The 62,472-nt window shown below is 36.0% G+C and overlaps 4 protein-coding genes, 1 non-coding gene and 1 pseudogene across 5 annotated transcripts in view; 3 read left to right on the top strand and 3 right to left on the bottom strand.

Annotated features, from left to right (window-relative positions):
- Positions 1-4,404: 4,404 nt before the first annotated feature.
- LOC120193868 (inactive protein RESTRICTED TEV MOVEMENT 2-like) lies at positions 4,405-5,363 on the top strand. The gene is made up of 2 exons (XM_039196292.1): positions 4,405-4,560; positions 4,651-5,363. The coding sequence occupies exons 1-2, from the start codon at positions 4,464-4,466 to the stop codon at positions 5,274-5,276; spliced, it is 723 nt and encodes a 240-aa protein (XP_039052223.1). The 5' UTR covers positions 4,405-4,463; the 3' UTR covers positions 5,277-5,363.
- Positions 5,364-7,960: 2,597 nt separating this feature from the next.
- LOC120193870 (calmodulin-7-like) lies at positions 7,961-16,819 on the top strand. The gene is made up of 2 exons (XM_039196294.1): positions 7,961-8,155; positions 16,241-16,819. Exons 1-2 carry the CDS (start codon positions 8,080-8,082, stop codon positions 16,612-16,614), a joined length of 450 nt encoding a protein of 149 aa, XP_039052225.1. The 5' UTR covers positions 7,961-8,079; the 3' UTR covers positions 16,615-16,819.
- Positions 16,820-42,177: 25,358 nt separating this feature from the next.
- LOC120193867 (release factor glutamine methyltransferase-like) lies at positions 42,178-44,160 on the top strand. Its single transcript, XM_039196291.1, has 3 exons — positions 42,178-43,008; positions 43,368-43,613; positions 43,925-44,160. Exons 1-3 carry the CDS (start codon positions 42,256-42,258, stop codon positions 44,054-44,056), a joined length of 1,131 nt encoding a protein of 376 aa, XP_039052222.1. The 5' UTR covers positions 42,178-42,255; the 3' UTR covers positions 44,057-44,160.
- Positions 44,161-44,284: 124 nt separating this feature from the next.
- Positions 44,285-51,881, bottom strand: LOC120193866 (annotated as a pseudogene).
- A 2,082-nt stretch (positions 51,882-53,963) lies between these two features.
- TRNAN-GUU lies at positions 53,964-54,038 on the bottom strand. The gene has a single exon. It is a non-coding gene; the product is annotated as a tRNA-Asn (tRNA).
- Positions 54,039-59,899: 5,861 nt separating this feature from the next.
- The window catches only part of LOC120194249 (putative nucleobase-ascorbate transporter 10), a 3,909-nt gene continuing 1,336 nt past the window's right edge, over positions 59,900-62,472 (bottom strand). The window contains exons 6-13 of the mRNA XM_039196615.1: positions 62,417-62,472; positions 62,018-62,202; positions 61,695-61,791; positions 61,452-61,538; positions 61,044-61,102; positions 60,859-60,950; positions 60,265-60,497; positions 59,900-60,154 (exon numbers count right to left, since the gene is read on the bottom strand). The exon at positions 62,417-62,472 is cut by the window's right edge and continues 4 nt beyond it. Of these exons, the coding sequence (XP_039052546.1) occupies positions 59,936-60,154; positions 60,265-60,497; positions 60,859-60,950; positions 61,044-61,102; positions 61,452-61,538; positions 61,695-61,791; positions 62,018-62,202; positions 62,417-62,472 (1,028 nt within the window). The 3' untranslated portion in view covers positions 59,900-59,935. The remainder of the gene's footprint in view (positions 60,155-60,264; positions 60,498-60,858; positions 60,951-61,043; positions 61,103-61,451; positions 61,539-61,694; positions 61,792-62,017; positions 62,203-62,416) is intronic.

Genomic DNA, 62,472 nt, shown 5'->3' with positions numbered 1-62,472 from the left:
CTCTTAAACCTAAAATTTAAGGATTAAAAATATTATTATACTATATTATATTAGACTTATATCTTAATTTTAACGATGAAATGATACATTTATAATAATATTTTATTTTAATTATACATTTATAGTTAGACCTGGTAAACCTGACTTGAACTTGATTACCGGAATTGATTTATCCGACCCAATACTCGATATTAATCCGAACATAATAATTAAATTTGATCTGATACCCGACCCATACCCGAATCGAACCATACCCGATCAAAAATTTAACGAAACCAAAATTAACCCGAAGCAAAGGCAAGTTGAACCAAAAGAAACCCGAACTGAATTTTAACCCGATCCGAAAACCACTCGAACTGAATTTAACCCGACCTGAAAGCAACCCAAACAAATTGAAATTGATAAAAGTTATTAAACGATAAAAAATATTCTCAATAATAATTCAATATTAATAAAATTGATAATTTATTAAAAATATTAAATTTTTAATAAAATAATAGAAAGTTTAAGAGGAATATAAAAGTAAGAATCTAATTGTAAGATTGAAAACAATAATAAATAAAGTTTATTTATCTTACTTGTTATAAAAATATTAGATTTATAATAAAAATAATAGAAAACAACTAAAACAAAGGAAATAATATTGTATTTATAATGAAAATAAAATAAAATTTACTTATGTTACGACTAAAACTTAACCAATAAAGTTATATATTATTTTTAAAATTTTAAAAAATATTAAATTTATAATTGGAAATAAAAATTTTATTTCTTTGTCATATAGTTCTCATTATAAATTTTTCACACGAGATCAATATAAAATTTTGATAACAAATTCTAACACATATTATAGGATCGTATTTTTTTCAAATTATCGATTTATCATCTCTAAATGATGGTTTAATTCAAAATATTGAATGATTAAGAATTGAAATTAAACATAAATGATAAAAATAAGAAATAAGAATACATATTTTTACAAGTATATATCAATTATTCTATATGCACTTGATTTTGATTAGACTCATAACAAATTCAACCAAAATTAACCTAATTTAAAGGTTGACCTAAACTGAAAATCAACCGATCATATATTGACCCGACCCGAAATCTAACCGATATGGTATTAACCCGACCAAAAATTCAATCGATACGGTATTGACCCGATCCAAAAAACAACCAATAAAATATTAATTCGAACCAGAAAACAATCGATCCAATAATCACCTAGCCCGAAAATTGACCTAACTCAATACCTGACTCGATCCGATTCACCATACACTCGAACTAGATCTGATCTTAACCGAACATAATTAAATCAAATTTAAAATAGACCCAAAATTATCCGACCCGAAATGACCCGACCCAAACCCGATCCGAATGACCCGTTTGCCACCTCTATTTATAGTTTTTTAAAAGTGATTTATTTATTATAAAACACATAATATAAGAACCTAAAATGTATTTTACCATATATTTTGAAAGGCAAACGCCCCGAAATTTGGGAAATACGGCATCGTTTTTGTGGCATTTTCATGTTCGACCAATAAATGGGACGCACGTAATATACTAAATATTTAGGGCTTCTGTAATTGTTACTCTGGGTCTAAAATTGGAGCCCAATTGCCAATCCGTACATTCTTTTGAGCCCGTTATATATGTAAATTTAATACATAAAATATCTCAAAATTTACGTAAAATCAAAAGTTTTTATAATCTAAGATAAATACATGGTAGTAACTATTTAAAGATATTTATCTCAGTCATTTGACATTGAATACTCATATATTTATTATTTATGGTGTTCAAACTCAAAATGTAAATAAATAAAAATAATTATTTTACCACCGTGGGCGGAATTTCATGGGGCCGAGCGGAGCCTTGCCCCATCAATTATTTTTTTAAATATTAATTAATATTTAAATATATATATATATATATTAAAATAAATGAATAAAAATTTATCATGTCCCCTCTATTAAAAAATCTACATTTATAAAACAAATTATTTTAATCCCCTATATAATAAATTTTTAGTTCCGTCCTTGTTTACTTTATTTCGTACACATAAAATTAAAAGATAAATTAAAATACTTAAAAACTTAAAGGGATATATATATGTGTGTGTGTGTAAGTGCTTCATAAATTAATTCTAAAAATATTATGTTGAATCAATTTAATATTATTTATTATGTGATTATAAACTAATAAAACATTTAATGAATTGTTTTTATTTTATTTATTTATTAAACTAAATAAATAAACATAAAAATTGTTGGTGGTATGCATACTTGAGTAATTGAGAAAATTCAGCATACTACTGGGTTCAACTTAGGTTCTCTGTCTGTGAGATACTTAGATATTCCAATGCTCACTAAGAAAATTTCTAAAACGGACTATGTGGTCCTCATTGATATCATTAAAGCTAGATTGCAACACTGGTCCACAAAATCCCTTAGCTATGCTGGAAGATTAGAACTAATCAAGTCTGTACTGTCTAGTATCTCTAATTTCTAGTGTAGACAGCTTTTTCTGCCAATCTTCGTCCTAAAGAAAATAGAACAACTTTGCTCTCGTTTCTTCTGGAAAAGGTCAGACAAATCTGCTGCTAGAGCAAGAGTGAGCTGGGGAAAAATCTGCTGCTTGAAATTTGAAGGAGGGCTCGGGGTCAAGGATATGAAATCCTGGAATAAAGCTTGTATGTTTTCACTTATTAAAAACATCCTAGCTGGGAAATATCCCTCTGGGTTGCATGGCTTAATCACTATGTTTTCAAGGAGAAAGATTTTTGGACAGTGAACATTAAACCCTCTGCAAGTTGGAGCCTTAATAAACTCCTCCAACTCAAAACCGAAGCACTTCAAGTTCTTACTCCAGCTGCAAGTAAAACCAGTCAAATTTGGGATTCAATCCGAGAAAAGAAGGATAAAGTCCCATGGCATAATATGGTTTGGTTTCCCCTGCACATTCCCAAGCACAACCTCATTTATTGGATAGCTTTCCTTGACAAGCTCCCAACTAAGGATCGACTGCTGCGAATTGGACTCACCAACAAAAGTCAATGTGTGCTCTACAATTTTAAACAAAAAACAAGAGAGCATATTTTCCTCAAATGTTCTACTGGTGACACCATTTGGAAAGGTGCGTTCACATTGTCTGGTTTGCAATTCCCGAACTGTTCTTGGGAGGTTTTCATGGCTCGGGCCAGCTCTCTGTGGAAAGACAAATCTTTACAAACTTTGGTCATGAAACTTGCTCTCAACGCCATCGTATACATGATTTGGGAAGAAAGAAACAAGCGGGTATTCCATAATCGTGCTAAGCCAGCTGAAGCAATCTTAAAAGCCATTAAAGATACTGTTAGTCTGCAGCTTCGGGGGGGGGGGGAAATTCAATCGAACTGATACTGTTAATATTTCTATATGCAATCACTGGGGTATAGAAAATCTTTGATTCTTTTGTAATTATCTGTTTTCTTTGGATATATAAATCTGACTTATCAAAAAAAAAATTATTTTTTAAATGAATGAATGCGAATGATGTATTTTTTATTTCATACAAATATATAATCATTTGATGGATCTAAATGAATCTAAATCGATTAATATATTCAAGGCTTAAAGTAAAAATAGGTACTCAAATTATGTATTCTTTTTACTTTAAGTATCTAAACTATTTTTTGATCAAACTAAGTCCTTAAACTATTACATTTTAACATTTTAATTCCCATAATTTTTTCCAATTAGAAAATATTTTTCGACTAATAAGATGTCGACACATCACAAAAAATTATGTACTTGTTTTGACAAAAAAAAATAGTCTAGGGGCTTAAAGCAAAAAAGAGTCATAGTTTAGGAACTTATTTTGACCAAAAATAGATTAAATATTTAAAAGCGATTACATATAATAATTTAAGGACTTATTTTGACCAAAAAAATATTTTAAGTATTAAAAAACATAATTTGAGTAGTTAATTTTAGTTTAAGTCTGCATTCAATTATATATTTATAAATATATTCATTTAATATTAAGTAACATCGTTAAATATTCCTTGTGGTGATATATCTTCTTTCCTTACCATTGAAGAAACATATGCCTAATTAAAGCTACACTAGTTTATTAAACATTCCTCTTATATTTCTTTCTATTGTTTAATCCCTCGAAATGGCCCACACCTCGCATCCCAAATACAGTAAACAAAAAAGCAGAGTTTTCGCCTTTCGGAACCCGCAAAGAACCTGGGCTTAGCCTTTTGCGTAAGGCGACCAAGTATTCGATGCCGAAGCATATGTGAAACCCTTAACAAAATCAAGAGAATAAAGAATAAATCTTTTCAAAGAAAACAAAAAACCCATCGGTTCTTCCGGATGTTTCTGTTCTGTGTATATATAAAGCCAACAATTAAACAGCAAGTCCCATAATTCATCCTCGACGCATTAATCAAGAGATTTTAAACAAAAGCCATGGATTCGAAGCCCATGCCGGTTTATGAAGACTTCGCGGTCCGCACTGAATGGGCTCATGAAACTGCGGACATCACTTTGATTGCACATTTACCAGGTTCGTTCTTGATCCTAATATTCATGATTTTTTATATTTTAGATTAAACCAATGGATTCAGCTGATCCCTGAATGTGATTCATGCAACAGGGTTTAGTAAGGATCAACTTAAAGTTCAAGTAACAAGTACGGGGAACTCGAGGATATCAGGAGAAAGACCAATTGGTGGCAACAAATTCAACCGTTTCTTCAAGGAAGTCCCCGTTCCATCAAATTGTGACCGGAACAAGATCAGAGCAAATTACAAGGATAATAAGCTTTATGTTAAGTTCCCGAAACTGATCGCCCCTGTCGATGAGAAGTCGGAAAAAGCTAAACCATTGATCGAAGACCAGACTCGAAGGGCTGCAGATGTGCCCGAGAAACAAAAGAACGGTGTAGAACAGGCAATTCAAAAACGTCCCCCCAAGGGCAAGGAGGCTGACGAAGTTTCAGAGCAAACACCGGGTAAACAAAAGGAGATCAAAGATGACAGCAAAAGCAATGCATCTAATGAATCTGATCCCAGGCTGATGGAGAAGGACAAAAAGGGTAGCCGACAGAGTGAAAAGCCTTTCGATTCTGTCCCATATGCTGCTCAAGAACGAGTTATTGGGGGTTCAGCCAAGGGGATAAAGAATCAAAGGAAAGTTATGAACATGGTCTTGGCTGTTTTATTGGTTGCGGTGATTGCAATTTACTTCAAGAATGCAATCATGGCATTGAGGAACTACTAGAAACTAAGCTTTGTGGGAAGTTAATATTGAATGTAGTTTCTATTTTATGATGTGTTTGAGAATCAATAAGAGACATGAATTCAAGTCTGACTGGTTAAATATTTCTTCTTCTTCTTTTTAAGAAAGGTTAAATATTTCTAGCTGGTTTGAACCTTGTCATTTTTTCCCTACCTTTTATGCCAAAAAGCACAACAAATAATGCTAACGCTGTTACATTAAAAAATTGAACTCCTATTAGAAAATATTGAAATCTAAATGCTAGTAAATTATTAGAATTATTATTTTTAAATAAAATAAAATTCAAATTGATCTAAATATTTTATAATTTATATTTTATTTTAAGGATCTCAAGAAAAACCAATACTGTTTTTATCTGTTAAAATTACTCAATGATTTTATTATCAAACGAGTTAAGTTTAATAACATTCCTATAATCTTAGAAAGAGAGCGCTACTCTTATTAATATTATTTTTGGCCTATTAGGAGTGAAGACAGGGACGAAGGTATGCTTCGCCAACGGGGTCATTACCTCTTAATTTTTTATTATTAGAAAACTATATAAAATATTTATTTATATTTTTATATTTTTTAAAAAACTAGCCGTTTTCTTTTAAAAAAACTAGCCGTTTTCTTTCTTTTTATCTCTCTCTTTTTTTTACAATTTGTGTCAATTTTATTGATCAATCTAATTTTTTTCTTTAATTTTGTTTAACCGGAGGCGTCACCGATTTTAATGTTGGTTTCTACTCACCGATTATCTTTTTTCTTCTTCTTTTTAGTTGTTTAATAAGAATAATTATGTCTTTGTGACATGTTCTCTGTCTTTGTAGCACATTTATCGTTGCTTTTGTGACATATTTTTCTCTGTCTTTTGGTAGCTTACGATTTTTTGTCAGTTTTTTCGTTTATCTTTTTTCACAGGGTTGGATTTGACATCGTCACGACTGATTAAGATGACGCTTATTTGTTATCATGTTGATTTTCCCTGTTTTTGACTCTCGAATTTATTTAGATACCCGTTTTGCGCTCGTGAATTGTTTTCTCACGTAACTTGACTTTGATTTGCGATTTGTCGGTTGTCTTTTTGTAGTGTTATCCCCTTTTATGGTTCATTTACCGATATAGACATATTTTTTCGTATCTTTATTTTATTCAAGCATTGGTTAGGTTTTTTAATTTTTTTCCTTTTATGGTACTTGTGTGATCTAAGTGGCTAGTTTTTGTGTTAATGATTATAGGAAAATGTCCTAATTATAATTTAGTTTACGTTTACGAGTATGCTCGTAAATCTTAATTGTAATCTTAGATATTTTCTATTTTTAGTAAAACTAGCGCCTTTTTATAAAAAAAAAACTTTTTTTAGTTTCAGTTTATTTTTTTTTAAAAATTCTATCCTAAGGGAGGGGTGAAAAAAATTGCTCCTAACGAGTATTGAGGCCACAACCAAGAGAGAGAACGTGTTAATTAAAAAATTTTAACCACTTATTCTAAATTTTTTAATTATACTTTATCTTTTAATTTTATTTAATTTCTTTCTATTTCTATTATTAATTATACTTTATCTCTTAAATTAATATCCTAACTCGGTCACGAGTGAAGATAAAGTAAATATAAGATTAAAATTTTATAACAATCATAATATTTCATGGGAAAGTAAACATCTTATAGGGTGTTTGGTTCGGGGAAAAGATCATTATTAGGTAATAATTTATTACCAATAGTAGCATTTTTTTTATTGAAATAGTAGGAATGTCATTACCTCAAAATTCTTGTGTAATGAACAATTCTCACCACTTTGGATATAAATACCCCTATATTATATGAATCCTTCTCAATCTTTGTTCTTTGTGCTTTACTCAAAATTAATAATAATAATAATAATAATAATAATAATATACAAAGAGTTTAATTTAGTAAAATATTAAAAAAATTGAGTAGTTAAATTTATTTTATTTTTTAAATATTTAATATATTAATTATTATATTTTTATGAGATGAAAATGTTATTATTGTAAAAAACATAATTATTTAAAATAATATTTAATTTTGAATTATTAAAAAAATAGATCTTATACATTAAAAAATAATATATTTATGCACTCGAGATCACAATATTATTTTTCATATTATACTTTATATAAATAAATATGATACTTATGAAAATTATTTAAAGATATAAGTTTGATATACTAATTATATTAATTATATGTTAAATATATTTTTTCTTTGAACTTTTGTTTTAAACGTAAATAGTGTAACAATCAAAATATTTTTTTATAAATTTTTATTCAAATATTTATAATTTTATATTAAAATTTTACTTGTTAAAAAATATATATCACAAGAGTAATTTGATAAAATACGCATTCAAATAATTTCATATTTCTTCAATTAAATACTATAATCTTATATTTCTATTAAATGAATCAAATATAATAATACAATATTCTCAAAATAATATTATATTTCAATAATATTATTTTTAAAAATAATCTTATATTCGGGAACTAAATGCATAGATACTATCTCTTAGTTTTCAAGGGAAAAATCTTGTTTAGTAGAATTAAAAAATGGAAGAAAAAAAACCCCCGAGAAAATGCGTGCGAACGAGAGAGAATCAGATGCCTTAATATGTGTTGGGCCCTTTATATTTGCCCTTCGATCCCCTTTTACTTTTTCTTCATTTAAGGATTTCAGCCTCGCCAGTCGCCCCTCAAACGCTCGCATAATTTTCCTCCGGGACTGTTTCTCTACCCAAACGCCGTCATTTCGAGGAACTAAAAACGGTTAAATAGAGAAGACCATGGCCGATCAGCTTACGGACGACCAGATCTCTGAGTTCAAGGAAGCCTTTAGCCTCTTTGACAAGGATGGCGATGGTCCTTTCTCTCATCTCTCTCTTTATTTTCTTCACGCTTTTCTTTTTTTAAACTACGGTTTAATGATTTCGATTGAGCCCTGTTTCGCAGATCTAACCGTCGCTTTAGTTTTTGATGCTCAGCTTTAGCTTTAGTTATATTTTCTTTAAACCTTTTGATCGTTTTCTTTTTGTAATTTGAATAATGTGACGGATCTAGGGCTCCGATTTATGAATTTATGAGCATGCTTCATTCTATTTTTCATTTCAATTAATTGATTGTTTTGGCACTTGAATTTTTATAGCTTTGAATGTCACTTTCGTTCTTTTTTCTTATCTTCTTTGTTAGTTGACCTTTAGCAGTCGACTCATTGATTTCAACTATTTGATCTGTTAAGAATTAGATATGGTTATGTTCAAACATGACCTGCCTAGATCATCATTTTATTATGTGATTTGCTATATGATTTAAGTGTAAGATTAAGATCGCTGTTTTGCTGATTTGATTTTTTTGTTAATCTTTATTTAGTTTTGCATTTTCGTTTTGTGAATTTTTAATATGGTTAGCGAAGCTTCCTTAATTTTTAGCTCACTTTCATTGAACCTTCATTTTCTACCTATATTGAAACATGGGATCATTTAGTGTACTATTTTGGATGTCTGTTGGTAATAAAATCATTGACGTAATTGTTTCATCCTGGAAATCAGCTTTTTCGTTTAAAGTATGCATGATAGTTAAAAATCCAGAATCTAAATGTGCGTGAAGTTAAACTTTTCACTCAATGCGTTTCAAATTCACAACAAAAAAAATAATACTTAACATGAGTGAGAAAAATAGAGAGAGAAGGAGAGCGAGTGCTTTTGGTCGTTCATTTCCCGGTGAGGAATGGACTGTTTTTGTTGGAAATCTTAGTATGAGAGTTACTAGAGGTGAGTTAAGAGAGATTTTCATTCATTTTGGAAGAATAGTGAGGGTCTTTATTCCAAGTTTTATGAGTAAATCGAATTATAAGTCATCCACGTTTGCTTTTGTGCAATATGCGAAGGAGGAAGGTTGCAGAAGAGCAGTTCAGAATGTCAACGGAATACTGATTGATGGGAAGAGAGTCATAGTGGGGGTTGCAAAGTACAAGAGGGGCAGGAAAAGAGTAGCAGATTTAAAAGGATCTCAGTTGGAAGGATTTAAGCCAGATGGAGAGGCTAATGGTAGACAGCAGGCTGATTTGGAGAAATCACCAAGTCTGAGAGATGGCAGAACGTACAAGGAGGTTGTGAGTGTGGCTAACAGTAGGAGTTTGGATCAACATCGAATGGAGAATAGGGGTGGCCAGAATATAGCAAAAGGAGTGAGAAATGTATGGGATATGCACATCCCATCAGAAGATTTTTGCTGGGTGAAAAACTCCTTAACAGGGGTTATTAAAGATCCCTTTCAGCCTGATATGGTGGTGAGAGCTTTGGCAAAAGAGGGTTTCCAGGTTAAGATAGTAAGGTCGGGATATGCTAGGAATGCCAGTATTATTATGTTCAATACAAATGAAGAATTTGTAAAGGCGTGGTCAAGTCTTAGAGAGAAATTCCACTGTTGGTTTGATTGGGTAGATCCTTTGTTGAGTGAAGATGGAGTCCCTTTGGCCTATTGCTTGGTCGAGTTAGTTGGTTTACCGCTTCTTAGCTGGAGCGTACCTTTTCTGGAGAAGCTTGGAGGTAAGTGGGGAAAGGTTGTTAGTATAATGGAGGAAACAAGAAATAAGGATGACCTCTCTTCGGCCAGAATGATGTTAAGGGTTGCAAGCCCTTTTGATGTACAAGAATCTGTTATTGTAGGATCTTATGGAAGATCGTTTAAAGTTAAAATTAATGTGGGATCCAGCTCTAAATCTATTTCTGAAGCTTTTGGTGCCATGAGGCAGAATTCTGCATATGGCAGCAGCAGTGACAATGGTGGAAATACAGAGAAGGAAGAAGACAATAGGGAAGTCCCAGCAGATGGATTTAGGTCAAAGGTAGACACATGGCTTAAGAATAGTCAAGATAGGGGACTGTCAGCTGAAGGAGTTGGGTCAAAGTGGGACATGTGCATTCACAAAGGTCAAGGTAGTGGGATGATGGTGGGTTGTGGGGAAAATTATCTAGAAAAAGACTCTCTCACACAATCCGACATTAATGGGATGTCAGACAATTTTGAATTTTGCTCAAGTCCTAATAGGGATTTTGCGGGTATTGGACTGAGAAAGGTGGTGGATCAAAGTAGTTCAGCCCATTCAGACTCTAATTGGGAGTCTTATTCCCCAGTTACTAAATTAATTCCAGCTGGGCTTGCTGTGAAATTAAATTGGGATGGGACAGAATTTCATCCAAATGCTCGGTCTCCTCCTAAATCATTTGAAGATGAAAGAGACATCTTATCTGAGGACATTACTGAGGGTGTTCAGGCAGTTCAGCCTCATGTCCCTGGAAAGCAAAAAGGAGGAAATCCGACACAGGAAGAAGTCTGTGAAAATAATGTTAAGAGTACTAAGAAGTGGAAGCTGGGATTTCCTGTTTCTAAATGTTTGTCTTTAAGAAGTGTTCTCGATGGTAGGAGAGGTAAATCTTGTTATGCAAGGGTATACAGAAGAACAAGGAATAGACGTATATGGCAGTGCTCGGGTTTGAAAGAGGTTGTCACTTGTGCAGAGGGTATTCTGATACAGAAAAAGAATGCCACTGAGCTCACTATTTATCAGAAACTGTCTCCAATTTTCAGTGGAGGTGAACAGGGCAAGGACATTTTCTGTTCTGCCAATTTACAAGATTCATCTTCGGCTCCTTTAGTCCGTAGTCAATTCTCAGAAAATGTGGCAGTAGCTTCTTCTTTCACTTCAGGGTCAAGTAAAGAATTTAGAAGGAAGAAAAGATATTTAATCTCTGAAGTCATGGACCGGGTTAATATCTATACAGCTACTTCACTCACTTTTTCGAAGTTGTTGGAGGAAGCGTTAGCTACTTGGCAAGTTTGTCAAATGTTAGGGATTTCTTTTAACGAAGAGAAGGAGGTTTTCATTGGAAAAATATTAAGTCTGGAACAACATGCAGAGGTAGTAAGGGAGTCTTGACTGGTGGTCAGGATGTGCTGACTGCAGTTTTGGTATTTTGTTGTTTGGGTGTTAATTATCTCTAATGAATAATTTAAGTATATTAACGTGGAACATAAGGGGCCTTGGAAGAAGAGAAAAATCTGTAGCAGTTGCAAGGCAAGTAAGGAAGTTGAAACCAGTTTTTCTATTCATTCAAGAATCAAAGTTGGATCAAGTACATGTGTCGATTATTAGGAGGATAGGGGGTAATTTACTAAAGGGAGTCCTGGTGTCTCCAGCTCAAGGATCTTCGGGGGGGTTGATTACCATGTGGAATGAAAGTGTGGTTCAAGTCTTTCACCAGCAGGTTCACAGTAGGTTTTTGGCAGTAATGGGGAAATTGATGAATGGGCAGATGGAGTGTGTTTTTATAAATGTGTATGGGCCTTCTATCGAATCAGAAAAGGAAGAGTTTTATGGGGAGCTGTTGCAACTTGTAATTTCTCAGAATCTACCAATATGTATTGGGGGAGATTTCAATGCGTATATTGATACGGATGAAAAGCAAGGGAAATTACAAAATTGGAATTCAATCGATATTCTTAGATCCTTTGTGCAGCAAGCGAATCTCATTGATTTGCCTTTGTCAGGAGGTGCTTACACGTGGTGCAATAATAGAGAATCTTCAACTTGGGTGAGACTGGACCGGTTCCTAATTTGTGCCAGATTTCTTAACAGTTTTCCTAATGTTACTCAAAGTCTTCTTCCGAAGTCGATTTCAGATCACAATCCAGTTTTGTTGGAGGATGTATCTATTAATTGGGGGCCTAAACCCTTTAGGTTCTTTAATTTTCTTTTAGAAGAACAAGGTTTGGATGAATTGGTAGAAGAATCACTGGCAATAGAGAAAAAGAAGAAGAATAGAGGTATATTCAGGTTGTTACAGGCTGCAAAAAATAAAATCAAAATCTGGCCTGGTAGTTGTCACAGAAGACTGGGTGAATCCATCTCGCAGCTGGAATTTAAAATCAGTGCTTTGGACAGAAAATCTCAAGGTGGAATTTTGTCTTCAGGGGAGTGGAATCAGCTGATTGAGTTTAAAAAAGAGTTATGGAGGCTGTTGAGAATCGAAGAGAGGATCTGGTTTCAGAAGTCTAGAACAAGATGGATTAAGGATGGAGATAGAAATACAAGGTTCTTCCACCTTACTGCATTAAGGAGAAACAGAGTAAATTCCATTCATGCATTGAAGTCTGAAGGGGAAGTTATTTCAGATCCAGATCGGATAAAAGCAACTGTTTTCAATTTTTTTAAGAAGGCATATAATGACAAATCAACTCTGGAAGTTGCAGGCTTTAATTTTGATTTTAAACAATTGACATCAGTTCAAAGAGATTGTCTTGAGGCAGAATTTTCAGAGCATGAAGTTTGGCAAGCAATTACTTCTTTTGAAAGTTCTAAAGCTCCTGGCCCGGATGGTTTTACCATGGGTTTTTATAAGAAATTCTGGCTGAAACTGAAGGTCCCGATCATGGAGTTTTTTTTCTGATTTTTACAAAGGAAAGGAATGGGTTCATGGGGTAAATCATGCATTTATTACCTTGATTCCTAAAAAAGGTAATCCAGAGTGTATTGAAGACTACAGACCTATCAGCCTTGTGGGCAGCCTATATAAGATTCTGTCAAAAGTTCTGTCTAAGAGGCTTTCATCATGTGTTAATGATATTGTAAGCCCAACTCAGTTTGCTTTTATTCCGGGGAGACAATTGTTGGATTGTGCTTGTTTAGCAAATGAAGGCATTGATTTTTGGAGGAAACAAGGGCTTAGAGGAGTTGTTTTTAAAGTCGATTTCAGCAGAGCATACGACACAGTTGACTGGCAGATTCTTCTAAGGCTTTTGAATGTCATGGGTTTCGGTGAAAGGTGGTGTTCTTGGATTTCACAGTGTATTTCCACTGCCTCAATCTCGGTTTTAGTCAATGGGTCGCCTACAGAGGAGTTCCCAATAGCTAAAGGCTTGAGACAAGGATGTAACCTTTCTCCTCTTTTGTTTAACGTGGTTGGTGAACTCCTTCACATGATGTTATCCAAAGCTGTGGAAATTGGCCTATTTCAAGGGTTTGCGTTTGGCAAAAACCAAAATAATTTCACTTTGTCACATCTTCAGTTCGCAGATGACCTTATTATTTTCTGTGGAGCTTCCATTACTCAGATAAAGAATGTGAGACGAGTTCTGAGGATTTATAGCTTAATGACGGGACTTCATCTTAATTTAGCTAAAAGCAAACTTTTTGGCATCAATGTGGAGGATGATATCATGGGAGATTGGGCTGCGGCTATTGGATGCTCTGTAGGTTCATTTCCGACCGTCTACTTGGGACTTCCGTTAGGGGCAAAAAGAAATTGTGAGAAATTGTGGGAGCCGGTTCTTGATAATTTCCACAAGAAACTAGCGGGGTGGAAAGCCTCTTCCTTGTCATTGGCAGGTAGATTGGTGCTTATTAAGTCGGTTTTGTCATCTTTACCTGTCTTCTTTCTATCTCTTTTCAAGATGCCTCCTACTATTTGCAAGAAGTTAAATTCTTTGATGGCGGCTTTTTTATGGGGTGATGGGGCCGAGAAGAAGAAAATGCATTGGGTAAGTTGGGATAAGATTTGCAATCCTTCGAGTTGTGGAGGTTTGGGAGTTGCCGACTTGAAATATTCTAACCGAGCCTTGTTGGGAAAGTGGGTGTGGAAGTTTGCTAATGAAAAAAGTTCATTGTGGAAGCGGTTCATATGCACCAAACATGATGTTAGTTGTTATTCCATGGATATTACCAAAGTCCTCTCCCATAAGGACTCTTGGATTTGGAAGGGAATTGTTAATAACTTCACCAAAGATGATGTTGTTGGAGGCTGCCTTAGAGCCCATGCGAAGTTACAAGTAGGGAATGGCAAATCGATCTCATTTTGGAATGATTCTTGGTTAGGGGATGTTCCTTTGAAAATGCTCTTCCCTAGGATTTTTGCTCTTTCTCCAATCCAAGGGGGCAAGGTTGCTGATTTTGGGAGCTTCGATTCGAATGGATGGGAGTGGAATATTAGAACGAGGTGGAATCTCTGTGATTGGGAGGTGGTTCAGTTGGTTGAGCTATTGGATAGACTCAAAGACATTAAATTAACCGAATCTTTGGAGGATTGTTTGCTATGGGATGGAGTGGGGGAGGAGTTGTTTTCGGTTAAAGCTTGTAGGAAGTCTTTTCCCTATTCTAATGACAATTCATTTTTATAGAACAAATATGTTTGGATGGGTTTAGTTCCTCCAAGAGTTGAAGCTTTCCTTTGGCAAGTATCCCATAAAAAATTACCGGTGAGAGTGGAGTTGAAGAAACGGAGGGTTCCCTTAGGGGATGATATTTTATGTCCTCTTTGCAATCTTTGTGAAGAATCTGTTCAACATCTTTTTATTTCTTGTCAAGTTTCGTGGGAATTGTGGAATAAAATTATCGGCTTTTGGGATATTTCGTGTGTTTTACCCTCTGATCCTCCCTCCCTCCTTAGCTCTTGGACATATTTGAAGCTTTATTATGCCATGTGGAAGTTCATTCCAGCGGCAATCCTATGGTCTCTATGGAAATTTAGAAATGATATCATCTTTAATGGAGGTAAACTGGACAGATTCGCTTTGTTTTTCACAGTTCGGTTAAGGTTAGCGAAATAGTTCTTAGCAAAGTATTCAAAAAGCTCTATTCAGGTGGATTCGTTAATTGGTGATCCTTCATTGGCAGATACTTGCTTAGTTATAAAAGATTTGAACAGGCCGGTGGTTAGTTGGAGTCCACCTCCAACTGACTTTTATAAAATGAATGTGGATGGAGCTGTTTGTATTGCTAGGAGAATTGCTGGAATTGGGGGTATTCTCAGAGACTGGAATCGGACAAAGCTGATTTCTTTTTTAGAAAATGTTGGTCCTACTCCTATCATCGTAGCAGAGTTGAAAGCAATCAAGAAAGGAATAGATTTATTTGTTTCTTCAGAATGGGCACAAAAGGGAAGGTTAATTGTGGAATCTGATTGTAAACTAGCAGTGGAATGGTTGAAAGATCAAGCAACTGTCCCTACTTTTCTTACTAATCTAGTTAAGGAGATAGCTTATACAATGTCTGTGCACGAGATTATTGTGAGGTGGATTCCGAGGTGCTGTAATTGCGAGGCTGATAAGTTAGCAAAGGAGGGGATTGGGTGATAGGATTTGTTGTTTTAGCGAGTTATGGCGTTCAGTAGTTATGATTTTTAGCAGTGTGTTTAAGTTTTATGTATCTTGTAAGACTGTTTTTAAGTCTTATGCAATTCTTTTGCAATCAATAAAGTCTGGCACTCTTTTCCTCCTTCCGCTAGTTGGTTCTTACCATATGATAAAGGACCTCTAAGAGGGAGGTTTTTAATGAGGCCATCTATTCCTATCAAAAAAAATGTGCGTGAAGTTGACATATCCCAAGAGTTAGGTACTTGTGGCTTGTTTGGTTTGTTAATTTTGGGATGTGTAATGCTAAACATGAAATATTATGTTTGATGCTTTTGCTTGAACATAACCGGATAGTTGATGACTGGAATACATGTATGGATCCTTTTTTCTTACTGTTTTGTGCAATTACATGTCTTCTATTATTGCATGAGCCATGGGTATCAAACATTTGACTGCCGACGCTTGTACATTTGAAACTTATCAGATACTAGATTGTTGTCGCTCAGTTCGTTTGGCTAATGCACTGCTGACCAAGAGCTATTCATGTCTTTGTTTTGCTACATCCAAAAAGTGTTAATTATCTAATCAATTGTTCTTATTTGACTTTGTGAAGTATTTTGGCAAACATTTATGGTGTTCAGAAAGTTTGAAAATCATCAGATATCTTTTAGGTTAAAAGTATCACGGAGTCTTATTTTCATCTTAGAGACTATGTTTAGTGTTCGTCTTTTTTCTGGCCAGCTGTACTTACTAGTGTGTATTGTTTCTCAACAAATATTGTACTCCTACTTAGTGCATTTATATGTATCCTTGGTGCAGGCTGCATTACTACCAAGGAGCTGGGGACTGTGATGCGATCACTTGGTCAGAATCCTACCGAGGCAGAACTTCAGGATATGATTAATGAAGTTGATGCCGATGGAAATGGGACCATTGATTTTCCCGAATTCCTTAACCTGATGGCTAGGAAGATGAAGGACACTGATTCGGAGGAGGAGCTAAAAGAGGCTTTCAGGGTTTTTGACAAGGACCAGAATGGTTTCATATCTGCTGCTGAGCTTCGCCATGTCATGACTAATCTCGGTGAGAAGCTTACGGATGAGGAAGTTGATGAGATGATCCGTGAAGCTGATGTTGACGGTGATGGGCAGATCAACTATGAGGAGTTTGTCAAAATCATGATGGCCAAGTAAGATATTCCCCAATCATAACCAAAGTTCAAAAATGGTTTAGGAAAAAGGGATCAGGATTCAGGGCAGATAAGTTTGCAAAGATTTCTATTTATATCAATAGGACATCTATGTTTCTATGTTACTATCTTTTGGTTTGGTGTCTGTTTCTTTGTTTGCATTATTTCGTGGACTGGACCTTAATAACCTATTTGTTTCCTCTGTTTTTCCCCGTTAGTGTATGGGTTGTTAGTGCCTTATTTATCTTTTTCTAAACCAATTTGGAAGGATTGGATGTTTCTGCTTATTGTTTACTAACTTTTACCACATATGTTAACTATTTTAAATGCTGGCTTGCAAATACGGCCATTGGTGTAATACCCTAATTTAGGGGTTAAATTTAAGGAATTTTAAAGTGGTAAATTTAATTTGATATTTTGGAAACAATTGATGATTAAATTGTAAAATCGTAAAGTTGGAAGTCCATTTTATAAAGTGCATGAAATTCAGTGGTTAAATTTATAGTTTATCCATTTTTCTTTAGGAGAAAATATAAAACCCCTTCCCGTGTGCAGTTTTCAGATTATTTTTCAAGTTTTCTTCTCTCGTCAACCCCTCTTTGAATTTCGATCTACTCATCGTTCGACGTTCGATCGACGAATCGAAACCACCATCGTGTTCGTTGTCGACCGAATAACAAAACCCCTCAAACCTTTCGTTATGAATCGTCGTCGTTCGTCGTTAATTTCAGTTAGAAGCATCGTCGGTTTTAACTCGATTTCAGTTAGTTTTTCGTCGATTCACGACGATCTGATCATCCGTTTATGACACCTTCCGTACTATCGTGTTCCTTGCATCGTTTCGAGTTCATCGTTTGGGTGTTAATTTTGTAATTAATTTTTTGTTTGGGGTGTTATTTGTGTAAAATTCTGGTGTTAGTTTTGTAAATATTTGCAGAAGATGTCTAATTTTGTAATTAATTTCTGTTAGGGTGATTTGTGTAAAATGATCGACTGTTGACCGTTGACCGACGTTGACCACTGTTGACCAGAACTTTGACCGGCTTTGATCGGGCATTAAACGACCTTTGACTTTGACCGAGTATACATATCTTGATATTTTTCGACGTTCTGAGTCCGATTTCGCAGTATGTTTATCAAAATTCGGACCCGAAAGCCTCGAAATTGCCAGTCAAACCTATTGACTTTGACTTTGGCTGAAAATTCAAAATTTTCACAAAATTAATATTTTATGTTTTTGACGTCCCAAATTTGTTTTTGGGGCTCGTTTCGCCAAACTCGAACACGGTAAGTTATTTTTGACTGATTTATCACCCGATTCAATCTGTTTTTCGGAATTAACCTATGTTTTTGATGTAATTTCTGTTGATATGGATATGGGGAAATATTGGAAGTTAAATAAAAGATCAAAGGAGTTCGAATGGAATTTATATGGTCGATCAGTATGACACGAGAATCGAGGTAATACTTTACTACCTCTTTATGCTTTATGGAACATGTTGATATTGGTAAATGCATGAATAAGATAATGTTGGTCACTTTTGTGGAGTTGAATAATTTATACACTTGATATGAATGTGGTAGAAATTCTGTAACTGAATACGGATTAAATGACTAATATAAGAGATTGAGGAATTGTTATAATTAAATTACAAGTTTGTGATTAGTGATAAAGAAATCAACCCTGGATTTGTAACTTATATTTTATATCATCAAATGTTAAATGTTGAAGGTACTTGGATGAGAAATTATAAGAATACTCTGGTAGGTTAAAATTACGAAACTACCCTTATGTTGTAGGATATGACAGTAATTGTCCCTGGAAGTTGATTAATAACTCTGAAAAGACATATTGATCCGATATAATTACAGATGTGCATAAGAAATAATAGTTTTGTTTAGAAAATTTGGATTACTGGTTTTTAATGCCAAAAAGGGTTTGCGCTAGATGCTAGAAGTTTGTTAAGGAATAATTTCAAGGTCAGAGAATGTTCGAGAAAGCAATTGACCATAGGATCTTTAAATTATAATTATTTTCGTTAAGAGCTAATATCGAAATTATCTTGTTATAAAATTACGAAAATACCCCTGAGAGGTAAAATAGTCCGAGTTGACCATGAATAAGAAAATACTTTGAGGATTTGTACTTAACTCGATTAAGTACGAATTTGATTGTTAAGATCCTGACTTAGTACATAAAATTCTTGATATTCCATTGGTAAAAATCTGAGAAGACACTTGACCCGAAAATATCCGAGTTATGAGTAAATACCTGAATAACAATTTATCGGGGTGCTATTTTATCAGCATTGTTCGAAGGGACTGAAATAGATGATAAATTGGAATTAAATAATAAGACAGGATGGAAGGAAATGATTGAAATACATCGGATCTGTAGAATGGCCAGAATACCTATGTAATGGAAATGACCCAAGAATATCACCAAGCTCAGGAATGATTGGATATCATCGAGCTTTGAAATGAATGGAATAAAAATGAACACCAAAATTACCAAAATAACCTTATAGTCTAAACTGAGTAAATATCTTGGATTAATTAAGGAATCCAAATAAACATAGGTGTTGAATTACCTTTAAAAGTAATGGAACATAATTTAAGTGAGTAGATCAACCCTAAAACTATGTCAATACTTGAATGGCATATATATTACTGGAATGCGTGTTCGTCTTCTCAAGTTTGGCTCAATGATAAATTTTGGAAGTATTCAACTCAGCTCAACTCTAGATCACATTCAGTACTAAGAATTGGACGTTTGTTCGACAAATCAACCACGAAGACCAAATTGAATGGAACGGAAGTACAACATGTATCTAAAATTCAGGAACGTTTGAATTACTCTGGAAAATCCCAAAGTAACTGAAATGGACTTGAATGCTAAATAAATTAAGTAACCTCAAGGACTGAGGATTAAATAAGTGATTTGGATGAATCTGTAAATGTTAATGAAAATACATGATGTAATGTTCTTATGGATCATGAATTACAAATCAAGTACGTCAGCATTTTATGATATAGTGAAAGCGTGAACATGAAATAAAGACATTGAAAGATTTATTCAACGATGATTTCGAAGATGATATATGAACTAGAATTGTGGTATTAAAGTGTAAATACCCTGTAAGGACAATGAATTGACCAGTCGACAAGCATTAATTCTGGGAGATACTCATTTGAAGTTGTTTGATAATGAAATTAATCGACATAGACTATAAATATCCTGAACCTTCATTTCTTCTTTATCAGTTTAAGTCATATTCTGAATAATTGATGAATACGTCAATTATTGAACTCTTCCAATTGTGATTCTAAATTTTAACATTCTATCGACATACTGAAGACATGTGTTTCTATGCTTGATAAGATTATCCAATACCTCTGAATAATATATGTAAACTCTGGTGTGTTCCCTAATCATATAAATATTTTATTTGATTTACGACTTGAATTCTGTTCTGATACATGACCTGAATTATGTTCTGATTTTTGATCTGAATTCTATTTTGATTTCTGATATCTCCGTTTAATGACGGAAAAATGTTTTAATTGGGGGTATTGTTGAAGGAAGTATTTCTGTAGGTTTCTCGGCTTTGTGCTCATGGCCTTACAAGTTGTGTGGGTTGGGTGTATGGTTATGGGGAACCTACACATTCTGTTGTGAAGGGATGGGGGTATATATATATATGTTTTAAAATATCTGTATTTTTTACTGGTTTTACGGGAACACACTAGATAACCTATTCTGATCTCCTGAACTCAGTCATTCAAAATATTTTTATCTGAACTGAAATCTCATTGTTCGTTACCATCTGAAATATCAGTAGGATCTCCAATCAACATAAAAATCTGTATATGTTCGGAAACAATAAGAAAACATATGTTTATATGTATCTGCACGTTCTTCAGCATCATCTGATAGTTTTGTATTACTGAGCTTTCCGAAGCTCACTCTATTACTCAACATTGCATGTTAAAAGAATTGTATTAGTGCAACTATCGTCATCAGTATGAGAGTTCTTCCAGCGTTGCTTCCAGAGAATGGTACATGTGATTAGGGGGCATGTAATTGTATTTTGATTTATATACGAGTCTAAAAATCTGTTTTATTTCTGGATATTGATAAATCATTTTATAAGTTACATATTTTAATAAAAGTTTTAAATTTTCCGCCATTTTTACAGTGGGTCGCTCCGGTGACCCTAATATGACATTTCAGACTGGATTAAGTTATCCGCTTCGGTATGTGGGGATTACAATTGGTTATCCCCATAATCTCATAGAAGGGGACTGTGTTTACAATTCTTTTGTTCTGTGCGATTGATTGGCCAATTTCCCTAATAGTGGTCGAACCTGGCTGTTAACATTGCTAAGACATTTTAATCGAAATAAGCTCGAGCAACAGTTTGTCATTTTGATATAGTAATTTTGGATTTTTTGGACCTCTTCTTTTTTATTTTATTCCGAGTATTTTCAATACAAGATTATTAGTTTCACCGTCCAAAGGAGAAGTGGAAATGCTAACGTGTAATAGTCTTAATATACGGTTAAAAAAGATGTTATCAGTTTTGTTATTATTTAAATAATAAAACCGGTAAAAAATGATCGAAACATTATTATTTCTACGATTTTGTTATTATTAGACATTTTACCGGATTTGGTAAAGCGCTACCGGTTTTGTTATTTTTCTATCAATTTTGTTATTGTTGGGCACTTTTACCGGAAATATTAAAAAAATTGATGTTTTATGTAAAAATAATAATATTTTAGATAATATTTTACTGACTTTATTATTTAAATAACAAAACTGATAATATTTTTTTAGTCGTATATTAAGATGTTGCATTGTATAACTTCCCAAGGAGAAGAAGAGGGAAAGCGATGACATCTTCTTTGGGCTTTCATCCAATGCTAGTCTTTGCTACCCGGTTTGTTTAAGTGATGGGAAAGGACAATCACCAAACTAGTCATTAATACGTTGGAGTGTATAAATTTTTCATCTCTTATATATATATACACGCTCGCGCGCGCACACGCATTCATGTTTTTTTTATATTAACACAAATTTCAAACATTATAAAACTTTGGTGTTTAAAATTTTTGAACTGTGAGACTGAGTAAAGTTGAAATAAGCACAAAAAATTAAAAATATGTAGTAAAATTCTTTTCAACTCCGTAATTTCATGATCATGAGCATGAAACTATGGAGATGAAGAGAAAAGGGCGCGAATGATGGTGAGAGGACGTATTGAAAATTGACGAAAAATAAGCGAACTATGAATAAAATAAAATAAAATATAAAATCTTCTACTAGTATTGATGTGTGCAAATCGATATCCACATCAAATTTGTATTTTTTGATGGGTTGTATAAATTCAAAAAAGTTTAATAGTTACGTTATAATACGGTGGAATCAATATCAATATGATATTCTTATATTTATACAATTCTTGAACATTATTTTATTTCAAATTATTTTAGATTAATAAAGATCTTTTAAGTTAATTGATTATTTTATAATTTTGAAAAGTAAAAAAGGATCATATAATACAACTTCTTATATAAATAAAATGATTATAAGACTGATTAAGAGTGGAAATTAGATGAACAAGAACAAATGAAAAGAATGGTACGAGGAGCACTCGCATCATCATCACCCCATTATCATGATGACTTGGTTCAACAAAAATGAAATGTATGTTATTTCAAATGATAAATCCACATCGAAGGAAAGAAAACCCAGACAAAATTCGTGAATGTGTTATTCTGTAATTTTTTTCTATCCAATTAAAAAATCAAAATTTCTCTTTTCTTGATTTTAATTTAAAAAAAAAGAATAAGAGATTTTTATTTTTTTTAAATACGAAACTTTGTACATTTAATATAAATCATAAGAAGATCGCAACTTGCACTAATTTAATTAATTATTAGTTTTTATTATTGCATTAATTTCATATTGACATAAAATACCATTTTAATATATATATAATGTTTTAGATTTTACCACATTTTTGACACTATAGATGATAATTGATAAAAGTGATTTAGAGGTAGAGTGATTTTTGTTTTTTTATCTTAATTAATTTTAACTTTTAATTTTTATTAGGTATTTTTAAAGTTGAAGGTTTTATTACCAACGGAGTTGGTTTTAAATATTACTTAAGCAAAATCTCAGGTTCGAATATTTATGTATGCAGAAAATCCCTACTGGGAGACTCGTCCACCAATGATAGTTGTACAACCCGTGTCGATCTAGATTAATCAAGGTGAAGCCTTTAAATTATAAGGCAATAAAAAAAATTAAGGTTTTATTATTTATACTTTTTTTAACTCTAGTTTCTTCTCTATCTTTGCGCTATTAAAACGTTTTTTAATCTGTCATGACATCAGCCTTAGTGTTGGTTGTCTAGTGTAACACTCATATCCCGTATACTAGTTAAATATGTCACATCAATCAAATAAAACATATATTATTCAAAATTTGTTTCGTTTATAAAATTAGGTAAAAGCACTAAAATAATAAATCTCATTGAAACTTAAATATAAATTTAATTATATTAAATTAAAATATTATTTAGATAATGATTATTAAATATTACTTTCCCTACTTAATATTACTATATTTTAAAAGTATTGGTTTTTTTATATTACAAAACCATATTTAAAACATATATCATAGTGGCTAAAATACTTATATTATACATGCCACTACATAGATAAAATACCAAAATAGATGTCCTTACTGATTGGGACGGTAGCTTGATTTCCCTTGAGGTGATGCTAATATGCTTCCTACTCGGCAGCCTTTTCTTTTCTTTTCCCTAAGTGTGAAAATGCATAAAATTTAAACTATTCAAAATAATTCACGTAAAACATGTAAGAATAAAACAAGTACCGGAGTAACTCATACTTTCCATATTTAAATCATATAAACTCGTATTAATTCATGCTTGTAATTATAGCCCAATGTTTTATAACCTATTGTCGCAACCGTCTTTCGGTCGGGCCCCGGAATTGGGCTTCGACTTGAAAAATGGATTGGAGTCGCCACCGATTATTTATTTAAAATAAATAGGTTAATCGGATACCTTATACCTTACCTGATCTGCGTCTTACCAAAGATATGTCGGATTCGGGAGTCGGTTACAGCTAAGGAAGGATTAGCACCCTTGAACTGCCCTTTCGGTACTATATAATTTCCAGTTGTCATTAATTAAGAAAGTTGTAAATTTAAATTAAAATGTAAAATGACGATCCAAATTACTTACCTTAGATTGCTTAAATTGTACCCTTAGAAAATCAAGACACATATTAGATAAAGAATGCAAATAAAACACCTAAGGTGAAATGGAAAACAAATAAGATGAGGAAAATATAGAATATAAAAATAATGTATATGATGGTAATAATGATAAAGATATAAACAATGGGAAAAAACAAAAAGATATATATAATAGTAATAAATAAATAAAAACTAAAAACTAAAATAAATCACCATAATCAAATATGTACATGTAAAATAATAAAAATAATGAAAATAAAATAAGAAAATATATATATATATATAACAATAATAGAAAAACTAAAAAAAAATTGTAACATAATAGCGTATAAAGTAAAAAAAAAATTAATAAAAACATGTAATAACATTCATACCATATATATATAATAGCTAAATATAAGAGGGAGGAGAAAAAAATATAATAATAATAGAACAAAAATAAATAATGTAAATAAATATAATAATAAAGAAGTAAAGAAATAGGGTAAAATACAAAATGTGTACATATATATATATATATATATATATATATATATATATATAATATAACATATAAGTAAAATAATACTATACTAATAATAAATACATACGAATGTAAACACAAAAAAAAAACTGATAATAATATAAAATATATATAAATATTATAATGTAATATATTAAGATAATTAAAACTAAAATCCAGAGAAAGGATTAAAATGAAAGAACTGCAGGCTAGAGGTCAAAATTCAAAGCAATATTAAGGGTTAATTTCAATTTGGGGGGTGAAATAACTCTCCAAAAGATACGAGGGACCAAAAGGGTAGTTTACCCTAATTTATTTAGAAACACGTGGGTCTGATTACATATGCTGAAAAAATTAAGAAAAAAAATTATTTGTTTCATTTCAAAAGACCCGAGCCATCTCCCTTTCCCTTCTGCAATGTTCTTGAGCTTCCAAGAACAGAGGCCGTGAGCCGCCTGAGAATGGCGGCCACCGCCTCGCCGCCGCTCATAGGCGATGGTCGACCCTGAAACACGCTTCTTTAAAAACCATCCTCTTCCCATAGACCAAAAATCCCAGTAGATCTTCTGGAATTTTGCTTTTTAAAAAAACGCAAATCTGGGAAATAGGTTTCGAAAAGAAAAGCCTCACTTCGTTCATCGACCGGAAAATGATTTTTTGGGGTTCAAAAGAACATCAACAATGACATGCAAGCAACAAAAACGACGCAAGGTATGGACTTTTACCTTTTGTTCTTCTCAAAACTTAAAAAAGTTTCGATTTTTACTCTGATATTGCCCCTAATTTTGCTCGAAATTTCTGCTTTTTATTTCGTATCTAAGATCCTCCCCTACACAGTAGAGGTTTACATGCTATTTATAATGTTCAAGCCACCCTATTTTTGGGTATTTGATTCCTAGTTAAAAACTAACATTTGCTATTTGTTTGTTGTTGAACCGAGATGATCGGTTGTGGGTTGTTACTGAAGGATCTTATTGCTTCCCTTGCGCCGGAGAACTCGGACCGTGCGTGGCGAGGAGTCCTCAGCTGGATGGGTTTGCGGCGCTGATGAGTGAGAGGCTGCTAGGGTTTCCATTGCAGTTGGGTCAGCGTGTGGATTTGGGCCATTACTGTTGGGCCTGTAAAAGGAGAGAAGAAAAGAAGGAAAAAAATGTAAATAAACATAATATAATATTATATATATGTATGTATTATAAGGGACGAATTTAAGTGTAAATAAACTATATATATATTATAACTTATAACATAATGAATATATTATGAGCGACGAATTTAAGTGTCTTCAGTTGCCCCTCTTTGCTCATTATCGTGTAACGAAAATAGAGCAAAGATTAAAAGACACAAATTTCGTCCACATCCACTATCCTTTGAAATTCGATCATGAAATGACTCCCTTGTCGTGAGGTTGAGTCAAAACTGGAAGATTCTGAGTATGAGTCCTTCGTTGTGAAGTTTGGCTTCGAGTTAGATATCCTCCGTCGTGGAGTTGAAATCTACTCTTGAGCAAATTGTGTTGTTTCGAGTCCGATGTCCTTCGTTGTGAAATTGAAATTGAATCTGAATGAAATTTTGTTGACAAGCAGCGGTCCCTTCGTCGTGAAGTTGAACTTGCGTTGTCTGGAGTCCAATATCCTTCGTTGTGAAGTTGAAATTGGCTCTGAGATTGGGAAGTTGTTGTTGACAAGCAGCGGTCCCTTCGTCGTGAAGTTGAACTTGCGTTGTCTGGAGTCCAATATCCTTCGTTGTGAAGTTGGCTCTGAGATTGGGAAGTCGTTGTTGACAAGCAGCGGTCCCTTCGTCGTGAAGTTGAACTTGCATTGTCTGGAGTCCAATATCCTTCGTTGTGAAGTTGGCTCTGAGATTGGGAAGTCGTTGTTGACAAGCAGCGGTCCCTTCGTCGTGAAGTTGAACTTGCATTGTCTGGAGTCCAATATCCTTCGTTGTGAAGTTGAAATTGGCTCTGAGATTGGGAAGTTGTTGTTGACAAGCAGCGATCCCTTCGTCGTGAAGTTGAACTTGCGTTGTCTGAAGTCCAATATCCTTCGTTGTGAAGTTGAAATTGGCTCTGAAATTGAGAAATGTTCGTTGACAACCAGCGGTCCCTTCGTCGTGAAGTTGAACTTACGTTGTCTGGAGTCCAATATCCTTCGTTGTGAAGTTGAAATTGGCTCTGGGTAAAACCTGCAAAGATATGCATATATGTGATGTTATGGATGTCATGCTCTTAGGTATGCCTAAAATGCATATGCAACATATGTTATTCTGAGCTCTGGAGAGTAATCTCGATCTCCAGTGGCCTGTCGTTGTTGACTCTTGAGCTTGAAGTTCCGATCTCTGATCTTGAATTCTTCAAATATTTGATGATGATTTTTTTTTTTGAAGATGCTCGTCAACCATCTCAAGCATGTGCATGAGCCTTGATCGGCTTCTGGGTACCTGTACTTTTCAATGAATCTTTGTACAGTAATATGCGATTATCTTTCATAAAAATAAATAAATCATTAGGTTTAAATCTAATTCAAGATGCTCAAAAGGAATTGGAGGAAAGATGGTCTTTATTCATAAGGGAGGAGAAGAACAAATAATACATGGCAAACATTCTAGAAAACGAATACACAATGATGTGTAAATGAATGTCTTAGATCTCGATAACGTGGGCACTTCTGAGTTGAAAAGCCGTTTGGTGACTTTGAATGCAGCCTTTGCCAAAGGATCTTTGAAAATGCGACAACGTTTGAGAGGGTGCAACATTTCTCCGATTTGTTGAGTTCGTAGAAGATTCATGTGCCGGGATGTTTCCACCGTTGATATCCAAATCGCCCTTTCCGGGTTTTCAACTTGGACCCATCCTTAGTTGCAAGACGCCCTTTTGCGGGTTTTCATCTTGAACCCACCTTATTTTCTCTTCTTTTTCCTCTTTTTTCTTTTTTTCAATTTAGGGCGCCCTTTCGGGTTTTCACCCCAAACGTTTTTTCCTTTTTTTTTTTTTTTTTTCAACTTAGGACGCCCTCTCGGGTTTTCATCCTAAGCGAAGTATTTCTTAACTGCGTCCGAGTTAATGGGATGTGGTAGTTCAGGTCCGTCCATTTCAGCCAGGATAAGGGCTCCTCCGGAGAAAGCCTTCTTCACGACATAAGGTCCTTCCCAATTTGGCGTCCATTTTCCTCGGAAATCTTTCTGGACTGGCCAAATTCTTTTTAGCACTAGATCCCCTTCACGGAATATTCTCGGGCGCACCTTTTTGTCATGTGCTCGGATCATTCGTTTCTGATAGATTTGACCATGATGAATGGCTTTCAGTCTTTTTTCATCTATCAGATTAAGCTGATCATATCTGGATTGTGCCCACTCTGCATCATCTAGTTTGACTTCTGATAAGACCCTGAGAGACGGAATCTCGACTTCAATGGGTAGCACTGCTTCCATTCCATAGGCTAGTGAAAATGGAGTTGCCCCAGTCGATGTACGTACCGAGGTTCGATAAGCGAACAAAGCAAAAGGCAACTTCTCATGCCAGTCTTTGTAGGTTTCAGTTGTTTTCTCCACTATCTTCTTAATATTTTTGTTTGCTGCTTCTACTGCTCCGTTCATCTTTGGTCTGTAAGCAGTGGAATTGTGATGTTTTATGTTGAACTGTTCGCAAGCAGCACTCACCATCTTGTTGTTCAAGTTTGTTGCGTTATCGGTGATAATCCTTTCAGGTAGACCATACCGACATATAATTTCTTTCTTCAGAAACTTGCAAATAGTGGATTGAGTGACACTGGCGTATGACGCAGCCTCTACCCATTTCGTGAAATAATCAATTGCTACGAGAATGAAACGGTGACCATTCGAAGCCTTCGGATGAATTTGCCCGATAACGTCCATGCCCCACACAGAAAAAGGCCATGGTGACGTCATTACATGAAGTGAATGGGGTGGAACATTTATCTTGTCTCCATAAATCTGACATTTATGACATCTCCTAGCATAGATGATGCAATCGCTCTCTAGTGTGGACCAAAAATATCCGCATCTCATTATTTGTCTTGACATCATATGCCCATTTGCATGCGCTCCACAAACTCCATCATGTACTTCTTCCACTATCATTTTTGCCTCTTCAGCATCGACGCACCTTAACAGAACTTGATCACGGCTTTTCTTATATAAAACCTCTCTGTCTAGGACGTATCCCGCTGCCAACCTTCTAAGGGTTCTCTTATCGGTTTCGGTGGCTTTTTCTGGATAACTCCGATGCTTGATATACTGCAGAATGTCGTAATACCAAGGCTTAGTATCTTTCACTTCTTCAATTTGGTAACAATGAGCTGGATACTCATACGACTGCATGTTAATTGGCATCATTTCAGACTCCCCGCCAGCCTTGAATGTGGCTGCCAAGGTAGCTAAAGCGTCAGCCATTTGATTTTCTTCTCTAGGCACGTAGTGGAAGATGACTTCGTCGAACTCTTCGAGCAGATCCAACACTAGTTTTCGGTACTCTAACAGCTTTATATCCTTGGTTTCCCACTCTCCTCGGAGCTGATAGATTACTAAGGCTGAGTCTCCATACACCCGTAAAGTCTTTATATTTTGCCCCAGTGCAGCCCGAATTCCCAAGACACATGCTTCATATTCTGCCATGTTATTGGTGCAATCAAAGTTCAGTCTGCTGGTAAATGGGTAGTGACTCCCTTCTGGGGAGATTAAAATTGCTCCGATGCCATGTCCTAGTGCGTTTGATGCCCCATCGAAGTGCATTCTCCAGGAACCGTCCGTTGAAATGCTTGCTTCCTCTAAAGATATGGCCATTAAGTCCTCATCTGGGAAATCAAAGTCCAGCGGCTCATAGCTCTCATCAGTTCTGCTTGCCAAAAAATCGGATATGGCGCTGCCTTTTACCGCTTTTTGGCTCACGTATTCGATGTCAAATTCAGACAAAAGCATCTGCCATCGGGCTAACCTTCCGGATAGAGCAGGTACACCCATTATGTATTTTAGTGGGTCTAACTTGGAAATCAGCCAAGTGGTGTGATACAACATGTATTGTCGAAGTCTTTTTGTAGCCCATATCAGGGCACAACAAACCTTCTCAATAGGAGGATATCGGACCTCGCCATCGGTGAACTTCTTGCTTAAGTAGTAGATGGCTCTTTCCTTCTTCCCAGACTCATTGTGTTGGCCCAGAACACACCCCATGGAGTTCTCGAATATGGAGAGATACAAAAACAGAGGTTTTCCTGGGATAGGGGACATCAGGACAGGAGTGTGAGACAAGTACTCTTTTACCTTCTCAAATGCAATCTGACAGTTTTTATCCCATGCTCCAGGGCTATTCTTTCGGAGGAGACGAAAGATGGGGTCACATTTGTCGGTTAACTGAGAGATGAACCGAGCTATGTAGTTTAGTCTGCCCAGAAAACCTCGGACTTCTTTTTGGGTTCGTGGTGGAGGTAGATTCTGGATAGCCTTAACCTTATCAGGATCGACCTGTATGCCTCTCCTGCTGACTATAAAGCCTAGTAGTTTTCCAGATGTTACCCCGGAGGTACACTTGCTAGGGTTTAGTCTCAGCTGGAACTTTCTCAATCTCTGGAAGAGCTTCCTCAGATTCTTGACATGTTCACTCTCGGTCTCTGCCTTGACAATCATGTCGTCGACATAAACCTCGATTTCTTTGTGCATCATGTCATGGAACAGGGTCACCATAGCTCTCTGATATGTTGCCCCAGCATTCTTTAATCCGAAAGGCATCACTTTGTAACAGAAAGTTCCCCACATTGTGACGAAAGTGGTCTTCTCCATGTCTTCGGGATGCATCTTGATCTGATTGTACCCCAAAAATCCATCCATGAATGAAAAGTAGGCGTTCCCGGCCGTATTGTCCACCAGAGTGTCTATGTGTGGCAGAGGAAAGTTGTCCTTGGGACTGGCCTTATTAAGGTCCCGGTAATCGACACACATGCGTACTTTCCCGTCCTTTTTCGGCACAGGCACTATGTTGGCCACCCACTCAGGGTATTTGGCTACTTGGAGAAAACCGGCATCAAATTGCTTCTTGACTTCTTCCTTGATCTTAAGAAGCATTTTTGGTCGCATTCTTCTCAGTTTTTGCTGCACTGGTTTGAATTCTGGTTTGATTGGTAGTTTGTGAACTACCATATCTGTGTCTAGTCCCGGCATGTCTTGATACGACCAAGCAAACACATCTTCGTACTCCTGAAGTAAGGCTATCAGGTTTTTCTTGCTTCAGTCGAAAGAGTTGTGCCGATTTTAACCTCCTTTCGATCTTCCTCAGTGCCCAAATTTAAGATTTCGATCGCCTCCTCATGTGGCAGTATTTGCTTTTCTTCTTTTTCTATCATTCTCAACAATTCGGTAGGCAAGTTGTACCCTTCTTCATTATCGCATTCTTCAAATTCCCCAAGACAAATGGTTGATTCAAAATCCACCTCCGGATCAGGGTCATTAGTGCCCACATTATCATTATCTGGGAACCTGAAAGGAGGAAGATGTGTATGTGTGAGAGGATAATATCCCACACGGAATGGTCAAAAACTAACTTTGAGAGTAACTGGAAATGAAGTACTGGAATGAAGGAGATAGAGAATGAATTCAAAAATAAAAGAAAAGTTTGTTTGCCATGGAAAAGAAAAATGCATCTTTTATTAAACTTAAACAAAATATTTATTCACCCTTACAAAAGATCACCTATTGCCCCGGGTATAGGCAAATAGGGATAATTCGAATATTACTCTGAAAGATTCTTGTAAACCACAGGTAGTTCTTCCACCGACCAACCGCTAGGCACGAACCCATGTGGCAGAAGGCATATCCCGGATCTATCTCCGTTGTCAACATCTTATGTGGTCACGGCATTAACGTTCAGATCTTCCAGAGCCGTTTCTAACTCGGATTTGGTGGTCTCAAACACATAACCACCTGACTTGAATGTTCTGAAAAGCGGCGGGAATGTCATGGGCTTCCTTTGAAATTCGTTCCCAGTCAATCTGGCCAATCTTCTCTCCCGGTTCTTCTGGATCTCCTTTCTCTTTTCATGATAACTGGGCTGAAAACCGAGCCCAAATTGGTCTAATTTTGAGATAGGAATAACAGGATTGATCATCCCTTGCAAATATTTCCCAAAACCTCTCCCGGTTCTGGCGCCTCGGCCTAGGGTTTGCTTTATCTCCATCCTTGTGCATTTGGAGAGTCGAGGTCTTGGGATTCTCTTTCCTTATGCCACAAATGTGGCATTCACAAACTCCAAAGAGCGAAACGAACATTCTACCGCTTCCTCGTCTACTTCGATGTATGGAGCCTCCGTGGTCACGCTTGCCACGATATCTTCCTCAGCGTTGATGATTACTAAGGCCCCGTCAATGACAAATTTAACTTTCTGGTGCAACGTGGAGGGTACTGCACCTGCTTGATGAATCCACGGCCTTCCCAAAAGACAACTATAGGACGGCAGAATATCCATCACAAGGAACTCAACATCATAGGTGGCTGGTCCGATGGTCAATGGTACCTCAATCTTTCCGATTACCTCTCTTTTGGTCCCATCAAATGCTCGGACCACATTCTGACAAGCTCTCATATGAGAGGTATCTATTGGTAGCCTCTTCAATGTAATCGAAGGCATCACGTTCAGGGCTGAACCGTTATCAATTAAGACACTTGGTAAAGCGTGCCCCTTACAGTAGGTAGTAATGTGTAACGCCTTCGTTCGGTCTCTTCCTCCTGATGGAATCTCATCATCTGAAAACGAGATGAGATTATCAGCTTGAATATTGTTCACCAGTCGATCCATCTTGCTGACTGGTATGTCTTGTGGCACGAACGTTTGATTAAGGACATTCAACAACGCTTCTCGGTGTGCTTCCGAGCTTAAAAATAGTGCTAGCATTGAAGTACGTGTAGGTAAGTTGTGGAGCTGTTCTACAATGTTGTACTCACTGTGCTTCAAGATCTTGAGGAACTCTTTAGCTTCTTCCTCCTTTATAGGTTCATTGACGACTAGCACATCTTCTTTGAATGGCTCCAGTGGTCTTTGCCCCACTTTACTATTACCTCCTCCGGAAGTGCTCACCTGACACTCGTACTTCCATGGCACTTGCCGATTGTCCTTATATTGAAAAGGCCGCGGTGCGGAGATTACCACCTTGGCTGGTGTTCTCACTGTCATGCTTGCCTTAGGGGTAATTATCAAAGGATTACCCCTACCAAATTTTCTATCTGATGATTCTCCGGTGGCACAAACATCTGCTTCCCAAGAATCTTGAATTTCTTCGTAAAATTCCAACTCCTTTCGATCCATCATGAGCTGGACTAACAATTTGAACTCTGGGCAATCTTGCACTTTATGCCCTTCTTTGTTGTGGTAACAACAATGGTTACCATCTTCATTTTCTGTCGTATCTGGATATTGTGCAAGAAGCCCTGCCTTCACCATTTGGCTCCATACCCAAGCCAAAGGAGACTTGATCTCTGAAACACTTGATTTAACCTTCTTGCCCCCCTCGGTAGTAACGGCATTGATTCCTGTCTCCTGATGATTGGGCAAGGGATTCTGGGCGACGTTTGGTGCTCCGGAGTTAAAAGTGATCCAATTCTTGTTACGCATTCGTTGCACAAGTCTCTTGAATGCGAGACAACTTTCAATCGAATGCCCCTGCACACCGCCATGGTATTCGCAGTGGGCGCTCTCGTCATACCATTTCGGGTAAGGGGGATTTATTGGATTCATAGGATAAGGCGACACTGCATGAGTGTCAAAGAGCTGTTGGTATAATTCTTTATACGTCATGGGAATGGGGTCAAACTGTTCCCTTTCCCTTTCTCTTCTTGGTTCTCTCTGGTTCTGTCTAGAAGTACCGGACGGTACAGCTGCCGTGGAATTTGAGCTTGAGATCGTAACCCCTTTGCTGACATTGTAGGTGTTCACATTGTTGATCTCTCGCTCCTTGTTTTTCATGGGAGGCTTTTTACTGAAGTCTCCTCCCTCAATCTTCCCTTGTTTAATGGCCAACTCGATCATTTCACCGGCCATGGCTAAATCTGAAAAACTCCCTGACGTGATTGCTACCAAATGCCCGAAGTAAGGTGCCTTCAAGGTCTGTACAAATAGCTTTCTTGTTTCCTTTTCATCCAAGGGTGGATGAACTTGCACAGATAAATCCCTCCATCTCTGTGCGTACTGTCGGAAACTCTCATTGTGTTTCTTCTCTAGGCTTTGTAGCATGACCCGGTCTGGTCTCATATCGTTGATATGCTTATACTGCTCCAAGAAAGACTTGGCTAAGTCTTTCCACGTCTTGATATGAGTTCGGCTAAGCTGGTTGTACCACCGAATAGCTGAACCGGACAGGCTCTCTTGAAAACAATGGATCAGGAGTTGGTCATTCCCGCCATATCCTGTCATCTTTCGACAGAACATAGTAATATGGGCTGAAGGGCAACTGTTCCCGTCGAACTTCTCAAACTCAGGAACTTTAAACTTTGGTGGAAGCACCAAGTCTGGAACTAGGCTCAGCTCCATTGCGTCCACTCCATAATAATCATGGTCTCCCTGGACCATCTTTATTTGATCTTCTAATATTTTTATCTTCTCTTCCATCTTTTTAGCTTTATCTTCCTCGTCAAAGTCTGGGACGTGATAATCATCCGGATGATCATCAGGGATGATTGTAGAAGTTTGTATCTTCACAGCAGGTGCAACTTTCGATTTGGTAACGAATGAGTCCCCGGGTAGTGCTGCTTTCCCTTTAGTAGCAGATGCGTCCCCGGGTAATATTCCGGGTGAGAGAACCACTTGCGGGGTTGGTGGTATGGCCACCCCCTCGGAAGAATTGCCCCCTGATGCACTAGCTTGCTGTAGACCCGACAACTTGGCTACGATTTGGTCGACCAAGGACTCCTGATTTTTCTTGATGGACTCAAGAGTACTTTCACTGTTCTGAGCCATCTTATCTTCTAGCTCCTTTTGAAGTCTTGCCATGTGTTCTTCGATCTTCTCCATTCTGGCTTCCATTTGTCTCTTTTTTGCTCGAGTATTGTGCGGGTGATGTGTATCTGATGCTTGCGGTGGTAAGCTCGGTGTCTGAGACATGTTCTGTTAGTTAATACGAATGTAAAAACATGGAAAATATAAAATAAATAAACATGAGATATAAAATGCAAGAAATGCAATGTATGATGTATGCAATTGGAGGCATTGATCCAGAAAAGTGTTCATTATTATAAATAATCCTTATTCAGACAAAAATGTTTTATCTTTTTTAGAGACATAAAAACAGATTAAAGGTACATTTGGACTAAATCCTCTAGACCCCGAACAGCTTCCAGTAGGTTGACAAGTCTTCTGCCTTCATCTGTCACTGGTTGAATGTCTTGTCGAACCACACCAGCTTCCCTTGCTAGACCGTGAAGATGACGGGCTGCTTTTTGCACTTGATCCAGGAAATCTCGTATGGTTGCGTCTCGGGCCCTCACCCTTCGTTGTGCTTATTCCCAACGGAAACGCCATTGTAATCCTCCGTCGAAAGACACTATCTGAAGCTCGTTTGCTTCCCTCTTGAACCCATCTACAATAGCTTCTAACTCAGCTATTGTCTTGCCATCTTTCTCATGTTGTTTTTCTAAGTCAGCTATCCGAACTCTCAAGTGCTGGTTCTGATATTGACTATCTGCCAAGCGTCTTTGGGCAGTCTTCATCTGTTCCTTCCAAGCTTTCTCATCAGGCCCCTCAAACTTCCTTTTCAGGCTATGAGCTTCGTCTTTCCAGTATTCAGAGGTTACCTTCAACTTGGAGTTATCCTTGACCTTATGGGTAATACCCCTTTCTCAAGTCTTCGAGCTCAAAACGGACTCTTTTTTGTTCTTTTTCCAGTTTTTCTGCCCGATCTTTCTGAGAGTCAGCATCAAGCTTCCACTGATAACGTTCAGCTTCAAGTTCCTTTATTCTTTGCTTCAGCTCATTATTCACGGCTTCAAACTCGGTCTTGGCTATCTCGAGTTCAGAAGGGACATGCCTGAGATGTTCTTCCATGGTCCGGGTGTCATCACAGTCTGGCACCGGGATATTGTCATTCTTTCTCAATCTTCGCCACTCCATATAATCCGGAGTGAGCATGCTTCTGGCAGCTACAACATCCATCCGGAATACTTTCCTCCACGATTCGGCTGCCTCTTTGATCATCTTCTTATAGCTGTCGCCGTGATACTCAAACTCTGACCTAGCTAACCCGCATGTTACTGGGACAAACTGACGTGCTCCATACTGTCTAAGTGCTAATAGCGGAGCATACCCGACTGCTCCCCAAAGTCCAAGTAAGGTCACAGTGTCGGAGTCACCACACCGAAAAAGAACATCACTGAGGAATAACCAAGGGGCTCTCCAAATAATATCTCGGTCTTGAAGATGCGTAAAGACCTTCATCCATTTTTCTTTCGAGGCGCCTTCATGCCATTTTAAGGTAATAAATTCACCTAGAGGTGAATAGGTGGTGCTGAAACGGCGGTAGGCAACTCCGTTAGTCTTCCAGAAGTGGCTGTGAATCCAGACCTGAAGGAGCTGAATACACCCGGTAAATCTTCCTCCGCCAGTTCTTCGGCAATGGTTGAGCGATCGAAAGGTCTCGGCCAAGATGGCCGGTGCTGGGTTAACTCGTTTAGAAAGTTACTCAAATAGTTCCACCACGGCAACGTCAATACACCCCAAAGCTTTCGGAAAGATAATCAAACCGTACAGACCCAGTGCAAAAAGGTCTATAGTCTTCCACTCATCAGGGTGGTTTTTCATTAGTTGCTTTATGTGTATCCATTCAATTCCTTCTCCACCGCCTCTACGCTGAGTCCGATCGATTACCCATTTCTCATCTACTCCTGCAACTTTGGCCAGTGCATTCTTGAAGGGCTGACTTTTGATGTGTTTAATGTAGGCTCGCTCAAGCTTGATGCTTTCGCAGTGTAGTAGAGTAGTATACTCTTCGATAGTAGGCACCATGTCTTCCTGGTTAAAGGTGAAACAACTATATCCCGGATTCCAGAATTGAATTAATGCTCGGAGTAAGGGCTCATCAGTCTTGACATGGAGCAAGAGGGCGATATCACCATATCGTTGGCTGAACTTCTGCTTTCTGTCATTTTTCCAACTGTCCCAAATGTTTCGCAGCTCCTGGACATTATTCTGTTTCAGGCTGACAGCGGCATAACTAACCAGTTCTGACACATAGTTTCCCTGAAGACTGTCTCCCTTCTCTTTCTGAGCCTTCTCGGACCATATTCGTGCCTCAGCGTTTTCAATCTCTTGTATTACAACACCTTTGTCCATTAACTCGAATTATTTTGTGTATAACAAACATTTTTTAGGGATCAATAGCCTCTTGTAATGATGCAAATGCTAGAAAACAAACACAAAGGCAAAAACGTTAGTAAAATAGAAATAGATAAAAATAAATAAAAATAAATGGTAAATGAAAAAACATAAAAAAAAAGGTTAGGAAAGAAATGTCCTAGGTTTTGGAATGTGGTTTTGGGGTAGGCTCTATATATTCAAAGCCTCCCGGTTTGGGTTCTAAAAACGGTACTCGAGTTCTCCTTGTTGGCGTCCCCTTGGACCGACCAGACCCTTAGTCCGAAACCCATCACAGGCTTGTGTGGACTAAGTTAAACTCGAGGGGACACATTCCCTTATGCCCATACGGAGAATAAATTCACACGAAGGCATAAGGTATATGAATCCCGAAGGCTACTTGCTAGGCCCATACGGTGAATAAATTCACACGAAGGCGTCGCTTTCACCCCCACTTAAAACGGGTTCGGAGCTCGGGTTTAGAGCCTTAGATGAAAAATGTTTGGAAAGCTGAAATCATGAGAAAACGATTAGTACAACTATTTACTCGAAAAATATAATCAAAATTAAGCAATAAGGATCGAAATTTTACCTTAAAATTTAAACTTACCCTTTTCGTTAAAAAGACAACTGGAAATTACCTTAGCCTGACTCGCTTACCTTGTCCCCAGTGGAGTCGCCAAGCTGTCGCAACCGTCTTTCGGTCGGGCCCCGGAATTGGGCTTCGACTTGAAAAATGGATTGGAGTCGCCACCGATTATTTATTTAAAATAAATAGGTTAATCGGATACCTTATACCTTACCTGATCTGCGTCTTACCAAAGATATGTCGGATTCGGGAGTCGGTTACAGCTAAGGAAGGATTAGCACCCTTGAACTGCCCTTTCGGTACTATATAATTTCCAGTTGTCTTTAATTAAGAAAGTTGTAAATTTAAATTAAAATGTAAAATGACGATCCAAATTACTTACCTTAGATTGCTTAAATTGTACCCTTAGAAAATCAAGACACATATTAGATAAAGAATGCAAATAAAACACCTAAGGTAAAATGGAAAACAAATAAGATGAGGAAAATATAGAATATAAAAATAATGTATATGATGGTAATAATGATAAAGATATAAACAATGGGAAAAAATAAAAAGATATATATAATAGTAATAAATAAATAAAAACTAAAAACTAAAATAAATCACCATAATCAAATATGTACATGTAAAATAATAAAAATAATGAAAATAAAATAAGAAAATATATATATATATATATAACAATAATAGAAAAACTAAAAAAAAATTGTAACATAATAGCGTATAAAGTAAAAAAAAATTAATAAAAACATGTAATAACATTCATACCATATATATAATAGCTAAATATAAGAGGGAGGAGAAAAAAATATAATAATAATAGAACAAAAATAAATAATGTAAATAAATATAATAATAAAGAAGTAAAGAAATAGGGTAAAATACAAAATGTGTACATATATATATATATATATATATATAACATATAAGTAAAATAATACTATACTAATAATAAATACATACGAATGTAAACACAAAAAAAACTGATAATAATATAAAATATATAAATATTATAATGTAATATATTAAGATAATTAAACTAAAATCCAGAGAAAGGATTAAAATGAAAGAACTGCAGGCTAGAGGTCAAAATTCAAAGCAATATTAAGGGTTAATTTCAATTTGGGGGGTGAAATAACTCTCCAAAAGATACGAGGGACCAAAAGGGTAGTTTACCCTAATTTATTTAGAAACACGTGGGTCTGATTACATATGCTGAAAAAATTAAGAAAAAAAATTATTTGTTTCATTTCAAAAGACCCGAGCCATCTCCCTTTCCCTTCTGCAATGTTCTTGAGCTTCCAAGAACAGAGGCCGTGAGCCGCCTGAGAATGGCGGCCACCGCCTCGCCGCCGCTCATAGGCGATGGTCGACCCTGAAACACGCTTCTTTAAAAACCATCCTCTTCCCATAGACCAAAAATCCCAGTAGATCTTCTGGAATTTTGCTTTTTAAAAAAACGCAAATCTGGGAAATAGGTTTCGAAAAGAAAAGCCTCACTTCGTTCATCGGCCGGAAAATGATTTTTTGGGGTTCAAAAGAACATCAACAATGACATGCAAGCAACAAAAACGACGCAAGGTATGGACTTTTACCTTTTGTTCTTCTCAAAACTTAAAAAAGTTTCGATTTTTACTCTGATATTGCCCCTAATTTTGCTCGAAATTTCTGCTTTTTATTTCGTATCTAAGATCCTCCCCTACACAGTAGAGGTTTACATGCTATTTATAATGTTCAAGCCACCCTATTTTTGGGTATTTGATTCCTAGTTAAAAACTAACATTTGTTATTTGTTTGTTGTTGAACCGAGATGATCGGTTGTGGGTTGTTACTGAAGGATCTTATTGCTTCCCTTGCGCCGGAGAACTCGGACCGTGCGTGGCGAGGAGTCCTCAGCTGGATGGGTTTGCGGCGCTGATGAGTGAGAGGCTGCTAGGGTTTCCATTGCAGTTGGGTCAGCGTGTGGATTTGGGCCATTACTGTTGGGCCTGTAAAAGGAGAGAAGAAAAGAAGGAAAAAAATGTAAATAAACATAATATAATATTATATATATGTATGTATTATAAGGGACGAATTTAAGTGTAAATAAACTATATATATATTATAACTTATAACATAATGAATATATTATGAGCGACGAATTTAAGTGTCTTCACCTATAATATCATATACGCGAGTCTCGTCAAGTGCGCAAGCTATATGCACTTAAAAGTGCCTTGTAGATCTCGTAGCGCACTTGAAAGTGCCTCGTAGGGTTGCACAATAGGTGCCATATAAACTCGAATATCATATAGTCACTCCATCTCATGACATGTCATTTGTACCTCACACTTTCGAATATACACATTAGGATTTTATTAAAATTATAACATTCACATCTCACACTTACGAATATACACATTAGGATTTTATTAAAATTATAACATTCACGCGTGAATTCATTCAAACATATAACTAAAATAAAACATCATAAGAACATGTCTCATGAAATTCATAATTAAAAGCATCTAAACTCTGTATAATTAAATTATAAAAATATAATTTCTAAGTATGTATAAAAAATATTTCTTTTAAATAATCGAGATCGACTCATTGTATAAATATATAAAATAAGTTAGATGCACTCACATTTGCCTCACTAGTAAATCTTAGTGTCGATTTTGCTTTCACTCAGGTTCTTTGTCTCTTTCTTTTTGCTCAATTTGACTTGATTTGCGATCATGGTCTATTCGAGAATTAATTTATCTGACAAATAAAATTTCAACTTATATGTTAGTATAAATATGCATTTACCTAGAAAAACAACTATAATATATTCAATAATAATTTCTATAATTTAATCAATTCTATCTCAACTTCTCAAATTAATCCCTTCATGATCTCTTTCAATCCTAAATTAATCACCATATTCACAACTTCCAACTTAGTACTTCAACTTTATATTTTTATCATTTCATCACTAATATTTTCCCAAGCCTTCAACTTGATCCTTAATCTCATACCATTTTCTAATTTAACCCCAATTCAACATTCTAACAAAATTTCCAGCACAATACTTAAATTTTTAAAAACTCACATCTTAATCCTTTAATTTCCCAAACTTTGCAAAATAGTCTCATAAACTTAACATTACTAACTTGATCCAAAACTTAATTCCAATCACATGAAATCATTCCTACATCCATTCTAAGCCTTAAATAAATTTTTGTATAATTTTTCCTATTTTTCTTCTTTAAGGCCAAAAATTTTAAAGAAATTCCTTAATGATCTCCAACTATGTTTCAAGCTTGATTTCATCACCTACAACTCATTTCCATTCATTCTAATCATTCTTACATAAAAAACAAATCAAAGTCAACAATTTCCCATAAATCCCCTACATGACCGAATCTTCCAAGTTGGTCCCTTAGTGATTTTTAATCAACTTTTAAACTTGTATATGATTCCATAAACTCCTAAAATCAAAATCCAATCTTATTTCATTGATTTATCACCTCCCCTTCAACCACCATAAAAACTCATTTCACTCTTTATGCATGAAATCATGCAAAATATATACCAAAAGAAAGAGAATTTAGTGGAGAACATTTTCCTATTTCACACTTTAGTCCAAATTCTAATTAAAATGGACCAAAAAATGAAAAAAGAAATCAAACTCACCTTGGCTATGGTGTTTCGTCCAGCTGCCGGAGAAGAGAGATTTCTTGAATTTTCTTTAAAAAAAAAAATCTCCCAACTTCACCTTTAAAATATAATTAAAAATGGAAATTTTTATTCATTTTTGGGCCAAAAGCCAAAATTGCCATTAATGAATCCAGTTATTTACTTCAATGCCATCCTTTTATATCCAATTTAATATTCTTAAATATATATAAAAATTCCACTTATCAATTGTCCTCTTTGTCCTTTCAAATTTTTCAAAACTCAATTTAATCACTAAATTGAACTATTCAACTTATAATGAAATTTCAACCAAATTCCACCAATCCACTTCAAAGTCCACCCATTAAAATTATCATTATAATTTTTCTAACCCAAAACTACCTTTCTTCAAATTTTTGTAGACTTTCGACTCGATCCGATTATTCGAGTATTATACCGAATTTTATCCTTTACTATAATTTTATACAAACACCAAATCAAAAATCTAAAACCCACTAAAATATTATTCTTCAGTTAATCTACTGACCATAATATACCTTTTAAAGATTTATATTTTCAGTCTTTGAACTTTTATAACTTTACTTTAGTTTCAAAATCTTTCGAATTTTTACATTCCAACCACTAGTTCAAAATTTGGGATATTACACTTAGTACCGAGAATCATCAGTTTTATTTTATTGTTTTTTAAATTTTTTATTTTTTAATAATTTCGTCTTTATGATATATTTTTTCTTCCTTTATGACACATTTTTTCTTTTCATTTATGGCATGTTTTCGGTTTTTGGGCCATTGTTTTAGTTTATATTTTTTCTCATGGTTGGATTTGACATCATCAGAATTGATTAAGATGATACTTATTTGTTATCATGTTGATCTTCTCTGTTTTGGACTCTCATATTAGACTTAGATAAGCCATTTACGTTCGTGACTATTTTCTTCACTTAACTCTGTTTTGATTTACGGTTTTTCGGTGATCTTTCAATAGTTTTATCTTATTTTGTGGTTCGTTTGTCGATATATTGAGATATATTTGTATGTATATTTTGTTCAAGTTCTTTTGTTAGGTTTTTAATCTTTTACTTATATTGTATGGTGTGATATTAAGTGACTAGTTTAGAAACCCAGAACCTCTAGGTTTGTCGCTTAATCTTCTCTCAAACAAAATAGATATTTACCACTTATTTTGTGTGTGTTTGTGTTGTTGTTGTATAATCTGAATTTAGAATATCTTAAGAAGATCTGTTTAGAGACATGTTGAAGCTAAGGTTGTCTGGTCTGAGTCGTGGAGTTTGTCCGAATTTCCGAACACCCAAACCACATTGTTATTCAATTTCAGGATCATCAATAGCACCATCCGCCATTGATGTAAAACCCAAGGTTCCACTCTATATAAGGCCACCTTCCTTCTCTGCCTCACTTTCAGAGCTGACCAAATGGCATAAATGGGCCAAAAACTTGGCATCCTCAGTTGGTTCCACTTTTGTTAACTTAGACAACGGCCCAGATTCCACTCTCCTCCGCAGAGAGCTCAACTGGCTTCTACAAGACTTAATTGAACTCCAACATCATTCAGAAATACTACCTCGATTGGAATCGAGTGACAATGAGAACGTAGATTTAAGCGTTGCGTTAAGAGCGCCACTGGAGGAGATGTATGGCGTTTGGAGGCAGAGGGTTGAAGAGAGGAAACCTTTTCAGTATGTGGTAGGGTGTGAGCACTGGAGGGATTTGGTGTTGAGTGTGCAAGAAGGGGTTCTTATTCCTCGCCCGGAGACTGAAATGATTATTGATTTGGTTGAAGATGTGGCTTTGAATGATTCCCCAGAATTGGTGCGCGGTTTCTGGGCCGATTTGGGGACAGGCAGCGGCGCTATTGCGATTGCGACTGCGAGGGTATTAAGAAGTCATGCTGATGGTGATGCCCATGGCAGAGTCATCGCCACGGATTTAAGTCCGGTGGCGGTCGCGGTGGCCACCTCTAATGTGCAAAGATATGGTCTACAGGTAACTTATTAATACTGAGTTAGAAATTGTGTTTATTGTTTAGGCATAGTGAAGACTGAAAATGCTTCCCAAATTTGTAGTGTGCACAAAGCACAATTAATGATATATGATGTTTTAAAAAGGAGAAAAATAATTAAAAAGAATGAATCAGTGCCTATTACGGCGGCTGCTCGATCACAGTGGCAATTTGGATGAAGATTTGTGCATGGAAGTCTTAAATTCTTTGCTGCAGAGCAAGATATAGGATGAGCATTTTTAGTTTTGAATGGTTTATGTAATTTGGATGAAGACTTGCACCTTTCTTGTCTTGGATCATACTGAGATGTTCAGTTTCAAAACTTATTTTGGTTTACGAATAGGATGTGGTTGAGGTGCGGAAAGGATCTTGGTTTGAACCATTGAAAGATGTTCAAGGTGAACTTGCTGGTGTTTTGAGTAACCCACCATACATACCGAGTGACCACATATCTGGACTACAAGCTGAAGTTGGTCGACATGAACCGATACTTGCATTAGATGGTGGTGCTAGTGGAACCAATGATCTTCTTCATCTCATTGATGGTGTTGCTTCCATGTTGAAACCTGGAGGGTTTTTCGCTTTCGAGGTATACTGTTTGTTTTCCTACAATGGCAACCATTTTTTTTGTTTTAATAGTTAACCCCCCACCCCAAAAAAAAGAAAAACCCCTATAATTTTGTCAGCAATTCCTCTTTTCAGTTTGAAATTTTGGTTTCTAACTTACGTAGATTAGGAAAAATCGGTAGAGGAATATGGCATTATTAACAATTTTCGTTTCCCATGATATGTATATTGATTAATAAGGAAAACAGACTATGAAAATGTAGTATTAACATGATTCGTTTCTTCTTCTGATCGTTTAGCTGGAACTGACCTCAGTTCTTGCCCCTGTTACAGACAAATGGAGAGAAGCAGTGCAAGTTCCTTGTGGACTACATTCAAAATGAGAAGGCAGGCAGGTTTCGTAATATTAACATAGTATCTGATTTTGCTGGTGTACAACGTTTTGTGATGGGATTTCGTTTATGAATGGAATGATTGGTAAATACCTTTGTTTATTGGTACTGAAGAACAGGAAACAAGGAAAAAGTCTCTGTTCACAGTAGCTTAATACATTTTCTAATTTAAGTATTTATGATTTCTTTACCATAATGGTTTTATTCCATTTGCTGTTTGTTAATAATGTGCATTTTATATGAAATTGGCATCTTTTTTTAAGTTGGATGCTAGATCATCATATGTTACTCAAAACTCGGGTGAATCCAACATGGATATATTCAGTTTTCAAGTTACTGATAGTGTATCGTTCATCATATACACATGATAATCCGATTGCTTTTTCAAGTTCTCAAGTTTGACAACATCTCTATTCACATATTCATGTCAGAGACGAAGATTTCGCTCTCAAAGATCACAAAAGGTGTATATCTCCTCTCCTTTTCCCCCTTCTTTTTTCAAGTAAATTAATGGGAACAAGAACAAGTGGGTTCGGCACTACCAGCAGAGGCGAACTTATGGCTGCGTTCCCAAGTATCCACCGGTGTAGCTTTTTCATGAGGGACATGCCGAGGATGTTTCTCCCTTTTGTCACCCTTTATCTGCTTTAATGCATGCTTAAGGGCAGGCAACAATGCATCCATGCATTCCGCGTCCGCATTTGGATTACCAGGCATGTTGATGATCTGGATACACGACATTATTAGAAACATATACCATAATAGAACATGTTCATTATCTTGATATAATGATAGCATTAGGAACAAATAACAACTATAAAATATTTCTTACCAATGTTGACCCTCTTATTCCTGCTACTGAACGTGAGAGCATAGCAAACGGAGTTGCCTATTTCCGTTAAGAAAATTGGTTAGACATGTTTCATAATCATAACTATAAACGAGGTTGGTTACAGGTGACCTCCAATGTAATGTGTGTATGCGGGAAATAGTAGTAATATGCTTCTTTGATATGATAATTTGATGAAATCAACCATTTCCTGAATAAAATTGAGGGGTAGGGGTATACTTTTTATGCTTAAAATATTCAAACACATACTCCGGAAACCAAAGAAGATTTAACAAGAAGCAGATAATTGTAATGACAATCTGCATTATCCCTTGACACATCAAAGATAAAATAAATATGTACGGTATGCATATTAAGCTTTTCATATTGATTGAATCGACTTAGATGGTTGCACCTCAAGCCAGGCTAGGCCCTGGAAGAAAAAAATTAGTTCTAAAGTAAATTTATGGCATAATTTAGTTCTGTACCTTTAAACTTTCTTGCATCATGACATACAAAAGACCGGGTGTTTCTTTTTCAATCAACGCTTTGGTTGCTTCAGGTGTCACATCTCTTGGAGTGAAGCCAGTGCCACCTTAATGAGCACAACATAATTTTAAGGAATGGAAATAAATAGAACAAAAAAGGAAATCTTTATCCAACCACAAAAAGGAGGCCGGCGAGAATAGAAGAACTCACCAAGTGTAAGGATAAGATCCATTTTATCAGTGTCACTCCATCTCTGCAAAACTTCCTTTATCTTTCCCACATCATCTGAAACCACACCTGTAGCAATTACCTTTGCTCCTCCTAACTTTTCTGATGAGGAATTTACAACGGATACTGCCCTCGGCCCACTGCAATTTCATAATCATTCATTAGGCGCACCCAAATATGAAGGATGCCGGACAAGGAAAAAAAAACTTCTAGGATATATTAAAACGAACTATTAAGAAATCGGACTCTCTGATAAAGCATAAAAGGATGGAAGTCGGCAGCGGGAGAAACTATGGATTAACTTCAACTAAGTAACCCATAACAATTGTTAAGCATCAGTTAATTACATATTCATTAGGTTGCCGATGTCGGCAACGTGTCATCAATGCATCTTCAAGAAGGTTTCAGTTAGGGTTGTAAATGAGACGAGACACATCGCGAGCTACTCGAGATCGACTCGGTCAAAGCTCGAATCGAATGAACTCGACTCGAGCTCGAACTCAACTCGAATTATTAACGAGCTACTTAATACTCGACTCGAAAAGCTCGCGAGCTACTTGAAAAAATGTTATATTATAATTTAGATTTTTTAAAATTATATTATTAAAAATATATTAAAAATACATTATTGATAATTATAAATTCTAAAAAAATATATTTTTAAATGTAATATAAGATTTTTGTATGTTCAAATTCGATTTTGAGTTCAAGCTTGAATCGAGCTCAAAATTGAGCTTCAATCGAGTCTCGAGCTTCAATCGAGCTCCTGAAATTTTTTGAGTTCGAGCCTTTCGAGTTCGAGTCGAGCTGAGCTTGATAATTTTTAGCTCGCGAGTTTTCGAATCGAGTCGAGCCTAATTTTAAACTTTTCTAGTTCGAGTCGAGCTCAACAATACTCGAGTTTCAATATTATATTTTGAGTTCGAGCTGAGCTTGATAATTTTTAGCTCGAGAGTTTTCGAGTCGAGTTGAGCCTAATTTTAAACTTTTCGAGTTCGAGTCGAGGTCAGCAATACTCGAGCTCGACTCGGTACAGCCCTAGTTTCAGTTCTGAGATAAATAGATAAAACATTTTCGGGAAGGGCAAAAATCCCTAAGACATTGGTTAGCATAAGATCAATTTTATGAAATACATCCAAGAAAATGATAAAAAGGAAAAAGATAATAAAGAACCTAGAAAACTAAGACTTGAAATGCAAAATAAACCTTCATGCAAAACATACTGTTGCTGTTTCCAAATGTTGTAGCAAAGTATTCAGTATTCCCATAACTCACTCTGTCATGGGACAATATCAACTTTGCTCATTTGTTTTAGTATAGATATGTGACCCTCATGAAACAATTATTCAAAGGTGTATCTAGATGCATTTAAATTGGGAGCCCGATGAAACCATCCCTTTTTGAAGGACATTGTTAGAAAAGATAAGTCAAAAGATAAACATAGTCAAGTGGACACATGATCAACACCAGACAAACAAATTGGCCCTATATTGTAGCAAAGCTTTCACCCATTTCGTATCCAACTAGAATGAACTGGAACATCAACTCTGCTTTATTACTTTAGCATCCATAAAGTGACCATTCTGAAAAACTAGAACAAAATGATGTATCGGGATGCCTTTGTTAGGGGGGAAAATGTAGTCCCACTCTTCAGCATTCAGGGATTGCAGGGTGAGAAGGATTAGATGTTGAAGAATCAATGGATGAGGTGTGGATAGAAGTGACATGAATCTCACAGTACATAAAATATGGAATAATATTTCACAAATCCCAAATGAAAGCAGTCATGGACCTAACACATTTAGACTTAAAATAGATGGGAGCAAACGAAAAATTCCAACTACCAATAGATCGATCATCAAATATCCTAAATAAAATTAAGCAAAATTATCATAACTCAAAGTTTTCTATGTCAATTACTGTAGCCTTTGAAAACTCGTGAGGAACTTAACCCAGGAAATGATTCAATATCTGAAGAAGCAATATGCAACAACATACCTTCGATCAGGCCCAGCACCTAATGCAACAGTGTCACTCACTGTAAGAACAGCTACCTTGTACGGGGCATCCTGAGATCCATCTGCCGTTATTTTATTTGGAATGCTTTTATGTACTGTAGTACTTGAATCTGATGACAACGTAGCCTTGCTCAATGCAGTATCACTTAAATCAGAAATTACAATGGCTGAGACAGAACTTCCGGCAGGAATAACTGTCCCTGTTGCTGGCAACTCAAGCAAAGCATTAGCTGACTTCATACTCAGAAGCTGACTACTCATTTGGTGGCCGGTGCTCTCAGCAACAAATCTAAAACCCAAAAGAAACAAATTGCCTCGTAACACAATTAAAATAGTGTTCGAAGTAGAATAACATACCAAAACCCATGACACGCTTATAGAGTAAATTAGGTTCAAGAAGGATCCAACAAAAAACAAATCAAAGAAGTGAAGAGACGTGTCAAGAAAACTATAACCCTAAAGTTTACCCAGGATTCCCCGATCCATCATTAACCTCCCATCTGATAACGGTACGATAAAATTCTGGTCGAATTGGATCTGACTTTAATGGTTGTTGAAGTCGAGCTTGCACCCTACATAATATATGGGAAGTTTAACATGGGAACAGAAAACAAATCAACGGACGAACAGCAACAGAAAGAGAACAATATATGGGAAGTTTAAGCGACCTCAAAAGATGTGGATTGGTCCATCCTGCTAGGAGGTGTATGGTAGGGACCACAAATAGATGGAAACAAACTAGGCAACTAACTGGATTTCCTGGTAAACCAAATGCAAGAACTTTGTTCACTAGTGCATTGTCTGCCTGATTTAAATTTATCTCTGCAAATGTTAAGGGTTTCCCTGGTTTCATGCAAACCTGCCAAGGAATCCAATCCAAACAAGGTTAACATAGTTGTCTACTCAATGATGCTCAGGATAAAATATAAAATATAAAATCTAAAGCACCAAGATACAATTAGGAACACAGAATTGAGTTTTTTTGCCCAAATTATACCAAGTAATATTCTCACAAAGAAATCTAAATGGAAAACAACCTTGCTAAAGTGCACTGTCCCCTTCTTTTCAAGCAGAGGCTTCACAAAATCCTTATCTCCCATTGAAACACCCCCGGAAGTCAGAAGAATATTAATCCCTGAAGAAAATGCAGTATCCAAGACCCTATCAAGTTCTTCTTTGTCATCTTTAACAATACGAAGGTCAAGCACTGTGCATTGTTGCTGTGCTGCAGCTGCCAATAACATTGCATGGTTGGAATCCCTTATCTGCATAAGACATCAGGCATCCTAGATGACGTCTCAATGGAAATTCATAAAACAAAGGAGCTCATCCATCAAAACATAGGATGGGGGAAATCCACAAAGAAAAGGTGTAACAGGAAGAGATTTAGGCAACAAAGACAGAATGATCATTATATCTCCTAGATTCTGTAGATATATGTCATTTTTATCAGGCCTCAGAAACTTATTTCTAAGTTGCATTGCTAGCATCCCATGCACAGTGATCTCACGATCACCATGGTTGCAATGTTTCATGATCCTCAAACTCTTCAACTTTTTGCACCAAGAGTAAATTTTATTTAATAAATCCTTTCAAATTCTTCTTTCTTTTCCCTTTTGGGGAAAGGGAGGTGCTTGGGGAATAACCTTCAAGCCTAACTAGAGAATTTGAACTCGCGCAAATCTGTTGTAGGAAACTGAATAACCTACAATTTGAAAATTGAACTCAGATGGTCCAGTGCTACCTGACCACGACTTAGGGATCCAGTTGTTGGCTCTACAAGTTCATCTCCAGTAGATAGAACAGCAATTGTTGGCATAGGCTGCACCTGCAAAATCAGCCATACCCTTCAGATTATGCATATTCATTAAAGCCAAAACAGCAGGCAATATGGTACCTTCACCATCGTAACACCTACTGTAGCAAGTAGCCCCACTTCTGAAGCACCTATTTTTTCTCCAGATTTCAAAACTAATGCATCTTTCTGAATGTCGCATCCCTGCAAAACAGATGTTTGCTTGAACTTTTGAAATAACAGAAAGCATGGAAATATGAAGTTATTTCAGATAATGTACATTCATTACAAAGAAAAATGTTACAAACTATACAATAGACAAAACAGTCAAGTTCATATTGTTCTGTTTTTTCTTTATTTTTCTACTTCCACCATGGATAAACAAAGTCAGATCAACTTATACAGAAGGTGAGAAGCCAGGAAAGTTTAACTTAATTCCTATTCTCCAACAAGCCATAGGCCATTAAGTTTTAAAAGGGCTTTGAGGAAGTAACAAGACAGAAAAAAAAATATCATAGTGACGAGGATGGTTTGGAGCAGAAGAAGGAAAAGGAAGGATGAGGAAGTGAAGAGAAGAGGAAAGCAGGCGAAGTGATGGAGTTAATGATGTCATACCACTGGACGAATATCAACACCTTTGCTAGTTTTCACCAATATCCTTACACACTTTGTTCCAGAAGGGGCTTTAACCTGTTCGGTGTCTTCAACTTGGACAACTGCATCAGCACCATCAGGTATCGGTCCTGAGGGGCAAAAGAATGCAAAATGGAGAAAATTTTGAGGGAAAAAACAAAACGTTAAATAATATGTTGAAACTAGTTAAGTCTTAAAAGCATGATTTTTTTTTTGATAAGAAACTAGGCCTCGTTAAAAAACCCCTTCATACCCGTCTCTATACATAAGTACCTCAGCGGACATAGGAAGGAGGAAAAGAGGGCCTAAAAATTTTATTCCATAAAGAAAATACACCTCATACATCAACAGACTGTTACAAAACACCACCCACCTACTTAATCTCAACCCACCCTACAAACACACCATCCAAACAAAAAATTACTAAACAACCCGACTTAAAAGCATTAAAAGCATGATTTAAACACATTTGAAGCTCAATGTCACCATACAATGCCCTAAAGTCGAAGAAGAGGCCCCTATTTTAAACTATCGTCAATCTCAGTTTTGGACATGTATGATCACACTTAAGAGCATGTTTTTAAGAGCATGACTCTTTAGCAAAAGACAGCATTACTTGCTTGGCCATTCAAGAAGCAACGTTGTGTTTAGTCAGATTATCTCTTTTAAAATAATATTTCCCGCCCAGAAATGAATATTACTTCAATATGAATGGAAAAATATAGGCTACCCACAAGAAACCTATAAGCATGTCATCAGCGATTTTGGCTCTCTCTGCAGATCTGGATTTGTTTTCCATTTTAAAGACAATTACTTTCAACTGCTAGCTTCCACGTCACAAAGTCATCACATTGATTAAACACACCTCCAAAGTGAAAAAAAAAGTATTCAGCTAGCATTTCACAGATTAATACATAACCTTAATAAGAGTGATTGAAGGCTCCATAAGAAAATGTGCCTAAATTATTGCACAGGAATGCCAATTGTCCAGAAAACAGAAGATAACAGGACCTGTTCATGTAAACATAGTAACAAGAATAATAAGAGTAACCTCCAGTTGTAACATATGCAACGGTTCCAGGGGTCACTGTGACACCAACCCCATCATTTCCAGCTCTTGATTCAGTTATTACAAGATACTCACAGGGCCATCCGACGCAATCCCTGCATAACCATCCTGCAATGCAACAGAAGTCTCATCAACTGTTTTCTTCCTTCTTAAACAAAGGGAAAATGTTTTAGAATAGAATTGAAACCTCATCAACTGTTCCTAATTCCCAATCAAGGAACTTTCAAACTACATCCAAATGAAAAACCAAATTGCAAAGCCATCTAATTAATCAATCAATATCTATCTATATATATGTGAAGCAACAAAATTGCAAGATGAAAATCAAAGATCCTAATCGCAAGTTAGAAACCCGTAAATCAAAAAGGCAATCTTTTGCCGTACAAAGTTCAAACCATAAAACTAACCAACACCCAAGTACCTATTCAATCTATACCCCTAAAGCACCGATCAAAGCATAACAAGAGTACCCATTTAAGCTTCTCAAAACTGGCTTCAATTAAAAATAAAAGGAAAAGAAGTCCGGGCTTTGGAGCGAACCTTGATTGACGCAGGGTAAGGAGGCAAAGGGTCAGGAGCAATGATATCTTGAACCAAAACTTTCCCGATAGATTGGTGAAGTGGGACGGTAACAGGTGGCAGTTTCTGGGCAACGCTGAGAACAATCTGAAGTGCTTCATCGACTGGTATCATCTTCTGATGGGCGCTGCCGCAGATGACGCTGCCGCTCTCCGCCATTACCAACGTCTGCAGTGCATATAAAGAGTCGAAGAGAGTTCGAGTGTTCGATCAGAGAGAAAAGAAGAGAGGACCTGTGGACTCGGATTTGCACCTTTGCTGTTAAGCACAGGCGGTGGCTATAGGTGATTGGATTAAAGAGTAGTTGAGATGGGTTGCTTGGGTGCATGCGTACGATGTGACGCTAATCTAGTTTTGGCTTCATTCCTCATCTTCGATACCGATAATGAAGTTGAAATCCCTTTAACCTCAAAACAGTCAAATTATCAATTTCTCTTTATATTTTGTATAAATACATCAATTACATTTATAATTATATTTACATCATACTCGTAAATCCTTTTAAGTCATTTCTTTTCCTAATGCAATATTTTGTTTTTCGCTTCTATTAATTTAAAAATTAAAAAATTCAAACAATTTGACTTTTATTTCTACATAATTCTTTTTTATTTATTTATGCAAACCATAAATTCAAATAAAATATAAGCGAATTTACACAACATGCAAAATGGAACCTAATTATACATGCTTGGTGCTCCCATCCTCAATCTAGTTTCCAGCTGGAGAAAAGAAAAGCAACCTTCCAGCTGGAGAAAAGAAAAGCAACCAACCAGCTGAAGGGTTAGCTTCATTCAAGTTTATCTTGTCCCAATAGACTGTAGATAAAGCAAGACTCGACTGAAAAACTGAATTTTTTGACTTAATTCGACTCGAAAACTCGACTCTAATTGATTTTAAATTGTAATTTCATAAACTTGACTTAACTCGAAAAAATTTCAAATTCAAATCGAGTTGTAAAATGCAACTCGAATAACTCTAAATTTTTAATAATTAGTATATTTATTTTCAAGTTTGAGTCGAGTCTTTGAACTTTGTATAATATATGTATATCACGAAGAAAAATATTTGTATTGTATATATGATTATAGAAAGTCACTTAAGTTGGAATGAAATAATATTATAATATTATAAATATTTACAATTAAATTTTAAGAGAAACTCGAAAAATCGACTCGGCTAGACTCGAAAAAAATTCAAATCAAGTTTGAATTGTAAAATAGGTCTCGTCAACTCGAATAACTCGAAATTTTTTGACTCGACTCGATCTAATGCTCACTCGTAATAGTTAGAACAATGGCATAGCAACATAAGCGGTTTTATTATCTAAACTTTCTAATGCTAAATATATGCTCATCTTCAAAAACATTTATGAATATGTTACTGAGTATTCCACTTAACCTTCAGGACCAAGACTAGCACATCTTTTGAAAAATAAAATCTGTTAAATATCAATCTAATTCAGCTAGATACTTTTCTTCTTTCCTAACCAATACAAAGATAACTAGATAGAGATAGCCTTGCCCAACAATCACATGTAACTTTTTTACACCGTCATATTCATTAGCTACTGTCGAGGGTAAAGAATGGTGTAGCTTGATTAGAAGAAACGTAGCTAGCCACATATGGTTTAATACAAGATCCGGATGGTTGTGTGAAGATTAAAATGGGAATACAGATATAATGGCTAATACAACAAATGCATGCAAAAGCATCATAAGATGTCACTTGGATATTCAACATTGAATTTGCATATTTGGTGGGATTGGCAACTGTCCTCTCTCTCTGGCTGAGCAGATTCGGATCTCATATGATATTAAACAAAACATGCTTTCAATTTCCTGCAACTTTTGCGCTTGACAGGAGGTATATGAGGAAGTTGACGATCTCCCGAATAGTAGCGGAGCCTGGCTTCCAAATGCCATTATGTCCCTGATAACTAAACTAGGCTCAAGAGCTTCTCCATCCTTGAAAATCTTGAACCGATATTCCAAGTTGAGGTGCTTGTGGATGGTAAGGCCTGCGGAACAGACGGCGTTTGGCAGTGAAAATGGCAGGGTCGAAACCAAGTTCGATGATAAGAGCGGATGCTTTAGTGACCTTGGCTTGAGCTTCAGGGTTTGAAGATAGTAGTGACGGTGCCTTATTCATCTGTGCCTGAGCAGCCATTGTGGGTTCACCTGATGGCTGCCTTTCTGCATTGATAGTCAACCCTGTGGGTGGAGGAATTGCCATACCTGCAGAACAACGGAACTTGAAAATAATAATAAAAAAAAAGGGAATGGAAGTGACAAAATACATGAAACATTACATTAGGAAATGATGAAAAACAATCACGAAAAACGCTAGAAGGAGGGGCTTGAACCTCCGACCTTGTGGTTAACAGCCACACGCTCTAACCAACTGAGCTATTCCAGCGAACTTTACGAGAGGTATTGCTTTATATTTTTAGATACTATATTCGAACCAAACACAAAGGAAAAGAAAATGTTATACAATAAACCATAACATGAGTTTGTTAATTACAAGGCTTGGCCCATGAATATCATGGATGTTTCCTCAAGACAAGCAAAGATACTCGGCCAATTCAACAACAAAATTTGGTCAGCCCTATGGTGTTCTTGTTGCCCAAGGAAATCACCCGTATATTAAAACCTCCCGCGTATCGAAAAGGCAAGCGACAGAACATTTTTTATTTTCTTCACTTCATTATTCTAGTGATATACTCTGATTCGTTCAACAAAATTTTCTTGGTCGCTACAGTTTTCCAGAATTTGATACAAATTATAGGGGAAAAAGGAGGGTTTTAATTACGAAAGCGGCATGGTCTATGTTTGGTGCTCTCATTGCCTTGCGTTTTGCAGGATGACTCTCCACATGGGCTTCATGTAAGTAATCCTTCCCCGTAAATTCTTTTCCGTTTGATTTATCTACGCCTCCATTTTATTTTCATTTTCTCTTAAGAGTATATTTTGAATGAGAAATTTTAGCGAGGGATTCATTTCTAATAAATTTTCCTTAAATCTATCTCTATCGCTTAATTTTAAATTAATTTAAATTTCAATTATGCCATTCGATCGTTAATTCAAAAATGACGCAGATCGTGTTCAACTTGCGGAAAGGTATTAGGTGAAGCAAGCAAAAGCAAAATTTCAAGGATAAAGAGGAACAATGCAAGGAGACTTAGAAGAACCAAAAGACTGGGGAAAAGAAGGCTGCTGCTTTGATTTGGAGGTGTTCTTTTTATTAAATAATTGTGCATTCTGTCCCCAAAAAAAATTTGTACATGAAGCTGTGCAGAACTAGTCTGTTACTAGATTGTTATTAAAGAATATGGCGTGTCTCATCCCATTTGTAAGTAAAGTAGCCCAACTATGAATACAATCCTGTTTAACATTTCCTTTTGTAACTTTTCCTCTCATTTTCTATCGTTTTCCTTTTCACCAAACACCATCTAAGCTTATACCACCAAAGTTTAACAAGTATGATCGTTGCGTTACCTTTTGTCTTACGATGGGAGAGTCAATAGCCTCATAACCATCGGAGTGACTAACCAACTTTTTTTTAACTTTATTTTACTTTAAAACGACTATTTAAATAATCATTTCATAAGAAAAAAACATCCATAAAAATATAAAATATTATTTACACTGGGTAGTTCTCAAAATAAATATTTACATACAAAAGTAACTACAGACTAAGGGTTGTTTGTTTGGCTCTGAATGGAACCATTCAGCGCTGAATGTTGAACCGTTCAACATTCAACGCGTTTGTTTCTCACCTCTGAATGATTTAGTGCTGAGTGATTCAGCAAAACAGTGCTGAATGATTCAGCATCAAAGTACATTCTGAATGATTCAGCATCAAAGTACATTCTGAATGATTCAGAGCCATTATTAAACAACATGTCATATTCAAAGCTAATTCATACAGAGCCTCCGAATCATTCAGCATTTGAATCATTCAGCGCTTAATCATTCTGAAGTAAACAAACAACCCCTAACTCTTGACTGAATCTACGACTCAACTTTATATCAAAGTTTATAAAAATACATGCCCTTCAAAAATGCTGAGACGTACTCTGATCTACTCTGGTCTGGACCTCGATCTCTCTAGGTCTTTTTGAAAGCGCCACCTAATCTACATAAGGAAACAAATTCTAAACGCTGCTAACAACTAAATCATACTAATTGTACATCATTGAAAGGCTCAAGCTATCAAGTCTACTGCTTTGCTTTAGTGAGTATACTTGTACACTCATTCTCTACTCTATGGTAGACATCATGGTGCGGCTGAGGGTTCTGCATCTTAGAGCTCACACACCCCTCTAGTCTACCGAGGATGGCCCCCCTGAAATCTCTGCATCGGACACCACACCTTCGACTAACCCACTCCTTGTGAGTGTCAGGCCTTAGCCTTAGTTAGTCAGCTTAAAGTGCCTTACGCACTACCTAAGGATATATCCGGGCTGAATCTATACTTTCGACTCTGCTAACTTTTCTAAAGGATCTCGAGTGTCCTAATCGTTTCCCGAGCATCCAAGCAAGGCTGGTCTTATTTGGTCTTAATTATTCTCGTTTCTACGTTTGAATTAATCATTATTATTGTTCTCACTTGTAGTCTTATTTGGGAGTAATTATAAGCTTTTGAGAAACCTCACATGATTCTATAATTCCCCTTGAATTAAAGCTCAATTCTTAACCTTGGTATTGATATTGACCTTACAGTATCGATACCTTCTCCTCAGTATTGATACCCATCCCAAGGTATCGATACCCCAACTGAAACGCCTTAAAAGAAAGAGGGAGTATCAATACTCATATGTGAGAATCGATACTGGGACCTTGAGTATCGATACTCCCTAAAGTACCGATACAAAAATAGCCTACTACCAAGCCCTTCGGTCTCGATACCGAACCCTCAGTATCGATACTCCTATAAGGGTATCGATATTGTTCTTCAAAAACTCTCGATTTTAAGCTTGAAACATGAACAATATCGATATTGCTTCTTATAGTATGGATTCTCGCCCTAAAACATGCCTTATTTCTTCACGAATTTGCCACCCAAACTCCCTATTTTTCCTATTTTAAGGTTTCCCAATGTGTTATTAAGTATTATTTGATCTTAGGGGTCATAAATAAGGCTTTATAACATGCTAAAATAATTTTAATAGAAATCTACCATGAAAATCTACTCAACATGCTTTAATGTTAACTTTCTAGGTAAAACTCATTTCTAATGATCCACAACTGGTATAAGGAAGCTATGAGCATGTTACCTTGTTTTCTTGGCTGATAAACTCCTCTCGAATCTTCTAGGATTCACTTTCTCTTTACCTTTAACCTTTGAACTTTCTCCTACCTCTTTAGCTAATCAAATACAAGAAAAAGGGTTTACTAACTTATATAAGGCTTAAAACAAGATTAAGATACTACAAACAACTCAAATTTACTGAAATAAACTTGAACCCTTTAAATTTATTAACTTTTCTAAAAGCTCGTTTTTGGAAATCTTAACCAAAACTTGAGATTAAGGGCCCTAAATGAAGCTTAAGGGATGAAGATTATGATTCTTATCTTGGTTTCTTCAAACTAGGCAATGTTAAAGCTTTCACCTTTCTACTTTCTCTTTGGGAGGGAAAAAGAGAGAAAAAAGAAGACGAGTGGATGAAGGTTTTGGTGGCTTTGATTCATGTGCAAAACACGTAAGGGGTTTTTATGCTTTAAAACCAATAATGAGAAACTACAATTTTAGTCCGTCACCTTTAACTCTTATTTAAAACCACCACTAACTTTAACTCTTGGCCAACCTAGGCCAACCTAAGCCAACACTCAAAAACTGGTCTAAACTGGTTTAGAAGATCTAATGGGCTCAACTCATGAGTCTCGAGTTGACCCGAACTACTAACCTGGAATTCGGGGTATTACATAACATGACGAGAAAGAAGCTGTTAGATTAGCCAAGATGGCTTCCAGGCATCCTTAAAACCAGCACCAGTTTCTTCATGGTTTTTAACATAACGTTTTTGAAGCTCTTCGAAAGATGCAGGCAAGTCATCCTTGGCTACAAAACACGATTCTTTTCTTCATGTAAGACCTCTCTCCTTCTCGGTTCTGTGATCTGAGGGGGAACACTAATGTTCTAGTATTTATAGATTTTTAAAAGGAAAACTGTAGTTGTCACTACTAATTAGCATCTGACTTTTACATCTTGAAGCTGACGATGCTATGGATTACATTCTGGTCAGTCTTGAATGAAGAATCCTTATTTAAAGGGAAACCGTTCTTTGTTGAACTCTATTAATAACAAAAAGGATCGAATTAGAAGAACTCGGTGAAAAAGCAAACATCTTTTAATCAAAAGATTTGACTTTTTATTCTTTTTAATTTGATGGATATTGGGGGAATACAAAAAGAAAGGTTGATAGTGCACAAATCGATAAATCCACAACTTGCATTACAAAAGTACGTTCCAATGCAATAATATGTCCGTCTTGCTGCTCATGGTGCTGCAGTTGCTGTCCCTGCACATGATCTTAGGCATTACAGGAACTTAACAACAGAAAAAGTAGAAAAGGGTCATCTTTTTATCCAAAATAATTTAAGCACCTAAACCTAAATATATTGGTTCAGGTACCACGTTTTTAATTAAGAACACTTTCCCTAGGTAAATTATTAAAAATGGATTTTTGCATACAAACTTCTATAAGTAATTTAGCTGCAGCTTATCTGCATACAAATATAAAAGAGTATAAATATAGCTGGAATAATTTAATATCAAAATTACTAAAACATATATTAATTATTTGAATATATAATCCTTCGGCATACATACGAGGCTTGAAACAGTAGAAAATATAACCTGTAATGAGCAGATTTCACTGAATAGGTTAAAGATCATCTAATAATTCATGGCATCTACAACTCAATAATTTTATACTATAAAATAAATGCAAATCTCACAGGAGATTCTTCTCTTTTAGGCTATACATCATAACAATGTAATATCCATCAAATACGAGATTAATTCGAATCTTGGTATCAATTATAACTGCTCATGTGTATCAGATTATAATCTGTCTTGTAAAAAAAGATTGAAATAGATGAATGACGAAGAAGAAAAGGACTAGCATGAGAGAAAAGAACCTGTTAGATTAGCCAAGGTGACTGCCTGGCAACGTCAAGACGAGCTTCTTCTGCTTCGTGAATTTTTTTACAGAATCTGAAGCTCTTTGAGAGATGCAGGCAAGTCATCCTTGGCTACCAAACACGATTCTCTTCTTCATGTAAGCCCTCTCTCCTTCTCAGATTTGTGCACCGATGGAGAAGCCGAGGCTTGGTATTTATAGATTTTTAAAGGTAACTGCATCTGTCGCTGTTAATTAGCATCCAATTTTAGATCATGTAGTTGTCCACATAAAAGGAACATGTTCTGGTCAACTTTTGAATGGTGAACTCTTAACGGATGGATAATGTGTTTTTTTGGAAGGTAATCTTTGATGAAATCTATCAATAATAACAATAAAAAACAGGATCAAACATCTTTTGATCAAATCAATCATTGTAAAAAAGAAAAAAAAAACTTTTATTTGGCGACTGGAACAAGGGTTTGATAGTGCACAAGTTGAGCACTCATCGACTACCTTTACAAAGATGGAATTACAGTCCAATATCTCTGCCTTTCCATTTTTGTCTACCCTTTTAATTGAATCCTTGTTGGAATATATTCTTGTTTCCTTCGAAGTAAAGCTGAAAATCTTGCAGAACCAACTATGAAAGTAAAAGAGAACATTGCTGATTACATATGTGCTCACTTGCCATCTCTTTTCTCCTTTTTGGGTTGATATTCTTTTTATGCTTCATTCTTTTCTTCTAATGTAACCGAGTTTGATACCAATGCTCGAAGCATTATACATAACTGTATCCGACTATCCGGTATTCTTGTTATGCTCTGTTCTTTCTTAATATCAATATTCGACACATTATGCATAACTATATCCGACACTCACCAAATTCATTGTTTTCGTTTGTCCGAATATTTTGACTGATCTTATCGAAATTAATCTTACAAATGAGATCAAAAAAATTATTTAAGGTTGTAAGGGAAAACTGATTCAAATGAAGCTCACAGTTGAACCATTTAATTCTTTTTTGGTTTTGGAAAATTTAGGAACTCAGACCTTCGATACTGCAAGATGAGAAGGAAAATTAGGAAAATAAATATAACCAAGAAAATTACAGGAAGACTGGTAACAATTTGATAATTTCTCCATAAACGAAGCTAAGAAAATGTAAATAATTTAGTTTCAAAGGTTAAATTGATGGGAAAAGCTTGTTGAGGCTGCAGGGTAGTGCATAGAATTCTTCATTCCTAACATCTGATTTATATAAGCTAAACCTTTCCCACCAATTCAACCCAATGTCCTTTCTGGTTTCATCATTTTCTCGAGAAAGTGTCAGATCAAAGAATAAAGCTATCAGCGCAGCAACTGTTGTATGTGACATGAAGATCACAAGGATTATGTCACTGAACTGCAACTCATAAGGGAAAGAAATTGTTAGGCTTCAAATAAAGGGAAAGTGAACTGAGTCACATATGCAAGTAAATTAAGAGTTGAACCAGGTTTTTCCAGGGATCATACCAAGCCAATATGATGAGGTGATCTCCAACCACCATGAAAATATTCTCTGAAGTACTGTGGAACTGATAAACCCATGAAGAAGGAGAAGCCTAATATGAACTTTGTTTTGAAACTATTCAGGTTACAGAATTGGAGAAAGCTAAGACCAGCAGAAGAGACATAGCTGAAGAGAACGCAGTATAAAGCTGCCACAATTGGTAATGGTATAGAAGCGAAAATGGCTCCGAATTTTGCTGAAAAAGATCAAAAGATAGCAATAAGTTAGTGATCCTTAAAAGACTAGAAAAAACTGATAGTGATGCATCAATGGAAGAAATAAAGATACAGACAAGTGCTTAAAGCTCTTATTTTTTACATTGTATGCACATCCATATTATATAGATTAATGTAATTTTGAAATTAAATGAAATGGGAAATAGCTATTGGGTTTTTGGTTGGAAGAGAAAATGGAGGACAGGAAAAATATGAGCTAAAAAGGCTATTTTCCCTTCCCTGCGAGGAAAAATGAGAGGAAGCAGGGACAGAAGGATGGAACACTTTCCTTCCATTTTCTCTCCCATCAAACACTGCGCTAATGTTGAGCTGCTGGCTTACCAAATATGGAGAAGAAAATCATGAATCCAGCTGATATTTGAATTACTCTGCGGCTTCCAACTCTTGTCAACGCCAGCAGGCCTACGTTTTCACTGTTGAAGAGCAAAGTCTAGTGGTCAACCTAACAGATATCCATGTAATGAACCAAATTTCAATGATGTTAAATGGCTAAGTTTCAAGTTTACACTGATGCAGTTGTGCCTGTGACAGAACCAAGAAAACCATTGAGCAAAACCCCAATTCCCTGAAAAAGAAAAAAAATAAGGGGAAATTGCATTAAATGTTCAAAACAGGAAAAGTCTAGTTGGATTCTGTAACAGCTCGGGTTTCAGGAGGATTCTGTCGCACACAACTTTCCCTTAATTGTCCTCCGAAAATATGCCTGCCGTGGCAAGGACGCGGGAGACCTTTTTCGCAATACAAGTACTTTGGTGACAAGGCCGAGCAGAACCGATAGGTACTCGAAGAGAACAATACGTTTGATATAAGAGCATGAGGGGCGACGGCTAAATCGCTCTGCATAGGACAATGTGGGGAAGATGTCCTGGAACCCGAGACGTCACAGACTTAGATATCAAAGAAACAATTCCTACCAGCCATCCAGCACCACGGCTAATAACAGAAGGTGGAACGGGTGTAGCACTTCCATATCTTGCAGCTGCAAAGAATGTACCAGTTGACTGCAAACAACATGCATGATCAGTGACATCTGAAGATTAGAAAAAATATTGCATTCGATACAAATACAAATATGAACATGAGGTGTAATCATCCAAATATATGGAAAAAAAATAAAAAGTTCAAGTTGAAGTGAGACTTTGAGGTGGTGCTCAAACCTCAAAAAGAGAAACCAAAGCAGGAGCCATCATAACAAAGACATCTCTAGCATTAAAGGTGGGGCTTCCCCATTGAAAGGGATAAGGAAAATATATCCTGCAGTTAAGGACACATAATTTGAGAGTAAGATCATGAGTTAAAAGGTAAAAGTTTAACATCTACAAGTATATTTAAGTTGACAGGTTAAAGTATCTACGTTAGGATATTCAGATATAGGCATCGAATTGTTGTCTTCAAATACGTGAAAAAGCTTTCAATTGAGCATACTTTCGTCGAACACATACTCTTACTGGGCACTAATCCTCAAGTTGGAATTACATACCAAGGAGCTGTGGTAATAAGCCCAGCACGATCAGTTCGACAGCTAATCTGGGTGTTCTCTGGTTTGTGTTTGTATACATTAGTTGAGGTTAGAAGTTGAGCAAATAACCATGTAATTGCAACTGTGAAGAGGATTGAAAATCTGTCACAGATAAGGCGCTTTGATTGTATATAACGAGGAAGATACTGCAGAATCACGAGAAATTAAGAGAAGAGTAATTATCAACAGCAATTGTGAATGTGAAGGTGATAGAAGCGAAGAGATCTTGAAAAAAAAAAGGCCTCAAGGGAAGCATACGTCTCACCATAACCAAAAATTGCAAAAATAAACAGTAATAACCACAAAATAATTATATATATAAAAAACTGTGAAAACATTTTTATTGAAGAATAAACGTACCTGTGAAATGAAAACCATGAGAATAATCCCTGGAAGGCCAACTTCTACACACTTTG

This window comes from Hibiscus syriacus, unplaced genomic scaffold (assembly GCF_006381635.1).
Source record: "Hibiscus syriacus cultivar Baekdansim isolate YM2019G1 unplaced genomic scaffold, ASM638163v2 tig00116997_pilon, whole genome shotgun sequence".
In the NCBI taxonomy this organism is placed as follows: Eukaryota; Viridiplantae; Streptophyta; class Magnoliopsida; order Malvales; family Malvaceae; genus Hibiscus; species Hibiscus syriacus.
The sequence above is the reverse complement of the archived record's forward strand: the minus strand, read 5'-3'. Positions and strand labels throughout refer to the sequence as shown.

Bases quoted from the DNA above. Each gene is read 5' to 3' on its own strand.
- LOC120193868 (XM_039196292.1), top strand. From the start codon at position 4,464: ATGGATTCGAAGCCCATGCCGGTTTATGAAGACTTCGCGGTCCGCACT. The intron at 4,561-4,650 runs GTTCGTTCTTGA...TTCATGCAACAG, and splicing joins TTTGATTGCACATTTACCAG to GGTTTAGTAAGGATCAACTT.
- LOC120193870 (XM_039196294.1), top strand. From the start codon at position 8,080: ATGGCCGATCAGCTTACGGACGACCAGATCTCTGAGTTCAAGGAAGCC. The intron at 8,156-16,240 runs GTCCTTTCTCTC...TCCTTGGTGCAG, and splicing joins CTTTGACAAGGATGGCGATG to GCTGCATTACTACCAAGGAG.
- LOC120193867 (XM_039196291.1), top strand. From the start codon at position 42,256: ATGTTGAAGCTAAGGTTGTCTGGTCTGAGTCGTGGAGTTTGTCCGAAT. The intron at 43,009-43,367 runs GTAACTTATTAA...GTTTACGAATAG, and splicing joins TGCAAAGATATGGTCTACAG to GATGTGGTTGAGGTGCGGAA. The intron at 43,614-43,924 runs GTATACTGTTTG...CCCCTGTTACAG, and splicing joins GAGGGTTTTTCGCTTTCGAG to ACAAATGGAGAGAAGCAGTG.